Source organism: Mangifera indica, unplaced genomic scaffold (assembly GCF_011075055.1).
Source record: "Mangifera indica cultivar Alphonso unplaced genomic scaffold, CATAS_Mindica_2.1 Un_0001, whole genome shotgun sequence".
Taxonomy (NCBI): domain Eukaryota; kingdom Viridiplantae; phylum Streptophyta; class Magnoliopsida; order Sapindales; family Anacardiaceae; genus Mangifera; species Mangifera indica.
In genome coordinates, this window is record NW_025401093.1 from 37,763 (window position 1) to 109,851 (window position 72,089).

Sequence of the window (72,089 nt, forward strand, 5' to 3'; positions counted from 1 at the left end):
AACCGATTATCCATATCAGTGTCGATGTGTGTAACTGTGCCAAGGTTTTTCTGTTCCAAATTATAACAATATATAGGTAATTGTCTAAACAACTCTTTGGGAGAACCTCTAATCTCATTCAATACCCAATTCTTAGCACGCCAAGCTTGAGTATAGGAGATATCTATTTTGTACCTATCTGCAATGTCTGTTATGATATCTTTCGACCTGTAGATTTGGTTAGAAGTGGTAAACATAGATTGCAATATTTTTCCAAGTGTCCATTTACCTGTTTGTTTATGGTGAGGCATTATGACATCCAGAGGGCAAGTATGAGTTTCTAACTTTCGTAATACAAAAATGTCTATGTTTTGTAATTTAACTCCTCTTGCCTTTCATTTATATTGAGCGTGTACACATTTGATATCTCATCTTTTTTTGTTTGAACTAGCCACCTTGATCTGATAGCCTTTTTCCAAAGTATCCCTATACATCGTATCTATCAACACCTGTTTACATGTAAATTGGTCATTCACTTTGATTCTCCCATCTCGTGGTAGAACTGAATGTAATGCAATACCCTCATTTTCTATATCCTTGTAAGGATCTAGACCACCAAAAAAAGGATTTGTAACTTGTACGTTAATAAGAATGGGTTGGCCATGCATTGTTGGAGTGTTATGAAATAAACTTCCCTTAGTTAATCCACTTGGACCAACTCCTGCTTCATGACCACCCCCGTTATCACCACTGTTTTCATCATCATCATCACCAACATCATCACATTCCTCATCACCACCATTATCACTACACTTTTGTCATCACCAATATCATCACCCTCATCATCTCAATCATTATAACCACCATATTCTTTCTCGTTCAGTTGAAAATTTGTTGTCAGAATAGTATCCATCTCATCACATCTATCTGGTATACCCCGCAAAAGGTATTGTTATCTTCTTATTTCATCATGTATCCTAACCTCAACCCCATCACCTTCAGACATACTTTCTGGTTGTGTCTCACAATATATATTATCCAAGGAGTTAATTGCATCATCCATAGGTTCAAGTGATTGAACTCCTGGCTGTGGTTTAGTATGCTATTGTTGCATATTGGGTATGACTGTTGTAGGCCTTGTAAACACTATAAGAAATAACGGATCCCTTTTATGTGTCTTTAATAACCTCATCATAATCCATATATCAAAATCATCCTTCAACAAATATGGTAAATCACTATAGGTGGTTGGATTTTGCATGTAAATTTTTATAATATTGCAACTTTGATTAATGCCCAAACGAGAACACACTGCTTTTACAAATCCATCAAAATTTATTTTTTTACTAATTGATACAAATGTTTGAACTCCACCAACGTATTTCAAACTATTATCACTTCCGTTAACCTAATGTCCACCATATCCAAGCAAATATATTAGCTTACCCATATTTCATGCACAAAAGAAATGTAAAAGTGATAAGTAACCATGCAAACGCAAACACGCAAATACGCAAACGCAAACCACGCAAATGTAAACATGTAATTTACCAGAAATTTACTACAATTTTTGTTTTTACTTAGATCTGGGAAACAAAACTATTGAATGCACAAATGTAAATATTTATAAAAAGATTCAAATACTTAGAGGTGTTGATTACAGTTTTTAACTTTTTATCTCTAAAAAAGTTATTAGCTTTACAATTTTCTGAATACAGATTGCTATTTATATAAAAGAAACACAAAAGAAACTTACTTGATATATGATGATGATGAATGATAGAGAGAGCATAGATAAAATGTGTTGTTGTTGGAGTGTTGATAGAAGAAAAGCGTTGAGAAAGGAGATGATGGTGAAATAAGATGAAAACTATGTAAGTAGATTAGTTATGTGAAATGAGAAGGGAGTATTATTGGAATAAAAATATTGGTTTGCTTATAAAAGTAAACAGTACTATAGTTGGCCTAAAAACGTATAAACGGATAGATTTTTGCTTATTTTAATTAATTTCTGAAAATTCTGTATTGGTTTATAAATTTTGCTTATTTTGTGTCAAAATTTTATCTCATTTTCGCCCTTGAAAGTTTAAAAACTAACTTTTCTTCTCTAAACCAAGTTAAAAAAAAAATCACATTTTCCCTCAAGGGTTTAGTTTCAAATTTTGATCACTTTCTCTAGATCCATCATTGACTTCTCTCCCTTCTAACGACTCCCCATCCTCTGACGTATTGCCTCACCTGTACCCTAACCCCTCTAATATCCAAAAAAGTCATCTGGGAAGATGATCATTTTCTCGAACAAAGACAAGATGTCTTCCTAGAGGAAGACGAGTCATTTTGTCTTCCTAGATGACGAAGATGAGATTGATCGATCTCATCTTCGTCATTTGGGAAAACTGTTCCTCTTCTTAGATGACGTTTTTGGATGTTGAAGGGGTTAGGGTAAAGGGGAGGCAGCACGTTAGAGGATGTGGAGCCGTCAGAAGGGAGAGACGACTGACGATGGCACCGAAAAAGGCGATCAAATTTTGAAATAAACCCTAGGGGGGAAATACGATTTTTTCAAACTTAGTTTAGGGAAAAAAGTTAGTTTTTAAAATTTTAGGGGGAAAAATGAAGTCATATTTAAATTTATTTTTAATATTAAATATAAAATAACGATTTTGTCTTTAAAATTAACAGATTTAAATGACCATAGGTGGGTAAATGGTATTTTCAAACTTAACGAGGGGAACTTTGGGAAATCAACATATCTTGGATGGGAAATAGTCCTTTAGCCCTTTTATATTTATGTTGTAGTTATATATTACATCCATATTAACTACATACATATGACATGTGAGAGTCCCGATGAGTTTTAATAAATGTCATCAAATTGTTCCCTATATAGGCAATTTGTTTGTGTAATAGTATTACATAGTGGGCATGTGCTATATCACCTTAGAATATCAATGGATGATATTAGGCATGGTGGATGTACACATGGGTAAACAATAGAATCGTTTGATGGTTAGAGAACTGATCAAAGGTTATTATATTATATTATTTATCGAACGTGACCGTTAAATGATGATCATATAGGTATTGATATGTAGTCAATGATATATCATAAATCATACTAGTTTATAGATCCTTAGACTTGAGATATCACGGTTGTACTTCATTTTGGGACATATGGTTCAAATGGTGTATACCACAAGGCTAATCATGTCTCATTAAAAAGTCAAGTTGATCATATGTTGCTTGAGTGAGAAGACAAGTGATAATCATATAGGGATCTGTTAGCTCAACTGCTCTCGAGTTCCTGTGCGAATATTGAAAAACATAAAAATCTGAGACACTAGCCAGTACAGATAAAAGACCATATAAAAGGAGTTTCAATATGGCACGTTTGATGTATTACTTAATATTCGAAAAGATTAAATATTGGATTTTGATATTCCATGAATCCAAGTTTAATCGGGATGTAACGACGGAGGGATTAGACTACATGGTAAGTATGAGTAAGAAAGGTTCATTTACATTATGTGAAACTTGTACTTCATTGTGATATAGGGGTCATGGGACATTGCTAGATGACACCACATGATCAATGGGAGCTCCATTTTGTAGCGGAAAACAAAATATATCGATTAACAATAGTTGTAGGTTATATAGTGATATAACGAAACGAATCATCCGATATAGGGCCCATGACTATATCATTATGAACCTTGAAGGTCACACCTATATTTCAAGGAAGAAAATGAAGTTGTAAAGATAAAAATATTTATCCACGGTTGGCTAGCACTTTCCAAGGATAAAAATAACATTTTTCAAATAAAATTCAGAAAAGAGGTAAAATTATCATTTTACACATTGGAAATTGTTTAGAAAGTTGAACACATAATTTTGGGCATAAATTAATCAACATGTGTCAAAATATTAGTTATTCTTAATTATAAGCCAATAGAAATTGGACACATGATTAACTTGATAAATATCAAGTTTAAGCTTAATAAATGGGAGAGAAGAATAGAAAAAATATAGAATTTTCCTCTTCTTCTTTAGCTGTGAAAAGCCTCCATTGTTCTTCCTTGAAGGGTGCAAGTCAAGAGATCACTTATTTTAGTGAATCAAGTTTCCTAACTTCAAATTAAATTATAAGGTACAAGGTAGTTTACATATTTCTATGTTTTATTTCTTAAAACAATATGTAAATTTCATACTACCATTGTTGCATATGATGTGAACATGATCTACATGATTTAATTTTGTTACCAAAATCTTACAAATTAATACACGTCGGCACAAATCCAACCAGAATCAAGCGAGATCTCTTGCTCAATTTCAACTAGATTTTGTACCAAACTTGATAGAAATAGGAAGAAGATGAAAGGGATATCATGATGGCTTGATCTTAAATGTCAGAGAAGGAGTGAGAAAGACACTAGCGATGATCTAGAAGTTGAAATGAATAGGGGGTGAAACTAAACTTTTTCAAAAGGTTGGGGGTGATTGTAAATGGGAAAAATATGAGAGGTTGAAACCCTAGACTTGAGGGGAAAAGTTAGTTTTTAAACCTAAAAAATAAAAATTTAGAGGAAAATTGTTAGTTTTCAAAACTAAAATAGGAAATGGGGATAAATTATTCTTTCTTTAAATAAAATTTCAAAATGATGCTTGTTGTATCTTGATGTTTTGATAATGATAAAAACTTAAGTTAAATATGTTAACATGTTCAAAGAATGCATTATGAAATGGACAAAATGTGAAATTTGCAGATAAATCTAAAGCAAGAAAATTTTGGTCATTCCTCTCCCGTGACCAAGCCATGCATTAATCATTCAATGTTTTGGAAATAAAAATAGCAAAGATCCAGTTGTGATGTTTTAACAACGTTCCAATCATGACATCAAAGGGGTTTCATGCCCCGTGTAAATTACCCAGCCTTGCCGCGTGTAAAGTTATCTAGCTATGTAATTTCTCATGCCACATGTCTAAGTGACAACCCTTAAATGTCCCAGCCGTGACACTTTCTCTTCTTGCATCACTGCCACATGTCCAAGCCTTTAAATGTCCTAGCCATGACACTTAAAAAATGGCCCAATTGTGACATTTTCCTTTCCAGCCATGCCACGCCATGTGTCCAAGTCATATGCTTTGCTGCCACTCTCCCAGCTTGCCATGTGTCCAGTTATGGTTGCTTACTACTCAAGAACTTGTCCCAATCACGGCAAATGTGTTCAAACTATGACTCTTAGAAATTGTCTTAGCTATGACACAAAATACCAGTCCAGGTTTGACATGTGTAAATTCGTCCTTGTCATGCAGTTTTTAAAAAACCTTTTAGCCATGACATATAATTCAATTAAATTGTGACACGTGTAAAATTCTCTCAATTGTGTAGTTTTTCAAAACCTTCCAACCATGTTATGCTCTAATCTAGTTGTGGACCTCTTTATCTTGTGAAAAATCAAATTGTGACATGTGTAAAATTCTCCCAGTCATGCAATTTTTCAAAATCTTTTAGTCATGCCGCACTTTAGTCTAGTCGTGCACCTCTTTATCTTGTGAAAAATAAAACTCGTATTTTAACTATGCATAAGCTGGCATGTACCCATTCAAGTTTTTGGACTTTTTTTTACTAAACATAGAAATGAAACAAGCCTTCCATGAAATAGATCTATCACCTATGCTAATTACATTTAAAGCTAGACTTTGATCGAGGCCTTTGTTGAATTTTTCAGTTGGTTTTTGACAGCAACTTAATCCCAACAAAATGCAATCTAGCTCTATAAATTGAGCTTGGATTAAAGAGCAAAGGGTTAGACATTTGATACATGAAAAGGAAAAACCTAAAAGACCTTGTTTCTCTGTAACTCTCGCCAAGCTTTCTTTTTATTCATTGAGAGACCAAGTGCACTCAACTTGTATTTATAGCCTTATAAAGTCATTCAATACCTTTATCTCTTTGTAATCAAACATCTTGGGCGCAATCCCATATCAACTAATGTAGTGGGTTCAATCCCATATATACTACGTGTAAAAAGTTTTTAAGAGATAGTGAAACTCCAATGCGGTTTGCTTAAAAAAGTGGATGTATGAAGTTTGTAAGAGAAAACTCCAAACCACTCTAAAAATGAGTTTTACTAAATCTCAACTCCTTAATTCTTGTTGATTGTTTACTGATCTGCTTAAGCTGTATGCATTGATTACTCTATTATTATTATTTATTGTTGTAGTGTTTTGTATATTTTTACTCTGATATTTATTATTACTGTGCTATTTATTGTTGCCCTACATAATTTTAATTGCTGAGAAAAAAAAATTTTGGAACTATTCACCCCCCTTTAAGTTCATACTAGCTATTACAAAAGTGTTTAACAATGATTTTACTTCTAACAATAATAGCAAAATTAACAAATGAATAAATGTTTAAATTTTTTAAAGTTATTATATGAAAACTTAAGAAAATAGTTGGGTGGAAAAAAGTGTTTTGGCCAGTAGAAAAAGGTGTTCTAGTTGGTAGAGATTAGTTGTAGTTTCCAACACAAATACTGCTCCGATTATTAATTTTTTTAATCCCAAAATGACATATTCTCATTCTTTAAATTTAAAAAAAAACCAAATTTTCACTCATTATTCACTTTCATTAATAAATTTTGTTTGGTTTTCTTAAAATTGTATATTTTACCATTTTATTAAAATTATGAAACTACGAATAACATTTAAATATAAATATCAAATTAATAGTAAAGTCTTACTGCTTATAATTTATTACTTAGATCCCTAAAAAAAAATTAAAATTCTTATTACTTTTTTAAATTTAAAAATTTATTACTTAGTGTCAAACACGTCATCTTCGTCTCTCAAACGAAAACAATTTTATCTTCATCTCGATCAAAAACAACCGAAGAGGAAAGAGAGATGATCGTAGGGAGAGATAAGACATGAGGGAGGACTGCCAGAGATGACAAATTGAAACTGGAGAGAAGAGAAACAAACCTTGGGTAGGATTGTCAATTTTCAAATTTTGGGTTGGGGAAATTGTAAGTTTTTTAAACCTGGAGAGGAAAATGTGATAAAACTTTAAATTTTTTAGTAAATTATGGTTTTAGCCCTAACCCTAATTGAGATTTTTAACAAAAAATTAGTTATAAATAGGTGGATGTTTAGGTTTTTGAAAATTAAATAGTCAGAGTTTGAGATTTCACTATACCTGGGCTGGAAATTAATCTTTGGGCCTTCAATAAATAATCCCTTCTCTACCTTGAACTTCATTTCACACTAATCGTTCTCTTTTTTCTGCTTCAATTTTATTTTTATTAAATTTATGCAACGTCCACTCATGATTATTCTTCCAACACTGTTTGAGTAATGGATGCTTCCGGCCACCTCGGCTCCTCCCTCGTCCATGCTGCCGTCCACACGCATGGTCAGCTCCCTTGTCGTTTCTTCTTGTTTTATTTATCCTCCCTGCCATTTTATATACCTTTCTTTTGGGACTTATATGAGGTTTTCATACGTCCATTGTAGCATTTTTTTTTTTTTTCATCTTTCATCAAGCTTAACGTTCCAGCTTTAGCAAATATACTATGATTTTTTTCTTTTTGTTAAGATTGAAATTTAGGTAGTTTTATATAATTAATTAAATTGCATTTACCTTAATCCTTGTACATATTTCACAAACAATAGAAGTAAATGCTCTATCTATAGAAGTTTTAAAGAATTTATCATTTATTTAAATTAAACATTTTTGAATTTTTTTTTTAAAGAGATTCAAAATGTTTATTGAATTGTGGGTGGTGTTTAACAGGGAGTTTGAAAAGTTACGAAGAATTAAGCTCCAACAACGATAAATAGAAAGTATTTAAAGCAGACCCCTTTGATTATCAGAGCATAATGGATTCTTTGAGGGGATGTTCAGGCTTGCTCTACTCCTTTGAGCCCCCTCCTGATTGCTCCACCTATGATGTACTTAATTATCCTTTTCTTCCTTTCCTTTATTTAATTCTCTTTCAGAATTAAAAAGGAAAAAAAATCATGCCAATAGATTGGAGTCTGATTAAGTTTAGTTTTTTATCTACTTGGTCAGGAATTAATAGCAGAAGTAGAGGTGAGAGCAGCTCACAATGTGTTGGAAGCATATGCACAAACTGATTCCATCGACAAAGTGGTTTTCACTTCATCTCTCACAGCTGTTATATGGAATGACCACCCTAATACGCTGTCGTCTGATCTTGATGAAAGGAATTGGAGTGACATTAATTTTTGCAAGAAATACAAGGCAGTATTATTTTCTTGCTTTTATTTTAATTATTATAAACTTATTTGATAAATTTTAATTGCTTTTAATCACAAAATTGTTTTTTTAAATATTATATAAATATATTTGCATGTATTTAAAATCCTAAGGTACAATGAAGGCATTTATGCAGTTATGACATGCGTTATCAAAGACAGTGGCTGAGATGTACGAAGATAGGCTTATAGTTACAAAGGATCTTAGGTTCAGTGTTGACGCTTACATCTGCATATTTGAAGATGTATTCATACGGTCGCTATGTTTACTTCAACCACGTAATCAATTGTAACATTGAGGCCCTAAAGCTCACCCACATTCTATTCCCGCCCTCCAATAATACTCCTCTAAGTCTAAGGTAAATAATAAAAATTTAAATGTTGATATTTAAGTATTATTATTATTTAAAAAATGATTTATTTACTTGAATTTGGGTGCAGTTTGGAGGATACAAGAGTTCTGCAACAGAGAATAAGCAACAAGAAATTAAACAAATTAATGGTAAATTATGAGGGAGGGATTCAAGTTGATTGTTCATAAGCATACCAGATAGAGTAATTAGGCTTCTCAATCCAATTAAAGTTGTTGAAATTTACTTTAAGTGGATTCAATTATATGCTTGTGTGAATTCCATCAAACATGTTCAATGAAATGGCTTTCAACAAACCCGCAAAGTCAAAACACAAATGCTACACCTCGATGTCTTAATAATAGAAAATTATCTCTATTTGTTTATGATAAAACTATGGATATTTATTTTAAACATATAAATAAATATATATTTATGTGTATTATCAAGCAATTAAGTAATCAGTTACTCATATAATGACGCACATAAAATGTATACTTATTTATATATTTGAAGTAAATATATACATAATTTTATTGAGTTGTTTATTAGATCAAATAAATACAAGCACAGATGCATTCAGTTGTTACAAAGTTGCAAATACTCAACTCAAGGATTGATTGTTGACTTGATGTAAGCATTGCTCTTCCACCCAGAAAATTTATTTAAAATAAATAAATAAGACACTAATTCTAACGAAATTAAGAGACAGCAACTCCCCTAGCAATCATGGCTGTGACCAGTTGTATTTTCTTGTTCACTTGCCCAGAGGAAGAATCTTCTATGTAGTTACCTCCATGATTGTGCAAAATAACCACAAATAGTTTTCTTTTTAGATAATTTCTTCTCCCACCCAAGGTTTGGTCTTAAACACTTTTTCACCCCAAGTTTGCATAATTCAACTTTCCCACCCAAAATCAAGCATATTGACCATCTCCCACCCAAAATTAAACTATGTTAATGAAACAATAATATTAGAAAATAAAATTACTATTTTATCCCTATTATCTCATTTTTCAAAATTATCATCTAACCCTAAATAAACAAAAATTAAAAATAACTTTCAAATATTCCAGTTATATAACAAGCCTCTTATTTCTATTTTTTTTCACTCTCACTCTATCTTCCTCTCTTCCTATAAATATAAGTATCTTTGTCATGAAACTGTATATCATAGGGATAACATGTAATTTTTTTAAATGTTGGGGTCTTTTTGAAAATTTTTCCGGGTTATTAGTATCTCAAAAACGTTTAAGGTCTTTTTGAAAAATTTTAGGGGGTTATTAGTAACTCAAAAAAGTTTGGGATCTTTTAGAAAATTTTAAAATACTGCCCACTCCCAATAGTTTAAAAAAGGACATTTACATTACACTCCCCCAAAGTTGAACACAATATAACAAATTATAGATATAAGTGTCATATTAAAACTATTAAAGTCATATAGCAATTTTAAAATATATAAGAGTTTGAAAATTTTCAGAAATTAATTTGTGAGTTTTTAAGGGTTAAATTAATTTTGATAAAAAATTGTTATTTTTTTAAATTAATTAATGATAAAATTAATATTTTACGCTTATACTATTATTTATTTTAACAATAAAATTATGTGTACATATATTTGGTATACAATTTAAATATACAGATAATGTATTATTATATAATTAAATAATTTTAAATCAAAGATAAAGTAATACTCAATCACATAATAATTGACACATCATTTATGTATCAAAATTATATATAAAAAATATATATACATATCATTACTCTTTTTTAAACAGAGATTTTAGGTTAAACTTTGGGTGGGAAATGCCATTTTATTGAGACATGGTAATTGACAGGTCCTTGCCTAATCTAACTTAAAAAGACCATAACATCAGGGATGTTTGGTCCATCGGTATAATAAATTATTTCAGTAATATAAATTTTATTATTAATATTATTTTATTTAATTTATCAAGCAATAAAAATTTTCAATAATGTTATATTACCAATAATTATATGTCAAATAATACAAAAAGAAATTGTATTACTATCCTCACCTTATGTGCTAAAAGATAATCTTCATTTTATTACAATTCTATCTTATCAATTTTTTAGAACAAAAATATTATTATTTTTTATTAAGATAACACATAACATAAATAATATTTCAAAACAATTATACCTAAAACCATTTAAGTAACATAACAACTTAATACTCTTTTATTTTTTCCAATCAAACACAATAATTATTTATAACTATCAACGTTATTATACATAAATAATGATTTATACTTACTAATTTTTTAGGTAATCTATCTTTGTAATCATCTTTCATTTTCCAAATAAAAAAATAATCTAAACCAAACTCACCCCAGGTATTACTAGCACCGCATACTCAGTAATCAATCATCAAGCAAGACCGGTAGAATTTGAATAAGAAATTGGATTAAAACATATTTTCACACCAATAAGTATAAATAAATCAACACTTTTAGATAAATATATTTAACAAATTCTTTATAATCATAAGCCAAACTTCTTGCAAATCTCACTAAAATTTCCAAAAGCCCTGGCTTCTTAAAGTTTTCTATTTTTATGATAAGAGACATTGACAAGCAATGCATCCTTGAAATCAAAGGATCAGATTTATGTTAACTTCTCTTCAATTGATGTTATATAAATTTTCTTTCTACCTCCAAGATATATATTTACTATATATTTCCTCTGCTCTTACATGTCAAGGAAAAAAACAATAATTTGGCTTCAATCCATTTATACTTGATTGGTATTCAAAATGTTAATCATATTAGGCTTTTGTTTGCAGCAACAGTATGACTTGCAATTTGCATTCAAAGATCATGTGACTTACCTAATTTTGTCCCTAGACACTGAACAAATTTTGATCTTATCGACAAATAGAAAATTTATTTTAGTTAGCATAAAAGAATTGGATTAAATTACATGGAAAAGCATTAATAGAAGTAATAATCCTATACCAAGTCAAAGGACTAGTGGTTGATGGATGAAACATAAGGTTTAAGGTACCCAACTCTCTCCAGTCTAAAATATGGTGCATAAGTTCACATTTTTTATACAAAAAGTACCAAAAAAGAGAAAAAAATCATAAATGCTTGAGAGAATACCTAATTCAAACATACTCATCTTTTGGATGACTAGACAACTCACTTTATATCTTCTGATTGATCTAAAAGCTTGTGTATCTTCTTGCTTCCTTTTAAATTAGATAAATTCCCCTAGGACATATTTATTACCTTTAACTTCCAACTTGCCAATAAATAGAGAGGTTTTTATCTTTTTCCCTCAAGTGGCTACAAATTACAAAACATATCAAATTTATGATGGAAAAAAATTCAATCAAAGAATAACCAAACATATGAGAACATTATACTATCTATTCCACAAACTTGGTGGGATGCAACATGTCTCACTCAAGTCAAACCTAATTCTAAGGCTATTCAAACCAACAAATATATAGTTAAATTAGAGTCAATGAACAAAATTAATTAAAGGTGAAGGGCACCCTCAATGTTCTCGATTCTGATGTTGCTCATGGTATCAATGCCAAACAGGATCTTGCCTAAGACAAGTAAGAGTGAGAGACTCTAAGATATATTTTTAGAGAACAACACAATTAATTTCATCCATTGAATTTGAATCCTAATATAAATTGAATTATAAACAAGTTATGCATTTTAAAAACCTAAAATCAGCTGGTAGCAGCCTGCCATGTGAAAGCTATGTGCTAGCATGCAATTTCAGTACAAACATGGATTTTTCAAATTCTTTGGAAAAAAAAAATGGACCACAGATCTTCACCCAAAAAACTTAGACTAAAACATCGTAGTCTGGATATCTATGGGATAATATCTAGCCCAACATTTTATACAATAAACTGTGGCCATTTTTCCACGGTGAGAACAGAAGCAAGAATGATAGGTCTATGTAAAATAGTTCATTAAAGCTAGTTTTGTTTTATTTTCACAGCAATCAGAAAATTCAGGGAGTTGGACCAGAAATCCTTGGAAAAAGAATTAAACATCATAACTTTAACAAGTAATCACAACAAGCTTGTCTTCATCACTCTTTTGTAAGTGCTTTAGTCTCTACTATTCAGGGTCATCTTTACATACAAGAGTAACATACATATGTTACTCATACATGTAAACTTGTTTTTTTAAGTGCTTTAGTCTCTACTATTCAGGATCATCTTTATGTACAAGAGAAACATACATATGATCCAGACGACTGGATTGCAGGTTTTACTATCTATGAACTAGGATTTTCTTTACTGGTATCTATATTATCCACCAAACAGTTGATTGACATAAATTCAATACAACAATATGCAATAAATAAATAAATAAACACAGAATATTAAGGTACAGAAAAATCAAAAGAAAAAAATAAATAAAACCTGTCCCCGATTGGAGCTGTGCTGAGAATGAAATTGAGTTGCTGATTAATTGATTCCTGCATCTCTTTTTTTCCACCACTAAAAGCACCCTTAAGCCAGCCAGACAGCATATTTTTTTGTTGTGGTTTCAATAGTGTCCACTGCTCAAAGGTAATAACCTCAGGTGGAAAATTGCTTGAATAAATGGAGCTAGAAAAATAAAACCAAATTTCATAAGTTAGTCACTGATAATCCTAAAATATTTTAACAACCAGGTGCAATACAATCAGTACTTCACACTCAGAATACAAACAAAGTTAAGGGCATAAATGTCAAAATGGAATCCAAATCATGCAACTTCCTTTTCTGAAATATTTTCAATGTCATAATCAAAATCATTCATCTTTCTCTCAGTGCAACTACTATTTATAAGCAATTAAAAGCTGTGGCTCAAAATATTTATGTTGAGTTTCAGCACTATAATCAACTAGGTCAAGTTCATAACTAAGAAATTTTTCCACTCAAAATATAGTCTGTCTTCGGCTGCTTCAAACATACAGATGACACATTACATTTATCACCAATAGCACAGACATAAATTTATTGTTTAAGAAATTTCATCAAAATTACAGTAATAGATACAGGACAATACAAAATCAGTAATTCTGTCATAATGTTATATGCATTCATCAGTTAAAGCAACTAAAAAGTACATCAAAGCTCCCCGCTTACGGCAGAATATACTACACTGCAATCCTGGGCACACCATTATGGAGATTTAAACACATACTAAAATTTTGGATTAGGAAGTATCACTTTGTATGAGAAATATCCTTCTGGCAGGGCAACTCCCCTTTGTTCAAGAAATGAAGCTTGTTTTTTAACTTCCTCCACCTGAGACATAGAAATTACAAAAGAAAAAATAAATTATTAATAAAAATATCTTTGTAGTGTATTTTCCTCTGTGAAGCTATAGATATCAGAGACTTAAGGACTGGTGAAGAAAACCAAATGAAAAGAAATATTTCAAAATCTAATCAAAACATCTTCTAAAATAATGGAGAACAAGTGTTCCATAAAGGAGCTGTACACAATGAAATTCTACTAAGCTCACAACATATGGCAACAAGTTTTAAATAATGAAAACACCATCGTAATACTTTAGATCATTCACATAATTACAATGTCGTTCCAAATTAGATTTCCCACAAAATATGAAGTTCATAATGAATAAGATATAGAATGCTATGCAGTTAATACAGACACAGCAACTGCAACAAGAAAGGATCAAAAGAATTTATAGTCTTAAATTCATCATAGATAACAGTGATTGATTTTTAAGAATAGCCATGTTGCACTATCAATACAAGAAGCATGCCTAATTAAGTCACCATAGAAGAGACATATATAACTATGACTTACAGGGTCAGGATAATGCTGTGATCTGTACCCATGCTGGCCTTCACAAACCCAGCTGCCATCTCCATTGATTGATACAAATCCTGAAAAATTCTTCACAGAAACCACCACGGCCTCCCTCTAAGAAAGCATTAATTATATTGCCATGAATGTTGAGAAAAGAAATAAAGAATAAATAAATAGAGAATAAAACTATGATTATGCTACCATAATAGGGGTAACATATACGTGCAATTTCATTACTTGAAATGTCAAACTAGACATTTACAAGTCTATTTTGCTAAACACTCAATTCCTGTTGACATCTGCTTTTTTATTTTCCAAATCAACTAATATAAGGACATAAGTTTAAAAAAGTGGCATGGAATTATGGAGTTCATGAAATTTTTTCTTATAGAAAATTCAGTTGACAGTAAATTCTGTGCCCTTCGTTAACTTATGACACCAAATTAATTCATGCATTAATGTGCCAAAGGAATGGATTTTAAAGTGCAAGATTTTAGGTCCCCACCTGAGACTTTCTATCTCACTATAAGTTTTTGCACTACAAATTGAGTAATACTACATATAAAAATGAATTATACAAAACTATTCCCTACAAACTGATGCAAGAACCCTGCATGATTGATATATCATTAATCTAATTTGTCTAAATTACCTCTAATTTAAAATCATCCAATCACATTAAAACACCTCAATTTATATTGGTTGAGTTTGTATAAGGCGTTTCTATATGCAGTATTATTCTTACAAATTTGGCTCTGTAGCATAACCCATCAGTATTTGAGCGAGACCACAGAACTTAAAACACAACTAGTAAATTTAAGCTCATTTTACCAGAATCTAAAGTAGGAAACAAAATTCTTCTATTTATCTGCCAAACAAATAAAAAAATTTGAACAACAATATAAATGATAAAAATGATAACTTTATCGTTCAGTAACAAGAACAATATCTACATTTTGTCACGCACCGTATCCGGATCCGGAATTCGGGGACCCACGTGTGCCTTACCTCCATAAAGCTTTTCTAATCTACAAATTTAGTAAAATTAATAAATAAAAATTAGCTTTCTAATCAGATACCACAGAAGCCAAAATATTAATATAATTAAGTTTAAATAAGTAGAATTTTTAAGAGAATACTAAAAAAAGAAGTAAAAAATTTAACCTATATGCAACTGAGAAAATGGCATTAGAATCGGAGGTTTCGATGTCCAAAACGTCGTCGCCGTAGAAGATTCTTTTGAACAGTTTGTAAATTACGAGACCGCAAAGAATCTGCATCCACGCGGTGGCCGGAATCGGCTATGTTTAGTTTCCCGAAAATGAAATGTAGTGAATTTTCCTGGAAATTACGACCTGTTGGTAAGGACTAACGACCATCATAATATTACTTCAATAAAAAGGCTGAAGACATTTTTCCACCCAAAACTTTGATCCAAGGACATATTTCACTCTTCAAGTTTGCAATTTTTATTTTTCAGCCCGTCATCTACTCCTATTAATGAAAATCATTTAGTATTACATTAAATTACTCATTTGTCCTTTTATTAGTTTAATTATGAAACTATTTTGAACATTTAATGCAGTTGTGTTATTATTTTTATTTAAATTATATAAATAACCTATCCTTATTTTCTCTCCTTTTCTTCTATCCTCTTTTTCTTGTCTCTCTTCTTTCCACTTCTCCAGTGATGTCTTATTATTTTTAAATCCTCCTCACCTGCATCAAATTGTATTCGATTATAATATTGTTGGTGCAAATTCTTGTATTAGCACATGTGCTCAAATCAAAGCCTTACTCAATTTAGGTTATAGTAATAGTGATAATTATCTAGTTAGACTCTTATTAATACAATTTTTTTTCACCAACTGACATACTTAGTTTAGACTTTTGTATAAGATCAACTAAAGTAACAATTGTTAGAGTTTGAATAGACTTTTACTTAAACAAAAGGGTAGAAATTCAATTTACTAGCAAAAGATATAGAATGTTCAATAAGAAACTCTATAGTTATTGTCAACGTAATAAAGATAAAGATGTAAATAAGTTAAATATTTTTATATATTAACTATTTTTTGTTAATGTATATGATCTTCTTATTTTTTTATATATTGATTTTTATTAATGAAAGTGAGTGATAGGTGAACAAATAAATTTTTTAAATTTAAAAAAAGACAAATCTTAGTTTATCAAAGCTTGGGTTAAAAATAACCATTTAGACTTTGAGCTAAAATATAATACATTTCCTAAAGATATAATGATTCCTAGAAATTGAAATTTTTGCAACCATTCAACACAACAAACAAAACCCAAATTGCAAATCAATCACTATTATCTATGATGAATTTACAACTGTAAATTTCCCACCTAAGGTTTGTTGAAATGACAAATTCTCACTCGCTAAGTTTGGAAAATCCAAACACTCATCTATCATCCATGTTTGTTACTGTCTACTGTTAACTTTTAAAAGAAATGACTCATTTACCCTTTTATAAGCTTAAACTCTCAACTTTTCCACTGCATCACTACTCTTCTTTGGAACCATTTTCTCCAAAAATCTCATGTCTCACTTTCTCAAGAAAGAACATTTTTGTTGAAATTCTATTATAGTTTAGTCTTTAAACCCTTTTCTTTTCTCCTTTAAAAATGAAGATGAGGTACCATCATTTTTTTAGTTAATGGCGATTATAGTTATTTCACTTCCACCTGTTCCAAATTCAGCTCATTTTTTGCCCAACATATCATCAATCCTTTCATGGTTACTCCCGAACTCCACAAAAAAAGGGAAAAGTTTGTGGGATGTGTTCTAGAACTTCACGAGTTATCATCCAAGCGACAAGATAACAACCTAAACAAGATCAAGTAGTACTATCATTACTTTTGTTACATTTCAGAGTTACCCTCAAACATCATTGACGACTTTGATGATTCACTGGAATCGGCCACTAAGACCTACAAGAGAAACTTCAATCTTCAACCCACTGGTTAACTCGATAGTCAAACCATTCAATAAATTTTACAGCCTAGTTGTGGTAATCCCAACATGGCAACAACTTAACAATTATGAACTTAGTCAAAACGCTCATCTCCCCACAATTGGCAATTATAGTTACTTTCTTGGCACTTCATTGGCCGTTAAACAGGCGAGATCTGACATATAGATTTCCACTACAAAACCAATTGGCTGATGATGTGAAGCAAGTTTTGGTGAAAACCTTTGAGAAGTGGTTACAAGTGATCTCAATGGCTTTCACTCAAAGTGATTATTATACAAGCGACGATATCAGGATCGGGTTCTTCTTTGGAGGCCACGACAATTGAGAGCATTTGATGGAGTTCTAGTAACGTTAGCACACGCCTTCTTATTGCCTAGAGGACGATTTCATTTGAACAGTGACGAGAACTGGGTGATCTCAAGTGATATAACAAAATTCATAGTGAGTTCAATTGTGACCTTGAATCAATTGTCGTACATGGAATCGAGAACTTGTTAGGATTGAGGCATTTGTCGGTTGAAAATGCAGTAATTTATCCTACGATATCTTCACGAACCAGAAAGGTTGATTTGACATCGTTTATAATAGAAAGGGCTAATGGAGGTGGACCTAAAGAGTGCAAATGATGAAAGAGAATTAGATGTTGTTAGGACACCAACTATATGTTGTTAACACCCAATCGCAGAGTAAGTGATAAGAAAGGATAAGATGTCGTCAAACTGCTCTATTGCTAGTGTAGAGGGGTGGAAATCAGGGTCAAATATTTCAACGAAGCATTAATGGCCAGAGTGATGCAATGAAAAAAGCCCGAGTTTAAGTTTATAAAAGAGTAAATAAATCATTTATTTAAAAGTTAACAATAGAGACAAACTAGGCGGGTGTTTGAATTTTTTAAATTTAATGGATGAGAATTGTCACTTCAACAAACTTTGGTGGGACATAGTATTTTGGCCTTCTTAATATTATAATCTTTTGAAACACTTTTTTAAAATTTTACATATTCCTTAAGCAAAATTTCCTAATTTAAAACTTATTAATCAATTCATTAATCCAATCTTATTTTTTCTTTACTGTTAATTTTTTCCTCTTTGTCATTTGATCTTTCCTTTTACTTTTCTTTTATTCTCTTTGTTGCACTCATCTCTTGGGACAATGTCTGATTGTTGTGGATTTTTCACTCTTATTGTCTTTGCAATTTTCATTTAGGGATAAACTTGCAAATTTAATTTTATACATATTGTCTAAGAAACTTTTGGATGGTGAGTTATAAAATTGAATTAATTTTTGAATGTTTGTGTAAGAAATTGTGCATATTATGGGACAATATTTTGCACGCTAGGGGGTAAAAATTGTGAATGATGATTGAATATATGTGCATTCAATGTTTTGGATGTTTGGGCGTTCACCAATATTAAATATCTCCAACAATAAAAATAAATTATTCATTATTTTTATTAAATTAATAGTTATATGTGTTTATTGAATATTTTGAATTAGTTTATAAAATCTTATATATTATTTTAATAAATTATTCCATGCTAACAATATATATATATATATATATATATATATATATATATATATATAATTATTAATAAAAAGATTAAGAAAACAATATCTTTTAATGATAAAATAAGAAAGAATTAAAAAAAAAAAGACTTTATCCATTGGATAAAATAATATGAGGGGAGCATCCAAATCCTTAAGTTTAATGTAAATTGAAATAAGCTGAGTTGACAAGTTATTTTTAGTTAATTACCAATTAAATGTTAGAATAGTGCACTTACTCTTCTCTCTAGAATATTAATTATTTTAACTAATTTTTTTTATGCGATATATACATAATCATTTTTTTTTTTACTATACATATTTAACCACATATACAAAAACTCTAAAATACCCTTGAAAACTTGGCCAAACATTCCAAGACTCTTGGTCAAGCTTTCAAAAAACAAGTCAAGCCAAACTCATATCCAACAAGTCAAGCCATTGACCATTCATGGACAGAATAACCCAACCAACCCATTGTTGACACATCTTCGTTGATAGCCGATGCCAGTGGTTCACCGACAAGACCAAAATGACGGGTGGTTTGAACAATGTTATAGATATCAAAGGAATGATGGCTTTTAGGCTCTCAATACGAATATATATGTTTCATCCAAAAACTATAGCATATCAACTTTATAAACTTATAAAGATTGCGTAATCTATATTTGCTGGTGATTAATTTCAACGACAATATTGATTGGAAGCGAAAGAAAAAGATAAATCAGAGATACTAATTAACTTGAAAAATATTAAATATATCATGTTGCCTTGGTCGACCAACCAACCAACCCGGTCATGGCTAGCCTAAACCACAGTAACACTACCTAGAACACATCAATTACAGTTTCTCTCACATTGTACATGCTTTATGGACCATTTCTCTTTCCTATACTTCCTATTCAATTTCACATGGGTGTGCTTTAACCAAGGTACACTCGTACCTTTAAATTTCTAAGCATAGAAACAAGACTAGCATGGTAGCCTAGACGTATATGTAACTTCAACCAACCATGAGCATACTCACCATTGAGCAGGTGTACTCATAGTGATCACTTGCGTGTACTCAATAATCATAGGTATACTCAAAGTTGTGTGAGCATTTGTCTCACAATGTACACCCGTAAATCTGCATCTAGAAACAGAAAAATCCTTTTGGTCTTCTACCCAAACACCTTACTCTCTAATCAAAATAATATGCATTTTTGATTATCACAAAACATCTATCTCATACAAAATTCTTAGTCATATCAAAACAACAAATTATAGATCATTTTGCAGCATCTTATACCTATTTCAGACATAATCACAAAGCCAAACACTTGTAGTAATAGTTTCCAACCATAACTTAGATCTATTACACATGCTTTTCATATCAGATTCCAATGTACACTAAATGTTCACATGGCTATGGTGGTAATTCTAGTGTTATCAACAGCTTTTTCTAGTGACCCTACTGCTAGTCAAACTTGCAATTCTTCCTTTCCATGTGATGTTCTCTCTATAATTGAAATATGTAATAATCAACCAAACACCCTACGCAAGCCTTTTTATTTTGCGTGAAACTTAACACGTACAACTGTGTATATGCAACACACAGGCATACTAGTAGTCATAGAAAGAACCACAATCCAAAATTTTTTTAAACTACTCTTATCCATAACTTAACACATTATACGAGTGTCAACTGGTGGTCCGTTAAGTGCCTAATATAGCATGACCTTCTAAAACGTAGGTTATGTCATGGGTTTTACTACTACTATGGGCCAGCACGACCCGTTAGCATGGTGGGCTGCCCGAAGCTGGCCTAGCTTGACCCTATACGGTCTACTGTCACCTTTAATTAAATTTTAAATTAAAAGAAAATCAAAATCCAAAAATAAAAATTCAAAATTTAAACTACAAGCATGTTTTTTCCTTTGTTTTATCAAAAAAAAAAAAAGATTGAACTATTGGGCTATTAAGGGAGGAGACTCGTATTTGGACATGTGGAGGAAGGCAAGAATTAATCAGAGGAAAGACATCTAATTTCAAAAACTAAAACTACTAAATCAATTGAAAATGTATATAATTGAAAATATAAAATTGAATTGTGCTTTTATAATTGATCATCTTAAAAATAAGATACAAAGTGTGTTTCTAACTCTTCAATATGTGGTCAAATAACAATACATTTGTTATTTTTTACACTCCATACTCATACCATCCGAATTTCTCACACCAACACAACCAAATTACACACCTAATTGAAATCAGTTAGGACCAACTGAGCTGTTTTGTGACTATCTGCTTGTTAAATATTCATATCTTTTACACTTCTATATCTGTTGTTTGAAAAATTTTGTGTGGTGCTAGAGATAAACTTAGGGAGATCTGATCATAGGAAGTTGTTCATAGGCTTTTTGATCAGTTTTTTTTTAGGCTTGTATGGACAAATTTCCTATTCCTCTTCTTAATACAAGTTCCCATCAAGCACCTAAACAGGTTAAATAGAAGAAAAAGGTGGATACTGTTCAATTCCCTCCCTTTTGAGCTGAAATTATTAAAATCTTAGAGCAGAAGATTATATCACTTACCAAGGAATAGAGATGCTTTTGATGCAAAACAGTTCAATGAGTCTTTCCCGGGTCCAGTGTCTTCTTTATCTTTTAGCTAGTAAGATAATCTTGGTTCTAGATATTTTAATAAAGAGTAAAGATTCATGGAAAGAGTTTTGGGGACGGACTTCAAAAGATGAGTTTGCAGTTGAGGAATGTTGCCCCACCTTTAAGCTTATACTTATAGACATATTGGGCACTGAAAGAGGGATGTGGGTTGAAAGGATATACGGGGATATTCAAAAGCGCATAGATAGTGGGGTATCCATGTTGATTTTCAGCTAAGTAAGATGTCACTTCTGATTTCAAGAGAAATTGTACTCATGGGTATTATGACAGAAAGGCAAACAGAGGAGCTAGAGAAAGGTGATATTCTAACTATTCAATATGTCTAAAATGTTGTTATGCATGATGTCTTTCATTTCGATATAGAAGAAAACTATGACTAATGGGATGTATCAATAAAAGCATGATCAGATGATCCAGTATTTTCAAAGTTGCATTGGCCCAAAGACATTGAGCTAAAGGAAATAGTCAAAAGAATGTACTCGTTGTAACTTATAAAATAAATTCCGCTTCAAATATACGAAAAAAGTCTTAAAGCCAGGCATAGGCTGGAGTTCACAGATTCTCTTTTGATGGAGATGCAGACAATGAAGCTTGTCTATGAGTTGTTGTCCCTCTGTGCGTTCACCCCATATTATTTTGAAATCATACTTTATAGTAAAGCTGAATTTTTGAACAAAAATGAGGATGAAAAATCAATTTTGTTTTACCTCCAGAAATATATCAACATGAGTGGAAAACTTTCGTGCTCAACTTAGTAGTGATGAGAATTCTATAGACACTAAACATTTTGATAGTCCCAATGGAAGAGATATGGAAGTTGCAGTTTCTAGTTGGGCTGCAAGTAATACTCAAGGGGTTAAATTATCTTTTGAAACATATGTCATTATGTATCAAATTTATGGAAAGCAGAAAGGGGAAGGGAAGTCTTAGGCTATTAACAGAAGTCTCGGTGCAAATAGTCTAAATCCGCTTTGTTCATGATACAAATTACTCTCGGTGTCGTGGTGTTTTTGCAGTTGCTGACCTACATGTTTTATGAGAGAGTATTGATCAATTTAGTTGAAGTGTAGCAACAACTTTCGACCTGTAACCTTGAGGATAAGGTGGGACTAATTGAGGGGGTAGTGTTAGAGCCCTGATTATTGAAGTTATATTCATGCAGGTACAAAGGGGAAAATTTCAATGGATGTTCAGATCCAGCATTGGAGAAAAGAAGTCCTGGGAGATCCATGTTAGCAGCTCCAAATGTTGACACCTGGCTGCTCAAGAATGGAGATGGTGGTTGGAAATAATTTCCACAACCCACTTTCCAACTGCTACGTATAAGATGATTTTTCACCAAATAGGAAAGCAATAAATATAAGGATGGATAATTGAATGTGAACACATTTAAACAAGGTGGGCTGAGAATCTTAGACGAATGACTTTGGAGGAAACATTCATTGTCTTGCAGGAAAATTTGACTATTATTTGTAACCAAAAGTACAAAATTATGAATATGAATTTGAAATGGTAAATATCATTAAAAATTTATTTATATTATAACAATAGTATTTGATTTTTAACCTAAATTTTATAAAATTATGAGAATATATATAGGTTCGAAGTCTCAAATTTTATCAAAATATTTATTTTTTTATTAACTATATTACATTTGTAACTTGAAGTTTACATAAATTGTAAAAAATATAAACTCGAAGTTAGAAATACAATCATAATTAAAGTTTTACATACTATAATATTTTGCATACTAATTACAAAATCATAAGTTTGGTAAATATGAAATAATATCTTAACCTAAAGTTTCAAAATTTAATCCCAATATATCTTCTACAAAACTAGTTGTTTTATAAATATGAGATGAGATTTGAACCCAATTTTTTAAAGATTAATTCTAATATATTTTCTACAAAATCAGAAGTTTTGTGAATATGACAATATTTGAACTTGAAGTTTCTAAAATTGAATGGATAATATTAAATGAGTTTTTACATTATTCTCTGTCTAGAATTTATGAGTCTTGAGAAAGTGATTAAATAAAATACCCAATAAAGATAAATCCAAGACTACTATTTTTCTGGCATCACATCCCCAAAGTCGAATATTTGGATATAATAATAGATCTATTAAATTCGTGAAGAAATTTGAAAGATAAAATTTGAATAGCAAATTCAATAATACTCGCAGTGGCTTTTTAATTTAGTACAATTATGCAATTTTCAGAAATTTTCCTTGATTGAGATAATGTGGAAAGGAAAATATTTTCCACCCTTCATTTTTTTAATATGCTCTAGTACTACCAATTTTGGGAAAAAATTCTAAATTAATATTTTCGTGTTAATGAAAAACTATCAAACTAGCCCCACAAACATTACATCGTTCCCTGAAATGAACGCAACTACTAGTAGTAGTTATCATGGGTATGAGTAAGGTCATTGATGAAATAATTTTTGATCTGAAGATAGTTATAATAGAAAATCTCAATCATACTACTATAAGTGAACTAAAATTTGACAAATAAAAAATAATGCAAAGTAAACCACAAAACAATAGATGTGATTATAAATGTCATTAGTTGTATACTCGTAGACTATATATCAGGTGAATTTATATTAAACATCCATAAAAATTAAATTTATTAATGATTTAGATCTTGTTAATATAATGAATCTTGATGTTTTAAGACTTATTTCAAGAATAAAATATGAGTCACTTGATTAGTAATGTGAATGCTCAAGATTTTTGTAATTAGAATTCATCATATATAATTATTTTGGAGTCACAAATGTTATTTTGTGTTTTATCATATTTTCCCTCATTTCACTATTTTGTGTTTGTTATGAGTAATGTAAGTTTTAAATGAAAGGACATGGAGTTACAAATTGAAGCCTTGACTTCAAAGACTGATGATGAAAACATGTATTTAGTGGATAGTACAACAATGCATACAATTTTCAAGAAAAACGAAAATTTTCTTAACTTTAGTACCAATTGAAATGAAAATAAATACTATATCAAGATCAATAAATCTGATTAAAGGCTTCGAACGAGTCACAATTTTGTTAAAAAATAGGATCAAATTAAATATCAATGATGTATTATATTCAAATAGATCTATAAGAAATCTACTTTATTTTAAAGATATAAAAAATAATGATTATTACATTGAAACCATGAGTGAAAATGATGCAGAATTTATCTGTATAATTGGTAATACCTTTGAAACAAAGTTTATACTAAAAAAATCATCCACTTTATCATTTAAATTGTATTATATAATTATAAACGCAATTGAATCCTATGTAGTATTGAACTAGAAATTCTCTTATCCAAAAGTTTTTATGTTTTGGCATAATCGTTTAGGTCACTCAAGATCTACAATGATGCGTAGAATTGTTAAAATTCATATGGACATGCATTAAATCACAAGATTATATTGTGCAGTGAAAAATTTTGCACCGCCTGTTTTTAAAGAAAATTAGTAATAAGACCATCTCCTTCCAAAATTGGAGGTAAATCTCATTATTCCTACAAAAGATTTAAAGGGACATATATGGACCATTCATCTATCAAGTAGGTCATTTCATTATTTTATGGTCTTAATTGATGCATTTACACGATGGTCTCATATTTTTTTATTGTCAACTCGAAATATTACATTACTAAATTGTTAACACAATTTATTAAATTAAAGATATATTTCACAGATTATTCAATCAAGTCAATACGACTAGATAACACTGGTAAATTTGCATCCAAGACATTTGATGATTATTGCATGTCTATGGGGATTGATGTTAAACGTCCAGTCTTGTGTATCCATACTTAGAATAGATTAGCTGAGTCTCTTATTAAACGACTCTAGGTAATTGCACGTATTTTATTACTAAGAACTTAATTACTAACTTTTATGTGGGAATATGCTATATTAAATGTTGCAATGTTAATTCACTTGTGACGTTTTTCTTATCATCATTATCTTCCCTTACAATTAGTTCTTGGTCACCAACATAATATATCTCATTTGAGAATATTTAATTATGTTGTATAAATCTCTATTGCGTCTCTTCAACGTACAAAAATAGGACCCCAACATCATTTGAGAATTTATATTAGATATAATTCACTATCCATTATCAGGTATCTAAAACTATTAACAATTGATCATTTCATTACATAATTTACAGATTATCATTTTGATGAGACAACATTTCCACTTTTAAAGGAAAAGAAAATGCCTCTAAAAGTTAAACATAAGCGTAATTGGTACATACCTACCATATCTCATCTAGATTTTCGCACATCCTAAAGTGAAACTGAAGTACAAAGGATAATGTATTTACAAATTATTGTCAACCAAATACCTGATGCATTTGTAGATATGACAAAAGTGATAAGTTCACCTGTACCAGTTGTTATTGCATCAATAAGAATTAATGTGATTGTTGAATAATCTATTTGGACCATGATTGATCAATCTACTACATGCTAAAAGGGTGGTAGACTTATTGGATCAATGGATATTGTTCCTCAAAAAAGAAAGACAAATAATTAAATAGATATCAATCATGATAATCCTAAAATGAATTAAAAATTCACACTCTTTAATATTCCTCCTGAAGAGGTTATAGTTCTTAAAGAAACTTAAGCCTTTGAAGTGGCACAAATCCCTAAAATGATACAAATTCGCAAAAAAAGAAAAATGAAAATAGTGAAATATTTTTAAATTATACTTATACACGAGAAATGTGGAATTATGAAATGGTTAACATTAATGATGTATTCTCATTTGTAGTAGTTATTGAAATTATGAATGATGATGATGATTTTGAGCCATATATTATGAATGAGTGTAGCCAAAGACATTATTAGCGTAAATGAGAAAAAAACAATTCAAGTAGAATTAGCTTCTCTAGCAAAACGTTAAGTGTTTGGGTCTGTAGTTCCAACCCCTAAGGATATACAATCTGTTAGACATAAATGAGTATTTGTGAGAAAAAGAAATGAGAAAAATGAGATTGCTAGATATAAAGTCAGACTTGTAGCCCAAAGTTTTTCCCAAAAGCCAAGTATAGACTTTGATGAAACATATGCACATGTGATGAATATAATCACATTCAAATATTTAATCAATTTAACAGTTTCTGAATAATTGGATATTTGTCCAATAGACATAATTACTACTTATTTATATGGAAACTTGGACACTAAAATTTATGTGAAACTCCATGAAAGATTTAAATAACCTGAAGCAAAAATGATTAATTCAAGAGACATATATTCAATTAAATTATAAAGACATTGTACAAGTTAAAATAATATGGAAGAATGTGGTATAATCACCGCAGTGAATATTTGAAAAAAGAAAGTCATGTGAATGACCCTATATGCCCATGTGTCTTTATCAAAAGGTCAGAATTGAGATTTGACATTATAATACTTTATGTTGATGACATAAATTTAATTGAGACTCTTGAAAAGCTCTAAAAAACTGTTGAATATCTAAAAAAAAAATTTGAGATGAAAGATTTGGGAAAAACAAAATATTGTCTTGGCCTATAGATCCAGCATAATACAAAGAATACTTATATATTAATCAACATATATTGAAAAATAATTAAAACACTTTACTATGGATAAAGCTTATCCTTTGAGTGCTCAAAAGGTTGTTCGGTTTCTTGATCCAAAAAGAGACTTATTTCTTCCTAAAGAAGAAGATGAAAAGATACTTAGTCTTGAGGTACCGTGTTTTAATGTCATTTGAGACTTATTATATTTGGTCCAATATACTAGAGTAGATATATCCTCTGTAGTCAATTTATTTGTCTGATTTAGCTCTGCACCAACTCGTTATCACTGGAATAGAATCAAATATATACTTTGTTATCTATGTGAGACTAGAAATTTAAGATTATTTTATTTGTCAGATCTTTTAAAAATCTTAATTTTGTTGAATATACAAACATTAGTTATCTTTCTGACTCCTATAAGACTCGTTCACAAACGAGATATGTTTTCACTTTTACTGACACAACAATATCATGATGTTCCACTAAACAGACTTTGGTTACAAAATCTTCAAATCATTCAAAAATTCTAGCTTTCATAAAGCTTGTTGAGGATGCATATGATTACGATTTGTTATCCATTAAATCCAGAATACATATAGTCTTTCTCCTATAATAGACACTCATTCCATATTATATAAAAACAATGTAATATGTATTGCCTAAATTAGAGGTGAATACATCAAATGAGACAAGACTAATCATATCTTACCAAAGTTTTTTTACACTTATAAGCTTCAACAAAGCCAAAAGATTAATGTCAAACAAATATGATTCATGAGAATCTTATAAACTTGTTCACCAAAACATTATTGACATCAATATTTGAAAAATTAGTGTATAACATCAATATACGACAGCTCAACAAATAGCCAAATTAATCTTACTATAATCAGAGGGAGCATTCATCAGAAAGAGCATTTATTAAAGGAGCAAAATTTTTTAAGTTTATCACATATTGGACTCACTGTACTATTTTTCCTTTCACTAGGTTTTCCTAGTAAGGTTTTGAATGAAACAGTTTAAGCACATCTAATCCCACTTTATAGAACATTAAATAATTACATTTTGCTTTGATTTTTATCTCACTAAGTTTTTCTTTAACAAAGTTAATATAATTATCCGTAAATGATAAAAATCTAAGGAAAAGTGTTACGTATAAGATGACTTTCCACCAAATGGGAAAACAATAAATATAAGGATGGATAATAGAATGCGAACACATTTAAATAAGGTGGGCTAAGAATCTTAGGCAATCGACTTTGAAGAAAACATTCATTGTCTTGCAGGAAAATTGTCAATATAAAAGAAGCAACCCCCCCGGCCCCTTCCCCATGCTGCAAAATACATTTTCTCTATCTTTCAAAGAACTTGTATACATATCTTTATTTGCTTTGTATTCTGTCTGGAAGAGCATCATCTTTCTTTCATTTCTCCTTTCCAATTATTAAAATTTACAACACTACCTAATATATAGAAGTCTCTAAAATTTATTATAACAGAGAGTGGAACTAAAGAAACTGTATACAAAAAAGAATTAAGGCAAAAATTCTAAACACAAAGCTTTTTGAATTTATGATTGACTATATCTAACATGCTTGAAATAAGCTTAGGAGTGAAAAATACTATAGATCAAATGTTCAATATTGAATTGTGTTTTTGCTTCATTTTTTCTTTTTCAAAAGAAAGATATCAAAAGTTTAATCCACTTAGCTAAAAGACAAACATTGAGGGGATGTTCACCCAAAGAGTAATAAAGAGTACCCTGATAATTTATATTTTATTATTTATATTATTTTATTTAATTTATAAATAATAAAATATTTTATTAATTTTCTATCATAGATGATGATGTGATAGATAATATAAAAGAGAATCTGATTGCTACCTCTTCTTTATGTATTAAAACATTATCAAGGTAATTATATTCTTAATTTTATAATAATTATATTCTTATTTATTAATTTTTTAAGGTACAAATAATCTTATTTTCAATTAATATAATAAATAATATAAAAATATTTTAAAGTAATTTTATCTAAGAGTATTTAAGTAAAATAATATACTAGTATTATTTTATTACCTTTAATCAAACACAATAATTATTTATACTTACTCATTTTTATCTAATTTTATCAAATATAGTAACAATTTATACCAAATAATTTTTAATATAATATATTTTTAAAACATTACCTAAATCAAATACTCCTTAAAAGCACCAAGCTATTATCATGAACATTATGTCAAAAAAGAGAAAAAGTTAATTCAACAATCAAAAAGAAAAAATGGATTTGTCCAAATATTTTAATAATTCATTAAAGAGTAACTCCTTTCTTACATGATCAATAATTGTTGAGAGCAAACTTTTTAAGATGCTCTCTTTATTTATATACACAAAAACAAGTATAACTATATGTATAAATAATAAGTATTAATTTATATATTAAAAACATTATATTATTATCTAATTAGATATTACTTTTATCTTTTATTTAAAAATTATTTAATCACATAATGATATATTACATTAATTCTCAAACTTGCTCCTTCGTAATCCCAACTTGTTCTTGTACCCTTTTTATAACAGTGGGAACAACATTCAACACCATCTTTCCTTTATTTTTTAAGGCTATGAAAAGCAATTATGAAAGAACATTAAATAAGTAAAAATATCATGTTGACCCTTATTATTATCATGGAAGCTCATATATTCTGAAGTAAATATTTTAATTTTGTCACAATTATACACCTCCAACTCTTTTAATATCGACCATTCAAAAGTATGTATTCCAAGATAAAAGGTTGCAAGTTTTGGTAAATTCTTTAGTTTTTGGAAGGTCACTCATGGGAAGACAAATGTCTTGAGGCTTCTGCTCCTCCTGCAATAATCTCCTTCAAAACACCACAATTACATATCTTAATGTGTTTAAGTCACTCAAAGCTTTTCACCATGAATGATGGAAATACATATTCTAGTTTTTCACAACCATCCACAATCAAGTATGTTACGTTTTGATAGTAAGAAGTTACCCACATTGATGGAACACAGTTTTAAGACCTCCAAATCAGGGGCACTTAGTTTTTTTTGTTGCAAAACATTGTTCAATCTTAGAAATACCAAGTTTTTGATTTTATTCTTTATTCACTTTCAAAAAGAAATTCAAAATAATTTATCTAATAGATTTTAATTTTCTTGGACTATGCATTATATACCTCAATTAAATTTACCCACTTTTGCATTCATTTTCTCTCTTTCCCTATAACATTGGTTCACCGCTCAGATGCTCATCAGTATAAAATAATGAAAAACAGAATTATAATTTTGTAAATAATGTGATGCTGTGAAATCATAATTAAAACTATTTTTTGTAGATGGATGGAAAATAAGTAAATAAATAATGTAGAATTGGTCTCAACAGGACAAAATGCAAATCAGATTGATCAACAAATTCTAACTAAAATGTTAACAAGGCAAGTAATTGTGTTCACCATAACTTCTTTATTTTTGATAAATAACAAAGAAAAAAAAAAGACTCGTACATTATATTATGAAGGAAAAATGTCTAATCAGCCACAATTATACACTTTCAACTTCTTTAACATGGGCCAATTTGTATTATGTTTACAATGGTAGAAAACTGTAAGCTCGACAATTTTTCCAATTTCAAAAAGGCTATCCTTGAAAAGATAAACGTAGTACCCTCTGTTTCTTTCTTTGACTATACCCTAGGGTATTAATTAAAATAGGCGAAATTTTATCTGTTTAAACTTTTTTAAGTAAATCTACAGTCATTTTATTTTTATAAGCAAATTTATTTGTAATTTCAAAAATACCCTCTCAACCCTGTAGATGTCATACAGGGTGCGTAGGTGCGGGAATGAATGTTTGAGTGCGTGCGAAGTGCGTGGGTGCATGCAGAGTGCGCGGGATACGTGCGGAGTGAGCGATGTGTAGGAGTGCATGTAGAGTGCGCGATGCGTAGGAGTACGTGTAGAGTGCGCGATGCGTAGGAGTACATGTAGAGTGCGCACACCCTTATATATATATATAAACAGAGTGCGAAGGTGCGCACACTCTTTCTTATATATATATTAAATAATATAATATAATATTTAAAAAATATAATAAATATATATATTAAATATTATCATATTTAATAAAATATATATAAATAATAATAATAATTTTTAAATATATATTATATTATAATATTTAATATATATATATATGAGGGTGCGCGCACTCTGCATGTACTCGTACGCACCACGCACTCTGCATGCATTCCATGTACTCCGCTCGCACCCACACATTCAAGCATTTTTTTCTGCGCCTATCCTATATGACACCTACAGGATTGGGAGGGTATTTTTAGAATTATAAATAAATTTGCTTATAAAAATAAAATAATTATAAATTTATCTAAAAATATTTAAACGGATAAAATTTTACCTATTTCAATTAATATTTCTTATAATCTCTTTTAATTCTTTACAATAGCTTATTTGAAGGTGTCAAAGTTACTTAAAGTTTTTTATTATAGATAAGGAAAATACAAATTGTAGTTTTTGACAATTATACACAATCATTTTTTTCAAATTCTGATAATAACAAGGGGCTGGTGAAAGTTAATGTTATACAACTGTCTCCTGTCACCGGCCTTAAAGGTATATTCTAAAGTATCTTTCTCCTTATTAACATGTGCAAAATTTATTGTACTTGGCCATGTATTGAAACTCTAATTTAAAATATAATAAATTTTTATTTTTTAAATATTTTTATTCTCTATTTTAATAATAAATTTTAATAAATAGATAAATATTTAAATTTTTTAAAATTAATGAAATGAGAATTTAAAATTTCATTTTGGCTTTTTCAAAAAGGATGAAAGACTTGATAAATTCACAATTGAAAAGGAAAAATTGGATTTGCCCAAAATTTTTTTAAAATTCATCGAAATGCTAATGCTTTTTTCTTTTAAGTAAATAATGTTTTTAAAGTTTTATAAATATAAAAGAAATTAAAATTTAAAACTTTTATTTAAAAATTTTAATATTTTATTGAATTTATCAATCTTTGATTTTTTTTAAAGTAGTAATCATATCTCTCACTGTGAGCAAATTTTTTAAGATGTTCTCTCTCTTTCAATAAAATAATTAGTAAAAAAAATAGTATTGATTTATATGTTAATAATAATATATTATTATATAAATAAATATTATTTTATTATTTATTTAAAATTATTTAATTATATAATATATAATTATTAATAAATAAATTATTAAAAATTATTTAATTATATAATACAGAAATTTTATTATAAAATTATATATAAACTTACTGCATTTTTGCAATGATATGGTAAAGCACAGTTAGATTCTAAAAGAGACGCTGAGAAAAAGCAACATGTTTACTAATTCCCAGCTTGTTCCTTCAAAATTCCAACAGGTTTTTGTATCATTCTACCCAGGGTAAAGTCCTTCCAGTTAAGGGACAATTCAGTTCCGATAAAATTCCCCGTAAAAAGAAAAAAAAAAGAAAGCCCATACAGCTTTTGCAGCAATGTCAATGACATTCATGACCAATTTTTTTAATAATTCATTTAATTTTAAAGTCTTAATCTTGCCTTACATGATCTATAATTGGTAAGAGTAAACTGTTTAAAATGACTAAAAAAATAGTTTCATGTTTACAGCTAGATTCTGAAAGAGATGCAGTTTGCAGGACAATAGTTTAGAATGAGAAATAGCTCTCTAGGTCCACCAATTCACATTCAAGGTTGAGTAAGACGACAATGAACAAAACAAAATTAAAGTAACTTAAAAAATAATTTCACGATTACAGCTGGATTCTGAAAGAGATGCAGCCTGTCGGACAATAATTTACAGTGAGAAAAACCTATCTAGGTCCACCAATTCTAACATCTTTTCATTCACGGATACTCAACTTGTTCCTTCAAATTCCCAACTTGCTATTGTATCATTCTACAGGAGGTAAAGTCCTTACAGCTTTTACAACAATGGAAACAACATTCAACACCGTCTTCCCTTATGTATTTTAGGTAGTGAAAAGTAAATCTGAAAGAGTATTAACTAAGTGAAAAATGGATAAATTTGCCTGCAGCCTCGAACTTGATCAAATGGAGGCATTTTAGAAACAAATTCGTGAGAATTGAAAACGAAAGAAACGTCTTTTTGTTTTTCGAAATGTCCTGTGAATTTTTTTTAACGTATATGGATGATTTTTCTAAGACACGTTAACATGAACCCTACCGTTCAATTTAGGAGACATTATAATATCCCTAAATTTGTAATCATAACAGTAATGCAAAGAAATTTATCAAAAAGTATTTCAACAGTCCAATTTAGGAATGAGGATTTTTTTTAAACTATAGTGCTAGTTGGTTCGAGCTTAAAGCTGACTTGACTTGATTCAGTTTGATTAAAATTTATTTAGCTTGAATTTAAACTAAGTTTGAGTTAAGAGGTTAAACTCATTTTGAAATCAAACCAAATTTAAGATAGAGAGAGTTCGGTTTGGTTTGACTAGCAAACTAGTTAGTGACTCGATTCGGTTTGAATTTAGCTTATGACTTGATTTGAATTATATTAAGTAATTGTTAAATGTCATCATTTCATCAATGAGTCACAGATTTAAACTATGAATATAAGTCACATATACATATTCGAGTTATGAATTTAAATTATAAATTTGAGTCAAAGTTGAACCGAACTCAAACCATCTTTAATGTTGGTCAATAAACTCAATTCGAATTATTTTTTATTCAAGTCAAACTTGAGCAAAAGGATATTCATACTCGATTTGGTTCATATCCACCCTTATTCATGATAGCAAGAAATAATTTCCACAACTCATTTTCTGGCTAATATATCCAAGTCTTTTAAATTCATTATAATAGAGAGTGAAACTAAAGAAGCTGCATATTTTAGCAACCTCAAGTATGTTTAGGGGTAAATTGGTTTTATGGCACAATCTAAGTTTTTCAAGAGCTTTTGAACTTGTTGAATCTTTAAAGTCAACATAAAAGTCAAACCTATAGGATGCCCTTCCTTATAAACTGGCAATTTCAAATCATGTTTACGCAATTTTCGCAATGCACATCTTTGGGGAAGTTCATCTCATTTGAGGGGACAACCATCCTAGGTGTGTGTTCCAGTGGTTATAAAACCCCTTCATGTGTTTTGTTTAGGGTTATGTGTTATTAACCCTATCTTCTTGTATCAGAGAGGAAGAGAGGATTTGAGATTCTTGGAAAGTTGTCGGAGCAATAGATTATCGTCAAATTCTTGCCACTTGAAGACTAAGCACCGTCAGAGGAAAGGTAGGTGAACTTTTTTCCTTCTTTTTAATGTCATACTCTATCAATATTGAATATATAATTTGTTGTAGAATAGCTAAATTTGAAGTGATTGTAAGATGTATATGTATACAAATGCAATTAATCAGTATGAGTATGATTATGATGATGGTAGAATGCTAAAATTATGCATGAATTGAATCTTGTTCGTTTTGAGTTGTGTTGATTGTTAGGTTTATGGGTGTTGTGGGAAGGTTTTGGTGAATGAAATAGGTAGAGGGAGTCCTTGTTTAATTCTGGATCATTAGATTGCCAAACCATCACCAGAACAGTGAGTTATTGAAATTTTCAGAGGTAAGGGACCTCTATCCCTTTATGAGAGAAACGATTGTCCCATCATGAGATAGGAGACGATGATAGTGGTCATGCATAAGGGTTAATTGGTAATTCCATCATCAACAATATTTGGTAGGTGGGAACGAGGTTAGAAAGGGAACGACCATCCTTACCTATTCTAGGATAGTCATCCGTCATAAAGGAAGGGATGACCGTCCTCTAAAGAGGAATGGTCATCCCTAAAGATAATAGAAAAGAGATATGTCGTACTGAGGGTTAGATAAAGGATGTTTTGCTCTTCGTACAATGCTTAAAGTATGTAAAAGACATCTAGGACATCCATGTCGAGCAAGATAGCTCTAGTTTTGACTCTACCTAGTAATGGCAAAAAGTATGATTTGTATGCATTGCATTAAAAACTTAAGACTGTTTTGATGTAGAGAGATAGAGTAATTGCATATGCCTCCTATTAGTTAAAGGATTACAAGATCAGGTCTCTGACCCATGATTTGGAATTGGCTACAGTGGTTTTTGCTCTTAAAATCTGGTGTCATTACTTATATGGAGTGAAGATTAATGTGTATACTGACCACAAGAGTTTAAAATATTTCTTTATTCAGTGAGAACTAAATATAAGACATCGTCAGTGGCTAGAGTTGGTTAAAGATTATGATATGACATCAGGTATCATCCATGTAAAGCTAATGTTGTGGTTGATGCGTTGAGTCGAAAAACAATGTTGTCAAAGGTGATTACATTCCTTGAGTTATAACATAACATCTTGCATAAGCAGATTAAGGTAGTTTTTGGATTGTTGGTTAGGTTAGACATCAGGTTAACCTTTTTAGATGAGATTTAAGCGAGACAAACCACATATGAGTGGTGTACTTAGATGATCCAATGAGTTAGAGATGGAGTAGAGCTAGATTTTAAGGTATTGGAGGGGGTTTTGACATTTAAAGGCAGAGTCTATGTTCCACAAGATAGTGAGTTAAGGACTCAAATTTTGGTTGGGCCACACAGTGCATTTTACACTGCCCACTTTGAAAGTGTAAAAAAGTATCAGAATTAGAGAAAATCCTTTTGGTAGTCTAGTATGAAAAAAGGTAGTAGTAGACTGTGTATCAAAATGCATGGTCTGTCAACAGGTTAAGACATAGCATTAGTGATCATCATGATTATTGCAACCTTTGACTATTTCCAAGTGGAAATAGGAAGAAGTCTCAATGGATTTTGTAGTAGGATTGTCGAGAATTAGAGAGGGGTATAATGCGTTATGGGTCAGAGTTGATCGGTTAACCAAGTCAGTACACTTTGTTTCAATGAGAGATAATATGGATATAGATCAGTTGGGACAAATTTACGTTAGAGAGGTGGTGAGACTTTATGGGGTGCCAAGGAAAATTGTAGTTAGATAAAGATACTCAATTGGTTTTAACTTTCTCGCAAGGCCTACAGAAGGCTTTGGGTACTCGTTTTTCCTTCACTATTACTTATCACTCCTAGATAGATGATCAAATATAAAGAGTTAACAATATAACTGAGGACATGTTAAGGGCATGTTACCTAAACCATACAGTAAATTGAATAAATATTTTACCTTCGATGGAGTTCACGTACAACAATAACTATCAAATGACTATTCAGATGGCTTTATATAAAACACTTTATGGGAAGAGATATTGACTCTACTACATTGGGATGACACAAGAGAGAGAGATAAGTTAACAAGGGCCTTGGGACTCAGGATAACCTAACAAATGATTGATTAGGTCAAATTGATTTGAGAAAGGATGAGATAAACCCAAGATCGACAAAAGAGTTATGCTGATAAAAAGATACGCGATTTGGAGTTTGAGGTAAGTGACCATGTCTTTTTAAAGATTTCCTTATATTGTCATGTGATAAGATTCGATCAAAAAGGAAAGTTAACACCTCATTACATTGGCCTATACAGAATACTGGATAGGATTGACAAAGTAACTTATAGACTTACGTTACTAGCGAGCATGAGGAGGATTCCTAATGGGTTCCATGTGTTGTTACTATGTAAGTGCTTGGGTGACCCATCCAGGTTATTTGCTTCAAGGATGTGGAATTGGAGGATAGTTTGGTTTATGGGGAGCACTTGATACGAATAGTGGACAAACAAATTAAAACATTCAAGCATTGATAGATTCTCTTAGTAAAGGTGCAATGGTAAAACCATTAGATCAAAGAGGCTACTAGGAGATTGAGAAAGATATGAGACAAAAATACCTTTAACTATTTGAGTGAATTTTGGGGACAAAAATCTTTTAAAGGGGGAGGAAATGTAGCAACCTTAGATATGTTCAGGGGTAAATTGGTCTTATAGCACAATCTTGGTTTTTCAGGAGGTTTTGACCACATTGAATTTTCAAAGTCAATGCAAAATTAAACTTGTGGGATGCACGTCCCTATAAGTTAGTACTTTTAAGTTGTGCTTGTGTAATTTTCATGATACACATCTTTAGGGATACCCTTCCCATTTGAGAGGATGATCGCCTTAGGCATGTTGTCCCTAGTTATAAAGCTCCTTCATGCGTTTTGTTTAGAGTTATGCATTATTAACCCTACCTTTTTGTATTAGAGACAAAAAGGATTTGAGAGTCTTCGAGAGCTACCAGAACAGTAGATTATCATTAGATTCTTGCCACTCGAAGACTAAGCACCATAAGAAGAGAGGTAGGGGAATTCTTTCTTTTCTTTTTAACACCATGCTCTATCAATATTGTATGTATTATTTGTTGTGTAATAGTTAGATTTGTATTGATTACAAGATATATGTGTAGATGAATGTGATTGATCTATATGAGTATGATTATGATGATTGTAGAATGCTAAGATTATGCATGAATTGAATCATGTTCACTTTGAGTTGCGTTGATCATTAGGTTTATGGGTGTTGTGGGAAGGTTTTGGTGAATAGAGTAGGTAGAGAGGAGTCCTAGTTTAATTATGGATTGTTGGATTGCCAAACTGTCACCAGAATGGTGAGTTACTAAAAAATGCAAAGGCAAGTGATGCTCGTTGATGTGTGTATGAAATACACACAAATAAGGTTATAATAGTATAGTTTTAAAGTGAGTTTTGGTCCATTTTGTCAAATTCTTTAAGTTTTATTTAATTTTGATGGCTTGATCTTATTTTGTTCTTTGAATTATATTTTTAGATGATATGGAGTCATTCAAGCCCATTTTAGAGTGAAAGTGGAAGCTTAAAGAAACAAATGAAAAAGGTTTAAATTAGGAGGCAGAGAGTAATTATGGACAGTTTTATGGTCATAATTGGTGCCTATAATTACTGGGCGTAAATTAAAAAAAACAGAAAATAAGGTTAAGTGACAAGTATAAAAAAAAAATTACATCTTCTCCATGGGGGAACCAAAAAATACAGCAGCTCAAAGGTTTTTAGAGAGAAAAAACTCCAAGAAACAAGTAGAAGAGGGAATATCCAAAATTAAAGATAGAAGACTCAAGAGAATCAAGATTTGAAGACCTTAGAGTTTTTCTTATCTCTCTTATTATCTTCTTTTATTGATTCAAAATGTCTCTCTCTCCAACTTTATTTTGTAGTTTGAACTTTATAGCCATGAATAGCTAATTTCCTTTGCTAAGGTTTATGATGAATCTATAAATTCTCAAGGATTATGTAATGGGTTTTGATTTTTAAATTAATGATGATAAATGTTTGATTTAGTAATTGTGATTTTAACTTCTTGTTTGGTGTTAGGGCCCAATATCATGCTTGTTTGTAGATTGGAGTGTGATATTGAGAAATACATACCTAATTAGTTCATGCCTTTGCTAAACCTAGGGTTTTATTTAGAGATAAATATAAATCTTTTGTGGGCAAATTGATTGTCATAGAAATTAATAAGTTTTGATTAACAACATACCACAAAAGTAGGTAAGCTTTTAATCTTAACACACCTAATTAACCTTGAGAGAGGAATTGGGTAAAATAGGATAATCAACTATCAACAATTCATCTTATCATTGATTTTAATTGGATTCGTTACTGATTTTTGAGTAATTGATAGTGAAATCATAAACCCTAGGCTTATCTATAATTGGTATTTCATGTTTAATTTGTTAGGTGATCATTTTCCTTTGTTAATTTCGATTTAGTTAGTTGTTTTATTTTATTATCTTTAATTTAATCCCAATCCATAAAATTTTCATTTCTCTAGCTAATTTAAACTACAAAACAAGCTAGTATTCGACAACTAATCTCTGTGGGACCGATATCTTTCTATATTACTTGATTGACTCGTATACTTGCGAGACGTTGGCAACACTTGTCCCCTTATGAGAGGAATGACGATCCCATCGCGAGATAAAGATGATGATAGTGGTCATGTATAAGGGTGGATTGGTAATTCCATGTAAACAATATTTGACACATAGGAATGAGGTTAGAAAGGGAATGACGATCCCTACCAATTCTTGGATGGTCGTCCCTCATAAAAGAGGAGATGACCATCCTCTAAGGAGGAATACTTATCCCACAAGATAATAGAAAAAGAGGTATGTCGTACCGAGAGTTAGGAAAAAGATGTTTCACCTTTTGTACGGTGTTTAAGAGATATAAGAGACGTTTAAAATGTCCATTGTAGGTAGGTTCAAATAAGAGGTGTCTGAAACGTCTATTGTGATAGTACATGAGTTTTAAAAGACATTCGGGACATCCATCTCATGGGTATATGAGTTGTAAGAGGCATCTAGGATATCTGTCTCATTGATACACAGGTTATAAAAGGCGTCAGAGACATTTACCTCGATTCTTAGTAAGATATAAAAGGCGTTTGGGACATCAACCCCAATTTTTAGTAAGGTATAAGAGGCTTTTGGAACGTCTACATGATATCTGTCTGGGACGTTGGATAGTATGAGAAAAAAGACAATCGGGTTATTCAGAGATATTCCAAAAACACTTAGTGATTGTGTATGCCTATTAGGTGAACTATCACTCATATGTTTTGCTGTGTTTTGTAGGTAGACGTGAGAGTAGGGCAGACAGGGAGGCTAGCAGATCAACATAGTGGCAACATGACCACCACAAGAGCCTTTTCTTTATTTTAATATTTTATATTAAATTGTTTTGGGACCATAATTTATTATTACATTTTCTGTAAACTATGAATTTCCCATTTTATTTAATAAAGTTATCAAAGTATTCCATAAAATTAATTTGTTATGTATGAATGTGAGAATAATTTTTGTATATGTAACACGTCATCTTAAAAAATTACTTGTAAGGGTATGACTTGGAGAAGAGGTGTTACACATACAAAAAAGAATTAAGGCAAAAATGTTACCTAACATGCTTAAAAAATACTTAGTAGTGAAAAATACATTAGATTAGAGGTTTAATATTGAACTGTGTTTTTGCTTCATTTTTTCTTTTTCAAAAAGAAAGTCGAAACTTGCATAACAAAAGTTTAATTTCTTAACAATATTATGTATATCTATTTTTTTTCAATAATTCATCAATAAAAAAAAATGGATTTGCTCAAATATTTTAATAATTCATTAAAAAATAAATCTTTTCTTACATATATGATCAATAATGGTTGAAAGCAAATTTTTTAAGGTGCTCTCTTTATATATTTACAAATACAAATACAATTATATGTATGAATAATTAGTATTAATTTATTTATTAAAAATGATATATAATTATATAATTAAATATTATTTTTATCATTTATTTAAAAATCACTCAATCATATATTAATATTTTATTAATACATAAATTAATATTAATAAGAGAACAATCAACACCATCTTTCCCTTAGTTTTTTATGCTATGAAAAGTATGAGAGAACGTAAACTAAGTGAAAATAAAAATAAGATAACAATGAGACAACAGAAAGTAAATTTAGAATTACTTAACAGATAAAAAAAATACTATAAAGGGAAGCATGACAATAATTTAAAGTGAGAAAATGCTACCTATGTCCAAGCAAACTTAATTTTTTTTCTTTGCTAATTCCTTCAAAACTTCAACATGTTCTTGTATCATTCTACCTAAGGTAAACTCCTTAAATAATTAATAATTTTAAATTAAAAATTAACATTCATGACCACTTTTTTAAATAATGTATTTATATATATATAATTATAAGTATATAAATAAATAAATATTTGATATATATTATTAAATAATTAAAAATTTTAAATTAAAAATAAAATAATATTTAATCACATATTAATAAATATTAAATATATATAATTTATTTATTCAAATATATAAATATAACATAACATTCTTGGATTATATACATATTTTTCGCTTCAATTTTACATTCAAAATTGAGTAAGACAACAATGAACAAATCAAAATTAAAGTACCTTTGAAAAATAATTTTATGATTACAACTAGATTCTGAAGAGATAGAGTCTCCAGGAAAATAATTTAGAATGAGAAATAGCTGTCCATGTCCACCGATTTACATTTAAAGTTGAGTACAAAGACAACGAGCAAAATATATGATTACAGCTGGATTCTGAAGAGATACAGCCTGTGTCAGGACAATAATTTAAAGGCCGGAAGACATACCGATGCAAACCTTATCTTTCATGAATAACGATTAAAAATCTAAATTCTTATTAATAAATTATTAAAAATAATAACTCTAAAAATAAAATTATTATTTAATTAATATTATATTAAAAATAATATAATATTATTTATTTTATTATAAATTTAAAAAATTAATTTTTTTATAATTAAACTTTCAAATTTAAATTAGACCTATATATCAATTTCTCATTCTAAATTATTGCTCTGAATTGGTGGACTTATAGATAACTATTTCTCAGTCTAAATTATTGTTCTAAATTGGTGGACCCATAGATAACTATTTCTCATTCAAAATTATTGTCCTGCTGACAGCATGTCTTATCACTTTTAACTCAGAGTCGTTGGCTCCACGCTTCTTTATCTGGCGTGACATTCACGCCTCTCTTCACTCACTCACAAAAACCTTGCTAACTGGCACCCACTCCCTGTTAAAATACGCCGCATCACGTCTATTTCACCACAACATTAATTGGCTCTACTCCACGCCGTCGTTAGACAACCGAGTTCCAAAACACCGACAGCACCGCTAATTCGGTAAAAATAAAATAAAATAATAAATAAATAAAATTACCAAAAAAATGGATGAATTTGTCCGCAGCCTCAAGCAAACTTGATCAAATGGAGGCAATTTACAAACGAATTCATGAGAATTGACAACAAAAGAAACGTCTTTTTGTTTCTTGAAACGTTTTGTGAATTTTTTTTTAATGTATATGGATGAGTTAAAATTCAATCGAACTCGAATTATCTTTAATATTGATTTAATAAATTTAAATTAAATTATTTTTTTTTAAACTCAATTTAATTTATAATCACCCCTATTCATGATGCTAGTAAATAATTTTCACAATCTACTTTCTAATTGTTCCGTATAAGATGGCTTTCCTCCAAATGGGAAAGCAATAAATGTAAGGATGAATAATTGAATGTGAGCACATTTAAATAAAGTGGGCTAAGAATCCTAGACAATTGACTTTGGAGGAAGCGTTCATTGCCTTACAAGAAAATTTGTCTGTAAACGACATCGTTTTGTTAATGAATTATGAATTTAAATTATGAATAAATATCACATATATATTTAAGTGATGAATTTAAATTATAAATTTGAGTCAAAGTCAAACTTAACTTATGCTATCTTTAATGCTGACTCAATAAATTCAAATAGAATTATTTTTTATTCAAATTAAGTTTAAACTAGAGAATATTTAAATTCGATTCGATTTATATTTACCCCTAATCATGATGGTAGCAAATGATTTCCATAACCCACTTTCTAATTGTTACATATAAGATGACTTTCAACCAAATGGGAAAGTAATAAATATAAGGGTGGACAATTGAATGTGAACACATTTAAGCAAGGTGGGCTAAGAATCCTTGCCGGAAAATTTGTTTATATAAAGAAGCTTGCCGCACCAACCCCGTGCCCCCCCTCCTCCCCAAGCAAAATCGTAAATATGGACTTAAAGTCTTAAATATCATTGAAAATTTATTTGTATTATAAATTATACCTAATTTATAATCTAAAGTTTATAAAATCATAAGAATATATATGGGCAGGAAGTCCCAAATTTCATCCAAATATATATTTGTTTTATATTAATTATGTTACATTTGTAACTTGAAGTAAATTATGAAAAATATGGATGTGAAGTCCAAAATATAATCATAATTAAAGTTTTATATATTATAATATTTTGAATATTAATTACAAAATCAAAAGTTTTGTAAATATGAGATAATATCTAAATTTGAAGTTTCAAAAATTGATCTCATTTCCTTTACAAAACTAGTTGTTTTGTAAATAGGAGATAATATATGAACTCGAATTTTCAAAATTAATTCTAATATATTCTTTACAAAACCAGAAATTTTGTGAACATGATAATATTTAAACATGAAGTTCCTAAAATTGAATAGATAATATTAAATGAGCTTTTACACGATTCTCCACCTAAAATTTATAACCTTTGAGAAAGTGATTAAATAAAATGTCTTAGAAGGATAAATCCAAGATCACTATTTTATGGCCCCACATCCTTACAGGATTGTAAGCTTAATATTTGGATATAATAATAGATCCATTAAATTTGTGGAGAAATACAAAAAATAAAATTTAAACATCAGATTCAATAATACTTTCAACGGCTCTGTAATTTAGTACAACTATGTGATTTTTAGAATTTTTCCTTGATTGAGAAAATGTTGAAGAGAAAATATTCTCTACCTTTTATTTTTTTTAATATTCTCTAGTAGTAGCAATTTTGGGAAAAAAAAATTTTGATTTAATATTTTCTTGTTAATGAAAAACCATCAAACTCGCTCTACAAGTATTACATCATTCTTTAAAGTAAACGCAACTACCAATAGTACTCATCATGGGTATGAGTAAGGTCATAGATAAAATAATTTTCGATCCAAATATAGTTATAGTAGAAAATTTTAGTCATACTATCGAAAGTGAACTAAGACTGTAGCCAAAAAGAGTAATGTAGAGTAAACCACAAAACAATAGGTGTGGTTGTAAATGTCATTGGTTGTGTAACTATAGGCTATAGTATACATAAATATTGGGTAAATCTATATTAAACATTCATAAAAATTAAATTTATTAATTATTTAAATCATATCGATCTAATGAATCTTGATATTTCACGACTTCTTTCAAGAATAAAATCTAGGTCACTTGACTAGTGAAGTGAATGCTCAAGATTTTTGTAATTAGAATCTTTCATATATAATTATTTTGGAGTCACAAATATTATTTGGTGTTTTATTATCATGTTCCCCTTCTTTTCACTATTTTATATACATTATGACTAACGTAATATTTAAATGAAAAGATATAGACTCCAAAATTGAAGTCTTGACTTTAAAAGCTGATGATGAAAATATGTGTTTGGTGTATAGTGCAACAATGTACATAATTTTTAAGGAAATTTTTTTTCTTAACTTTAGCATCGATTGAAGCTAAAATAAATATTATATCAGGCATAATAAATCTGATTGAAAGTTCTAGAAGAGTCATAATTTTGTTAAAAAATAAGACTAAATAAAGCATCAATGATGCATTATATTTAAGTAGATTCAGAAGAAATCTACTTAGTTTTAAAGATATAAGAAATAATGGTTATCACATTGAAACTATGAGTAAAAATGGTATAAAATTTATTTGTATAACTGATAATGCCTCCAAAAGAAGGCTTATACTAAAAAAATTATCCACTTTATTATCTGGATTGTATTATACAATCATAAAGACAATTGAAACCTACATAGTATCGAACTAGAAGTTTTCTAATCCAAAAGTCTTTATGCTTTGACATGATCGTTTAGGTCACATAAGATTTATAACGATGCGTCAAATTGTTGATAATTTATATGGATATGCACTAAAGAATCACAAGATTTTATTGTGCAGTAAAAAATTTTGTACCGCCCGTTTTTAAGGCAGATTAGTAATAAGACCATTTTCCTTCAAAATTAGAGCTGAATTTTCATTATTCCTACAAAGAATTCAATAGGACAAATATGGAGCATTCATCCACCAAGTGGTCTAATTCGTTATTTTATGCTCTTAACTGATGTATCTACACGATGGTCTCATATTTATTTATTGTTAACTCGAAATATTGCATTTGCTAAACTTTTAACACAAATGATCAAATTAAAGACACATTTCATTGATTATTTGATCAAATCAATACAGTCAGATAATGCTAGTCAATTTACATTCAAGACATTTGATGATTATTGCATGTCTATGAGGATTGAGATTAAACATCAAGTCCTACATGTTCACACTCAGAATGGATTAGTTAAGTCTTCTATCAAATGACTTTAGGTAATTGCACATACTTTATTACTAAAAACTCAATTACTAATTTTCATGTAGGGTTATGCTATATTACATACTGCATCGTTAATTCGCTTGCGACCTTTTTCTTATCATCAATCTTCGCCCTTATAATTAGTTCTTGGTCACCAACCTGATATATCTTATTTGAAGATATTTGGTTGTATTGTATATGTTTCTATTGTGTTTCTTTAACGCACAAAATGGGATCGCAACGTCATTTGGAAATTTATATTGGACATAATTCACTATCTATTATTAGGTATCTAAAAGCATTAACAAGTAATTTTTTCACTGCACGATTTGTAAATTGTCACTTTGATAAGATAACATTCACCTTTAGGGGAAAATAAAATGCCTCTTGAAGTTAGACATAAGTTTAATTTGTATATACCTATCATGTCTCATCTAAATCCTCACATATCCTAAAGTGAAACTAAAGTGCAGAAGATACTGTGTTTATAAATGATTGCAAATCAAATGTCTAAAATATTTGTAGATACGATAAAAGTGACAAGATCATATGTACCAGTTGCTAACACACTAACAAAAATTAATGTGACTATTGAACGGTTTATTTGAGCTATGATTGATCAATCTATTGCACACCAAAAACATTGTAGACCTGTTAGATCAAAAGACATCATTTCTAAAAAAAGAAAGATAAATAATCAAATAGATATCAATCGTGATGATTATAAAATGAATGAAAAATCCACACTCTTTAATATTCCTCCTGAAGAGGTTATGGTTTATGAAGAAACTTAGACCCTTGAAGTGGTACAAACCCCTAAAGTGGTACAAATTCCTAAAAAAAGGAAAAATGAGAATATTAAAATATCTTTAAATTATGCTTATACACAAGAAATATGAAACCGTGAAACTGTTAACATTAATGATGTATTCTCGTTTGTAGTAACGACTGAACTTATGAATGATAATGATTTTGAACCATATAATATGAACAAGTGTAGACAAAAACCTGATTTGCTTAAATGGGAAGAAGTAATTCAAATAGAATTAGCTTCTCTAGCAAAATGTTAAGTGTTTAAGTCTGTAGTTCAAACCACTAAGCATACACAACCTATTGGATATAAATGGATATTTATGAGAAAAAAAATAAGAAATATGAGATTGTTAGATATGAAGTCAGACTTGTAGCCCAAGGTGTTTCCTAAAGGCTAGAAATAGACTTTGATGAAACATAGACACCTATGATAGATATAATCACATTTAGATATTTAATCAGTTTAACAGTCTCTAAACGACTATATATGCGTCTAATGGACATAGTTACTACTTATTTGTATAGAAATATGGATACTAAAATTTATATGAAACTCTAAATTACCTAAAGCAAAAATAGTCAATTCAAGAGACATGTACTCAATTAAATTATAGAGATCATTGTACAAATTAAAATAATTTAGAAGAATGTGGTATAATTACCTCAGTGAATATTTGAAAAAAGAAAGTTATATGATAACCTTATATGTCCATGTGTCTTTATCAAAAGGTCAGAATTGATATTATAACAGTTTATATTGATTACATGAATTTAATTGGGACTCTTAAAGAGTTGTAACCTCTCCTAACCAATAGGTGTGTTGCAAAAAAAGGGGCAAAAGTTTCCCTATTTTATAGGGCTTGGAGAATTTTTATTATGCCCTATAACATTCTCAATTAACAATTCACACAAACCAATCTTACCAATCGATTGGATTTTCATCAACTTAATCATAATTAATGGAATAGATAAATAATAATCACCATAAAAAAAATTACCACCCACAGGAACCTTATAACTAATTCCAACAATTAACAATACACACACACACACACATACACTCAAATATATCCAATAATCAAATATATATATATATATATATATATATATATATATATATACACACATATAGAAACCAAAATACGTATACATATTTATCAATATCTATATTAAGTGTATATACATACATATATTTACATATACATCCAAAACATATAAATGGACAAAAATATAATGCCTTCCTCCCTCAGCCTCATGTCTCGCTAGTGCTTTTCGAGAATCTCTGCTGTAACTCTGTACCTGTAAAATATTAAATTATATAGAGTGAGTGACCACGGTTCAGTAAGAAAATCATGCTAAATATTCAACGCATTTTATACCAGTATCAATCTCTTCTATACTCAGCGTGTTAAGACTAGTCATATGCAAGATAATTTACACGAAACACGTATTAACCATATATTATAATTCTCTTCATTCATTTCTTTACTATGCAAGTATGATTCGTAAGTTATGATTTACGCATGTATGAGTGCTATGACTTTTCTATTTTTTTATCATACATCTTTTCCAACTATTTATTAACCACATAGACCTGCATGCATGATTCTAATGCAAATGACTTTCATAAAACATTTGTTAATTTTTTTTTTATTTACCAAATATTTTCATTAATTAGTTTAGACTACATATGATAGTATTCGCAGTCACTATACTTGGTATAGTCCTCTATATATACTATTAAATATTTTGCGTAAGGATTGAAGATTTCATTCATTATTTTTTGAAATTTTGATGGGACATTTTTTAACCCAAATGGCATTATGTTTTATTCATATTGTCCAAATGGTACAGTGAATGCAATTTTGTATCTGTTTTTTTGGTCAATATGTATTTGCCAGAATCTAGATTTCATGTCAAATTTTGAGAATATTTTAGAATTGCACAATTTTTGTAATAAGTATTTTTTATTTGGGATTGGGTATCTTATCCATTTTAAAGCTTTATTTAAAGGTTTGTAATTTATGACAAATCTTAGAACTCCTATTTCTAATTTAATATATATATTTTTTCACACAAGGATTTGCTTAGCCTTATTAGTTTCTTTTGTAATAAACCATTAATTCCTTTTTTAACAGTATTCTTCTAAGTCAACAGTCATTTGAATTGGCCTAGCTTTGTGGGAATATCTTTTCCATCAAAAGAATTTTCATAGGGTAATCCTATGATATGTCTCTTTTTTTTTACCCAAAAAGCATTTGGGACATTTGAACATACTTGGCTTTCTATTTCATTTTTCAAATTTGAAATTTTTGTTTGGACTTTTTTTTGTTGAAGTTAATTTTCAATTCTTTGTTGTTTTAATTCATCTTTGAGATACTATATATGTTTTTCTTTTTTTTTTGAATAATATTATTTACTTCCTTTTGGATGGACATTTCTTGTAATATGCTAAGGTTCCGTTTTATTGGTTTATGAATAAATTTAAAAATGATTTCTTCTCCCATTATAATTGTTTTTATTTTAGTTTCATCAATTGTAAATGGTTGTATTAATCCTATAAAGGGTATTACTAGGATTATTATTCTTGATAAATCTTTTACAAGAGCAAAAGCTGTTTTGAGGCAAATGCTTTTGTTGCAGACTTTTACATCCGTTAATTTATATTTGATAAGAAGTTTTGAACCATTGGCTGATCTTACGATTTAAGAGCTTTCTCAAAATATTTTGTGGGAATTAATCATTCTTGAATATAATTTCAATATGCTCCAGTATCAAACAGAACAATTGTGTCTAAAACAAATAATCATTTATTACAATTTTTACTCTTACATGCCATTTTTGATATGATGTTAATGTCAACATGTTTAAAAATTTTTCTTGGGTTTCTTCGTCTTCGTATTTAGTTTTTTCTTTTCTTAATGAGTTAATTATTTGTGAGTTAATTTTTTGTTGCTCTTTTAGTTCTTTAATTTCAGATTTAATTTGTTGGATTTCTCTTGCCATGTCTTCTAATATTGGTTTCTTTTTATCATATTTTTTAAATTTGTCTAATATATCTTTAAAATTGTAAGTTTTATGAATTTCTATTTTCTTTTCGGGTTTGTTAATTGTTGATTTTAATTTTTCAAAATATTTTTTTCAAAGATTTAGGTGTTCAATTTTGTTTACAACTTTTAATAAAAATTCCTGGTATTTTGTTAAAACATTTATTTCATTGTTACTTGATTATTCTATTTCATCTATTTAGACACTTGAATTTCATGTTTCTTTCTTAGAGGATTTATTGTCAAGGGATTCCATCATTAGCATTTCTATCTTTGTTAAAATTTCTTCCTCTAATTCTAATTATTTAATCTTTTTGTTTAATCAACAATATTTAGAAGTATGACCTTGTTTTCCACATCTCCAACATTTGTGTTGTTTATAAGATTTTGGAGCTGGTTTTTGTTTCTTTTTTATTTTTTTTTATGAGTGAATTTCTTTTTATTTTTCGTAAATTTTCTTTTAGGGTATGATTTTGTTATACTAAATTGGCCATTACAATCTTTCAATTTTTTTTAATTTCTTTTGTGTTTTTTAAGATATGGGTTTTTATGTTGAGAATCAAATTGTTTACAAAATGTTCCTAATTATTTTTCTAATTGTTTTCTCTCCTTTTGTCTTTGATAGGCTAATTTTTCATCTTTGTATAATTTCATTCTAACCTTTTGCACAAAACCGTGTAATTATCCATAAGTTAAATCATCATAAGGTATAACTCTATTGTATTATTTCCTAATTTTTTTCTCTAACCTTTTCTTCTAAGATGTTTGGTAATCCTGTTAAAAATTTGACTTTCCAATAACTTTTGTCACTATCTGACATTTGCATTACTCTAGTAAAGAAAGTTTTTTTATACCATCTATAATCATGGAGAGTTTTACATTTTAAGTTCATTAATGTTGCTTGACTTTTATCTTTAATATTTGCAGGGTCTCTTACAAAATGATAGATGATTGCAAATATCAAAGTATTTACTGTGTCTTGGATAGTTTTCCCTTCATCATCTAAAATCGGGGTTCTATTGTCATCAACTTTTACAACATTTAATATCAAATTTTTTTGTTTTTTTTTTAGATGACTATCCCACCAAGCTTTTAAGGAGCTAGTGAAGCTAGCAATTAACAAAAGGGCTATTGCTTTGTCTGCTAAATTGAGTTTTGTTCTACAAGCATTGCTTACCATTGTCATTTGTTGTAATATTGTAATAATATTGTAATTAAAAATTCCATCTATATTTCACTCATAAATTGAATTAGTATTGTATTTTTTCCGTTGAATTAATGGTGATTCTTCTAATACAAGGTCTAGGGCCGAAGCTCTTAGATGATACACTTTTTGAGGTTTTGTCTAATTCATCTTATTTATTTGTAATGAATTATCTCCTAATGAAGTTGATTGATTATCTAAAATTTCTTCTAACAAATCTATTTGCTCTATAAAGCCAACTATTTTGGATATAACAGATTAAGGTATATTAGAAGCAATTAAATTTGAGCTTGAAATTCCTAATCCTATTTGGTTAAGTTTTTTGTTTATTCCTTGGTCAAATTCATCTTTGTTTGAAATTTTTTTGGAATCTCATGTGGGTTAAACAAAGGTTTATGGATTTTAATTTTTAAATGTTTTGATTTTTTATCTATGACTCTAGTAACTAGCTGACTAACTATATCCTTTATTTTATTTAATATATGTCCCATCATTTCTAAATATTGGTTTGTATAACTATTTTGTTGTATAATATTTTTTTATGTCATTTCCAGTAATTTTGTCTAAGTCATCTTCTATTTTGAATGGGATTGTAGTTAAAGTTACTCGTTTACAAGGTATTGATTCTAAATTTTTTATTTCTTTTCCTTTTAACGTTTTTCACGTTTTTATTTTTTCGTGTACATTAATTGTTTTATTTTTACAAGCCATTGAAAAAAAGGTATATTTTTATAATTTTCTTCTAATTTTATATATATATATATATATATATATATATATATATGTATATATATATATATATATATATATATATATATATATATATATATATATATATATATATATATATATATATATATATATGTATGTATGTATGTATGTATGTATGTATGTATGTATGTATGTATGTATAATACTAAATAACTATGTAACTAGCAAATATCTCTCATTCATAAGCATTACAACAAACTCAACATCTCAATCAATCATCAAATAACACGGATTCTTATGATAATCAATCAAAAAGCCACCTACTTACTTGACTTTCGGCGTTCAAGCTATCTTCACATGGCTACAGGAAATCCAACGATTGGTAGCTTCCTCTAGTGACTTCTCTTCTCTCTCATTTTTTTTCTGTTTGTGCAGCTAGAGTGTGAAAAGTACAATGAAAAAAATTAGGTTTCGTTTATTTTTATTTTGCCTCCTAGATGCAATAGATAGATGTGTATCATGTTCGTACAACTATGAAATTCATCCAATTTTAACGTGATCATGATTTTATCTAAAATTCAAATCCTGCCAATAATGCACACCATGTGTGCCGCTACACATGTGCATGCATTTCTTTGGAAATTCAATATTTACTTAATTTAAAACAAGAAAAAAAGACTAAAATACCCTTGGATTTAATATGGGTGTCACACTTTCATACTGATCTCGATATAATCAATTACCACCTTTCTAACAATCATTTAATAGAATTATGTTGGGCTAATGTCAAACCATATTGATTCTTGTACAAGATGGTCTAATGACCTCAAGTCTAAGGATCACATGTACCATTGTTCACTAAGAGGATATTTTCCATAGACACTGGAATAACCATCTATATAGAATTCTCTTGGCGGATCTATACAATGGACACTTCTACAATATCCACCTATCTATTGCATCAGGTTGCCAATAAATAACTTTGACACTTGAGAACTATCATCATTTTTTGATGAGATCATTTAATACTAACTCTATCATTATTATTCATGTCTTTGGTCATGGTAATATCAAAGTTACAAATATTTTAAAACCAACCACCTAATCTTCACATAGGGTTCTCACGATCAAGTGTCATACACTGATCCTCCTATCACCATTCAATTATTCTTAGGACATTTGTCTAAACATATATTAATATATTATATGGACAAAGAAATGTCACAAGAAATTACAAATATGACCTTTATTAATGAACTTGTATTATCGTAAGGATTGACTCTAAGACACCAATCCCAATAATCTCTTACTTGCACTATAGCTACTTATCTTATGTAAACAAAATCGAATGACCGTAAGCACCCATCACTGCTTCTACTACAACAGAGCATTCGTTGACACAATTTGTTTGTTGAGTTTTTCAAAGGTTAACTAACTTTTCTTCTTGTAAATCATTATTGATAAAGTGAAATCGCCAGAGTATGCAATTAGACCGTTTGGTGAGACCATGACTTTATGAAGAATTTTTTTGATACTAATAGTATCGAATGAATGATACAAAAAAGTCAAAGTTTATAATCCAATATATAATTTAAGGTCATGCATTTTAAATACCTCATAGTCAACTGTCAACGTAGGATTTATTCAACATATATACGACTTGTCCTATGAATTGATACTCATTGTTTTTAACCTATTTGTCTTATGTTAATGTTCCTCAATCAGTGACTTCATCTTTCAAGATCTTAAGAGTTACCCATATTCTTTTTTAGTAATTCAAGGATGTTTCCTAATATGCTATCCAAAAACACTAATTCGAACACAATTGATATTTTTAAAAGATTGAAATATCAACATTGAGTGTATATCATGATACTTATGATCATTCTAATAGCTAACATTAATAGAAATCTAACTATCTTTGTCTCTCAATTTATGTGTTTAATGACACAAAATCCTAAAGAGACATGTATCACCATGACAAAAGAGAATCCTTTTGGATTCTCATTAGCTTACTCCCTTTAGCTTTCGTCTATTATAAACACTCCAACTTAAATTTGTTAATCTATGCATTCTATAACAATAGATCAAATGAGGATGTGGACTACTTAGTTTAAGTTATTTTATGAAGGATCACTAGGTTATCTAATTTTTATGTCAACTGCAATTATGACATTCATATATCATCTTATAGATATATAATGTCAAAATTGTTATTGTACTCTCACTTGCTTTTGTATACAAATATCATATTCATCGAAGTAAAACTAGAAGATTTTAAGGTTTTATTTGTATGAATATTTTTAGATTTCAATGTTCACACGAGTTTTTAAATAAAACTCATTAACTTGCATACCCAACCAACTCATATTCGAAGTTGATACCATTGGTTATGACATGGTCACAACTATTCTAGGTTTTATCCTTGGAGTTGCTTTTGAAAATTAATTGTCAAATTTTTTGATGGTATGCAACAACTATAAGCACATCTTGAATTTAGCGTCAATTATAAGTTTTAGATTTTAATGTCATAAATGATTAGTGCATTTATTATGAATTATGAGAATTTTAATTTTTATAAACTCATGACGCACCTTATCATTCCTGCATTATTATGTATACATAGGTTGATTACCCGTTTTCTTTTAGGAATGAGTAATTTCTATTGTGATATTCAATGATCTTTCGATGGTATATCTTTTATTTTATATATATCCTTCTTGTAAGTTAGAACTCAATTGAATTATGTTATCCTCCCATTGAATCTTTTAGAGAATGACATCTAAAATAATTTTTAAAACTTGTTTTGTACTAGGGGGTACAATATTCTTAAGTTTCTTTTAAAATATAACACAAAAAAATTTATTTAACATATGATTCAACTTATGCAAATTAATTGTTTAACATCAATGTCATTTCCATTGTTATATAAATCACTGGACTTCAATCCAGTGTATGAAGCACATATAAAATGTGTTATACACAAACATAAATGTGTGTTATAATTTCTAAGGTATTACCTTAGAACATTTAGTAGGTATTGAAACTCCTACTACTCCTCAAGTGGTAAATTGGACCATATGTTTTATGTATTCACATTTTTGGTTTAACCTAAGTGATTGAATTCATGCATTAACAAATTCTTTATTTTATACTTAAATTCCCTGAATTTCTTCAAGGTACTCAAATTTGTATTTTTGAAGATCAACAAATCATATTTATTGGAATTTCTAATAAATCAGATGAAATTTAAAATTTGTTGTATTCGACATTAATCATTAATTCTTGTTGTTTAGAAAAAATTTAATAGTTAAATAATACTCCAATAGAAAGCAGTGAGAAGTTGACATAGTTACATCTGTCTAAAAGACATAACTAGTATCCATCATTCGACAAAAATCAAATGAATCAAATTCTAGCCATGAGTTAGTCTTTCATGCCATTTGACACAACATTTTTTAATTATTATCATTAAGACAATGTTCAACAGTTGAGTAATACTCTTACCAAAGTTGGTAAGAGGTTGACATAGTCATCCTTGTTTTGATAGATATAACTAGTATTCATTATTTAACAATAATCAAACAACTTAAAATACTAATGATGATTAAGTCCTTCATGTCACCCAACGTATCATTGTTTAATGATCGTCATTTAGATGATGTTCAACAGTTAAGTAATACTCCTACTAAGGTTAGTAAAAGGTAGATATAATCATCTTTGTCTTGAAAGACATAACTAGTATTCATTATTTGTAAAAAATCAAACAACTCAAAATACTAGTCATGACTAAGTCTTTTATACATCAAATTAACGGTCCCATTTATTTATACAATTCAGTATTGTTGAAATAATCATAGTTATAACTCTTGTAGAAGTGTTATTTCTAAAAAATATTACAACTAGTTTCATTTCCTTGTTCATTTTACTGTAATACCCTCAGGTATGTTCTAGGGGTATTTATGTCTTTTCACCCTGTTTTGAGATATTTTCAATTTTAAATATATATATATATATAAAGAAATACAAAAAAAGAAAAAGAAAAAGAGAAAGAGATAAAGATCATATAAAGAGAGAAAAGTAAAAATAAAAGGCAATTCTACCTTTTTCCATCATCTTCTCTACCTCTTCCAGAAAAGTAGCCTTCTTCATGCTTGTTTTCTTTATTTTTAGAAGGAAAGTGGATGATTTGAAGAGTTTGAAAGAAAAGAAGAGGAAGCACTTTTGGAGCTTTGGTAACCAAAAGATCTCGTTCTTTTTCCCTTTTCCTATGTTTATATATATTGGATGCATGTTATATAAAGATATTAATGTGTTTTGGTGTTGATTTAAGGTGGTTTTGGTGATAAAGGAAGCAAAACAAAGAGGACAAAGCCAACTTGTAAAGATTTGGCTTGAAACAAGGTAAGGGGTTTTATCCTTGATATGTTTCATGTTTTATGTTTTTGGTTCCTTGGATCTATGTTATAAATGATGATTTTGAAGGTGAGAAATATTGTTTTGCCATTTGGGGTATCTATATGTGTGATTTTGTTCATGACAGAGAGTTGGATAATATTTACAGTTTTATCACTGATTTTGTCCCATGTTTTGGCTGCCTTATCTGATGAATTATGAGTGTTATTATATCTTTTTAGAAAGCTCTTTGAATCCTTTTTTCAATGATATATAGCTTGTATGAATTGGAAAGCTCTTTGAATCCTCTTTTCAATGATATATAACTTGTATGAATTAGAGACCGTTTGGGCTGTTAAATTGCATGAACAAAAAAACTTTCTTACTAAATAAACAGTGAAGACAGTTTTTTACCATTGACTTCATCCCATGTTTTGGCTGTCTAATCTGATGAATCATAAGTGCTATTATAGCTTGTTGGAAAGCTCTTTGAATCATCTTTCCAATGATATATAGCTTGTATGAATTAGAAATCGTTTAGACTATTAAATATTGTATGAACCAAAAGGACTACTTTACCAAATAAATAGTGAAGACAATTTTTTTTTTGCCATTGATTTCATCTCACGTTTTGACTACCTTATCTAATGAATTATTAGTGCTATTATAGGTTATTAGAAAACTCTTTGAATCCTCTTTTCAACAATGTATAATTTGTATGAATTAGAGACTGTTGGGATTGTTAAATTGTATGAAAAAAAGGCTGCCCTACCATATCAATATTTCACAGTTTCTGGAAAGAAAGAAAATGAGGATAAAAAGGAAAGGAAAAAAGAAAGGAAAGGAAAGAAATGAGAGAAAAAGAAAAGAAGAAGAAAAGAAGGAAAAATAAGAAAAGGAATTTGGGGCTCAACATTCAGGGGTCGTCCCAAGAGTATGGTCTGGTGAGTTATGAATAGTTTTAAATGGAAGCAAGATTAGTAAGATATAATACACGCATGCATGCTATGAATTTTGAGAGGGCACTTTACACTATACCACCCATATTAGGGCACGTCTGTAGTAGGATACGTCTATAATAGGACATAAACTCATAGTAGAGTCTTCTCGCAGTAGAGCATACTCATAGTAGAACATAATTCAGATCCAAAAATGGTACAGTGAGAGAAAGGAAGAGAGCTCGAGCTTAGAAAAGTTTCAAATCCCTATAGTCAACTTCCAAAAAGTATTAAATAGACACTAGATGAGACAAAGTATGACCCAAATAGTAAAGAATAAACTAAATTATCCTTTCGATTTCTTATAAAGTTTATGATGTGGGGTTGAATCTCAAGAATGAGTTAGAACAAGAAATGAGATAGTTTACTTAATTATTTCCCCTTACTGAGTGTTCTTATCTCTCACTTCTTTTTCTTTCATGATTACAGGTATGGGTGATCGAGGTAGCTACGAGGCAGGGTCAACTTAGTGAAGATAGACCCAAGCTAGGGCTGGTTACCTATTCCAAAATGGAAATAAGAGCATATCTCTATGAATTTCATTAGTGGACTCCCTAGAGTTCAAAATAGATGTAATGTTATCTAGGTGATTATGGATAAATTGACCAAGTCAGTTCATTTCTTGCCCATCAAAGATATTACTACCACAGATCAGCTGGGGAGACTATATGTGAGGGAGATTATTAGATTACATGAGGTACCTAGGACTATAATATCTTATCATGATACGAGATTTGTATCAGCTTTTTGAAAGAGTCTCCAAATATCCTTGGGTACTAATTTGGCATTTAGTACAACTTATCATCCTTAAATAGATGGGTAGATGGGGTTAATTAGATTTTAGAGGACATGTTGAGAGCTTATTACTTGGATTATAAAGCTACGTGGGTAGAAATATTGCCCTTGGTGGAGTTTGCTTACAATAATAACTACCAGACAACTATCCAGATGACACCTTATGAGGCATTATATGGTAGGAGGTGTCGTTCTCCTCTTCACTAGGATGAGATAGGGAAGAGAGATATATTATCTCGATCCCTTGGGCCCGAGTTGACCCAGAAAGTGATTGATGATGTCTAGCTGATCAAGCAGAATAAAACAGGCCTAGGATCGACAGAAAAACTATACAGATCATCGACGCCGAGACTTGGAATTCAATATAGGTGAATTTGTATTTGTAAAGGTTACTCCATTCAAGCATTTGATAAGATTCGGAAAGAAAGGAAAACTAGTCCCCAGATTTATTAGTCCATATGAGATAATTGAGAGAGTTGGTAAAGTGGCTTATAGATTGGCTTCACCAGCGAGTATTGATCGAATTCATGATGTATTTCATGTCTCATCTTTGAGGAAATGCCTTAGTGATCATTCCCAGGTCATTAATACAGATGATATTCAGTTATCAGAAGACCTTGGTTATGAAGAAAGACCGATTTAGATACTTGACAGGAGAATTAAATAATTAAGGAACTAACAGATTCCTTTAGTAAAGGTCCTATGGATAAACCAGAAGGTAGAGGAGGCCACCTGGGAAATAGAGCAAACCATGAAAGAGAAGTATCCAGAGTTGTTTTTGTGAATTCTAAGGACAGAATTCTTGTGAGAAGGGAAGAGTTGTAATATCTTCAGGTATGTTGCAAAGACATTGATGTCTTTTGACCCTGTTTTGATATATTATATATATATATATATATATATATATATATATATATATATATATATAAAGAAATACAAAAAAAAAAAAGAGATAAAGATCATATAAAAGGAGAAAAGTAAAAAAAAAAAAGACAATTCTACCTTTTTCTATCATCTTCTCTGCCTCTTCCAGAAAAGTAGCCTCCTTCATGCTTGTTTTCTTTATTTTTAGAGGGAAAGTGGATGATTTGAAGAGTTTGAAAGAAAAGTAAGGAAAGAAAAGAGGAGGAAACACGATTGGAGCTTTGGTAAACAAAAGATCTATTTATTTTTCCCTTTTCCTATGTTTATATATATTGGATGCATGTTATATAAAAATGTTAGTGTGTTTTGGTGTTGATTTAAGGTGGTTTTGGTGATAAGGAAAGGAAAACAAAGAGGAGGGAGCTAACTTGTAAAGATTTAGCTTAAAACAAGGTAATAGGTATTATTCTTAATATGTTTCATATTTTATGCTTTTGGTTCCTTGTATCTATGTTATGAATGATGATTTTGAAGGTGAGAAATGTTGTTTTACCATTTGGAGTATCTATGTGTGTGATTTTGTTCATGGTAGAGAGTCGGATAATATTTATAGTTTTGTGATTGACTTTGTCCCACATTTTGGCTACCTTATTTAATGAATCATGAGTGTAATTATAGCTTTTTGGAAAGCTCTTTGAATCCTCTTTTAAATGATATATAACTTGTATGAATTAGAGACTATTTGGGCTATTAAATTGCATGAACAAAAAAACTGTCTTACCGAATAAACAGTGAAGATAGTTTTTTGCCACTAAATTCATCCCACATTTTGGTTGCCTTATCTGATGAATCATGAGTGCTATTATAGCTTATTAGAAAGCTCTTTGAATCCTCTTCCAATGATATATAGCTTGTATGAATTAGAAATCGTTTGGACTATTAAATATTGTATGAACCAAAAGGACTGTTTTACCAAATAAATAGTGAAGAGTTTTTTTTTGCCTCTAATTTCATCTCACATTTTGACTACCTTATCTAATGAATTATGAGTGTTGTTATAGTTTACTGGAAAGCTCTTTGAATCCTCTTTTCAACAATATATAGCTTGTATGAATTAGAGGTCGTTGGGACTATCAAATTATATTGAAAAAAAAGGTTATCCTACTATATAAATAGTATTTCACAGTTTCTAGAAAGAAAGAAATGGAGGAGAAAAAGGAAAGAAATGAGAGAAAAAGAAAAGAAAAAAAAAAAGAAAGAAAAGCAAGAAAAGGAATTTGGGACTTAATATTCAGGGGTTATCCCAAGAGTATGGTCTGATGAGTTATGAATAGTTTTAAATGGAAGCAAGATTAGTAAGATATAATGCATGCATGCATGCTATGAACTATGAGGGGGCACTTTACACTACACCGCTCGTAGTAAGACATGTCCATAGTAGGATATAGACCCATAGTAGGGTCCACTCGTAGTAGAGCATATTTATAGTAAAACATAATTCAAATTCAAAAATGGTGTAATGAGAGAAAGGAAGAGAGCTTAAGCTTAGAAAAATGTCGAATCCCTATAGTCAGCTTCTAGAAAGTATCAAATAGATACCAAATAGGACAAAGAATGACCCAAATAGTAAAGAATGAACTAGATTATCCCCTCGATTTCTTATAGAGGTTATGATATGAGGTTGAGTCCCGAGAGTGAGTTAGAACAAGAAATGAGATAGTTTACTTAATGTTTTCCCCTTATTGAGTGTTCTTATCTCTCACTTCCTTTTCTTTCATGATTGCAGGTACGGGTGATCAAGGTAGCTGCGAGGCAGGGTCAAGTCAACGAAAATAGACCCAAGCTGGCACTGGTTACCTATGGTTTTTGTTACATACATATGATATTGTTGATTTTTGGCCTTGTTCAGATAGTTGTATAGTTGTATCTAAGGGCATGTATATGATTACTCCATGAATTTACATGTTTTAGATGAGTTTTCATATGAGATATATACATCTTTTGTTCGCTTTCAGATTTTCAGTTTTCTTAGAATAATTTCTAAACACTTTTAGTGATGTGTTTATTTTAACGTATTTTAAAAGAAAAAAATAGACGCTTCGGATATTAATTCGTAACATTTTTCCTTCAGTGGGTAGTACTTTTGGGAAAAGATGTTACACTTACCTGTAGACAAAAGTGAATACATAGATCCTACAACTACAGCTTACATGGCATACATATGCCACATTTCTAACTCGTAAGTTCACATTTTCTCTTGGCAAACATTCAATATGCCTTGGTTCCTACACATCAATCAAATGTGAGAATTTTAAATCTCATATTAGATAACATGAGATTTCAAGAAAAAGTTCTATTCTTAATCATATATGAAGTTGAAAACTCAATCTTCTTTCTTTTGTTAGCCGATAAGGTTTTACAATGTTTGCTCCAGTAGCTAGGCTTACTACATCAAAAGTAAATTACCTTACATCTTACCAATTGCACCACTAGGAGAGTTTAGTGTGCCCTGAGGTACTAGCTGAGATTCATAATTCAACTTGGCCTTAACCTTACTTTTTTATTTCTTTTTTTCCAAATTGGCTTCAACTTGTTTGGCCATTCTTATGTGTGCTTCAACATACATTGTCATCCTTAATAGTCCTTCTGTGGATTCTTCTATATGGTCCTTCATAAAGTCTATAACAAACTTAATGTAAAGTTCAGGTAGAGATAAGATAACAAGGTTGAAGGCCATGTTATTCATCATACATGAGCTTACAATTTTGGCTCTCTTAATCAATTCAATTATATTAAACATGTGAGTTTCATTCTCTGCTTTATCATCCATTTTTTGATTAAAGATTTGCTTTATTATCAAATTCTACTCTAAACAAACACGACCTTGAAAGATCTTACGTAAATGGTCGATTACATTTTTATCAGATAAACTATTAGGTTACATATTAGGGATTAACAAAGATAACCCCTAATGATGTTTAATGCAAGTCTTGCATCATTTTTGTGTTTTTCGAAAACATCAAGTTCCTTCATTTCATGTGCCATGTTCAGGCACAATAGGTAAGTCTTAAACTACAACATACAAGATTTTCTTTTCTTCTAGTACCATCTATAGACGTTGACGCCGATCAAGATATCCAACTTTTAACCCAAACTCGTTTTTGAATATCTTTTAAAGGTTGGGTTAGTTGTTAAGTCCATTTTACAAAAACAAAAATAAAGTCAAAATTTGATTTTATATTTATTTAATGTGGTTTTTCATCTGATGAATGCTCCCATTACTTTATTTAAGTCAACAACCCTTTTTGATGAACTCGGAAATTCCTAGTGGACTTCTTAGTAAGCTGAGATCTTATAACATTAACTCTCTCCTTCGCTTTAGAGAACAAGTTTGAATTAATCAACAGGTAAGTCAATCAAACTAATAAAAAAAATCCACAATCTCTAATTTAACATTTAGTGTGAATCAATCATCTGATATTAATTGTGACTCGGTTTACCATAGGGTTGATACTACATATCATCTATGCAATGGTAATTGCATGTCCCTAACTTTACCTCTAATACACTTTCACCTTTGTTTTGACAAACAAAATAAGTGTACTAGTTCAGTAGGACCCAATACGAACAATCACTAGGTCTCCCACTTGATAGAAATATACCTTTTGCTTTAGGGAATAAGGTTTTGATGAACAAGGGCTTGTCCCAAGGTATTGCATTGGAAGACATTGGTTATTTTCGATTTAATATATTTAAGGGATTTATTACGGTCTCACTAATTTAATTCTTTAGAATATGAGGTAATTATTTGGAAAAATAAAACTAACATGCATACTACAACGTAAATTAAATATGTTGGTATAAGTTTTAACTAATGTCAATTCCTCGAGCCATGAGGAATTGACTAGTCAACTTAGGTCTTACTCTTCGGGTCTTCAAAATTCCTTCTTCTTCGAATTTCACAAGTACACGACTTCATTTCCTAGTTACATTTTTCTAATTTGAGAAAAATAAATTTTATTCTAATTTTTCATTTGTAAAATAGAAACTTTAAGTTACATTCGGTGGGAGTTAGGAGATGAAAGAAGTACATTAGAAATTAGAGAGAAGGCTAGATAAATAAGTCCTATTTTATTAAAAATTACAAACCCAAACATATAGCATTCAATATAGGAAGTCCAACTGTATACCAGACATATTACATATCAACCAAACATGCAAATATCATAATCAAAATTAAAAACAATTATTTTTTATTATTTTTACCTAACTATTAATTTGCTTAGTCCCTCAAGTTTTACAAAATTATAATTCAACCCGAAAAGCTAGGAAAATTGTAATTTAATCCTAGTTCATCGAAATGGGACTAGATTGAATTTTTTCCACCTTATCCAACCATACAAATAAGTGTGCATGACTTGCAAAATAGCTTAGTGTCACTTATGTCATCCATGTATGACCACATCGTCTATGACACAACTTATGGAATTGCCACGCCATCCCTAGCACAACCTGTGGAATGACCATGCCATCCAAGCATAACTTGCGGAATGGCCATGCCATTCATGACACAACTTGTAATTTTGCATAGGGCACGACTTGTGTACAAAAGTGTCCAACTGTGCCTTCTATGGAAACTTATCGGGGAAAGATGTCATCTATTCTAACAAGCATCCATGCCAGATACTGCCTATGCACAATCATATATAGGCTTTCTAGGCATATTTTTCAGTGACTTGCTGTGAGGTAGTTCACCAAAAAATCCTCACATTCTAGCAAACCTTAATAACAAGGTGTGGTAAAATGGCACATAAATCATCCTCACACCAGCATACACTTTTAACAACACAATTTGAAAGTGATTTCGTGCAACTACACGAAATCAATGACCAATCAATTGGTTGAATTAACTTATAAATTCAATTCAACAATATCCAACAAAAATTCAGAGACTAAAAATCAATAAAATTAACACAAATTTATGTTCTTTTATCACATCAATTATAAAATTACTTCAACAATTTCATAATAGTAATCATATATTACATAACATTTGATATCAACAAAATTCATGCAATTGAAGAAAAAGGAAATTACAAGTATAAAGTTTTGTGAATTAATTCCTCGAAGGTGTCTTTGATATCGTTATACATATTTTGTGATCTTCAGTAGGGAATAACAAAATAAAATTTTTAATTTAACAACAAACAATCTACAAAATCCCCTTCTAGATCATTCTCATAGTATGATTAATTTACAAACATGAAAAATACCTACATTGACAGCTTCTTTGTCTTTTTCTAATGGTGAGATGTTGAGAAGTTGTATTTTTAGAACCAAATGTAGGCTTATTCCTTGGTATCCACACGGAACAACAACTTGAAAGGAGGCTTGAATGTACTTAAAACTTGCTAGAGCTTGAGAATAGTCTTGTGGTGAAAGAGAGAGAAATTTCTAACTTGGCGGCTAAGGTTGTGTGTAAAATGAACACTACATATTGTTTTAAGGCAAGAGGGCACTCATATATATACACAAATACATGTGTCGCTCAAGACTTGAGCATGTCTTTGATGATTCTTCTATACATACCTGAGACCAATGAATGTCCTTGGTGTGCATAGCTTGGATGGGAATTATCCTACCATGTGTAGAACATACAACTGACAAAAGTTGTATCTTCAGTTAGCACCTTTTAATGAGAAAATATATATTTATTTAATTCTTCCATTATTTTTGGCAAATCATGAGATTACTATCTTTAGTAATAATAGGATAAAATCTCATATCATCTTAATTTACATTTCAAATTAGATGATGTGGATTTGAGTCAATCCAACTCAATCCTACCCATCTCGCATACACCTCAACAACTCAAGATTATTACACTAAGGTTCCAAATTTTAATAAAATACACTTTAAGTCTATAGGTCTTTCCAAAGCTTTAGATTCTCTATTAGAAATCTGGACCAAATTTAACTTGGACTATCCTCATACCTCTTGAGTTCATCAACTTTTTTTATGTGTGACCTATAGACTCTTCATTCAGTCGGTAGTGATTTAATTAGTGTTAGGCTCTCGATCTGACATCCATTTAGACACAAATAAAGATTGACTTCTAGTAAGACATTGTGACTACTTGACTAGTAAAAGTCAGCATGTGACTTCTTTTAACCCATTATTGATATGGTTACTTTTACAATTTAATCCTTTCATCATATAATATCTCTTCAAGACTTAGGTATAAATTAAGTGTCTCTCTTAAGGCTCCCTAAATTACATAGATTGGTTTTTGTCAATGATTGAATAATGTTGAATTAAGCATTGACTCAATTCCATTATAGCCATAATTTGGTCATTGACATTCATTAAAAGGCCTTAACTAAGATATCAGCTCTCGTGCTCGAGAGTGAAGAATCTTTTATTGATCCACTATAGCTTTTGTATAGATTTTAATATAGCCAAGTATAACATTTCTAGCAATCCTTTAATCGGACTATCTTGGGTTAGTGTTAAACCATATCAATCATTGTATAAAAGGATTTGGTGACCTCAAGTCTAAAGATCACATGTACCTCCTTCATTAAGAAGATATTTTTCATAGTTATTAGAACAACTATCTATATAAAATCCTCTTAGTGGGTCAATCTAGTGGACACGTCTACAATGTGAATCATATGTTGGACCAAGTTGTCAATGCACAACTTTGATATATGAGAATTTTCATTATTTTTCGATGGGGTCGTTCAACATTATGACAACTCCATTACTATTACCTATGCCCTTGCTCATGGTAATATCAAAGTTATAGAAATTTTAAGAACAACCATCTCTTGTGCACATAGGGTTCTCACTATCAGGTGTCATGCATTGATCCCCTCGTCATGGTTAAATTATTCTTAGAACATTTGTTAGAACATATATTAATACGCTATATGGACAAAGAAATGTCATATGAAATTATAGATATGACCTTTATTAATGACCTTGTATCATCATATATAATAATGCTAGGATAGCAACCCTAACATTGTTGATACCATAAGAGGTTGTGCAAGGCACTAACACACTGATGGAGCAATGTCGAAAGGGTAGTGGTGGTGATTGTGTTAGGTGGCATTGATGATTGGGAACAGTGGTGATGGTAAAGTTGTGTGATGATAATAACAATTATTGTGACAAACAGAGCAACCAAAGCTTGGAAAATGCAAACAAATCATTCTGAAAAGTAAGCAAAGGAGAAAAGTTGTCATAGATTGTGCGACCGTTCATTCTTCTTTTAATATTATTATGACGAACATAACAACTAAGCTTAGTTGCTTTTTTTGTCACAATAATATTAAAAGAAGAAATAATATTAAAGAATACCATGCAATCCTACATATATACAAAAACGTTGATTCATCTTCTCATCATACGTCTATCTTTGAATTCAATTAAATTGTATACAATTCAAAAGGGAAGAGCATCGACAAAGAGAAAGACAGTGCTGTAAAAAAAGATGCTCTGTCAATCGAATTCTAGTCCTTGAAGAAAAAAGGAAAATATTAAAGCCCTTCACAGAAAATATAACTTTTCAAAACTTAGTTTGGAGAGACTATGAGCTTTTAAATTTAAGGTGGGAAAATGAGATGAAATTTTATTTTATTTTTAATATTATTAGTTAAATGACAATTATTTGATAATTATGCCCTTATATTTAATTGATTTTGTTAACTTTAATAGCTAATGAGTAGATATTTGGATTTTTAAAACTTAATAAGTAAGAGTTTGACAATGGAATAAACCTTGGGTTGGGATAAGTCTTTTTGCCTTTTATTTAAACACAGGCCAAAAGACTTATTCCCACCCAAGGTTTGGTGAAATTGCAAACTTCCACCTATTAACTTAAAAAAACTCAAATACTCACCATTATGTTAAAATTCACTTTTAGGGTTAATGGTAACAATATCATTTAGCTAAAAATATTTTTAAAAATTAAAAATTTATCACATTTCTCTCTTAGTTTAAAAATCTAATAATTTCTCCTCACTAAAAGTTTGAAAAGTGACTATTTCCTCCCTAGGGTTTTTTTTGTCACCATTTCTAGTGAACTTCACCATCGCTAGCGAGTTCTCTCTCCCTCTCGGCTTCTTTTTCCCTTTTAATCTCTCTCCCTCCTTCTTGGCTATCTTTGTTGAATGGTTTCCAAACCAAACCAAATCAAACCATAAACCACACTTTTTAAAATTATAGACAAGCCAAATGACTATTTCCCACCCAATGTTTGATGAAATTACATATTCTCACCCTTTAAGTTTGAAAAAAGTTATTTTCTCACCCATATTAATTTTTTTATAAAATTATTAAAAAGACAAAAAAACCCTCAAGCTAAAAAGCACTTTGGCCCAAAAAATTTATTAAATTTTTTTATATCCCTAATTTATAGTAATTTCAATTAAAAATAGAAACAAAATTTATAAGAACAAAATATACATAGAGGCTTCGATGAAGTAAAATCATATGTTTTAGGGTGCTTTGTAATTTTTAAAAATTGCAGTGGTTAATGATTTTTTCAAGGAGTTTTTAGAAATTATAAAAACTTTGAAGGTATTTTTAAAATTTTTAAAATTTTAATATGTCTTTCCATATAGTTTCAAAAGTGACACTTGCACTTTTAAATAATTGAACAAAATACAATAAATTAGGAGTTTACATCAATTGTTTTTTATATTTATTTATTTTTTTTAAATGTTTATTGTACATGTATTTTATATTCATTTTAAATGTTATTTCATGTACTAGATAATTATAGTTTAATATTATTTATTAAATAAAAAATATTTAAAATAAATGATTTTTAATGGGTTTAAACCATAATCTAAATCGCTTACAAAAAAGAAACCGTAATCTAAACAATAAATCAAAGAATTCAAGCATAATTTAGTGATTTGGTTTAGTTTGAAATTTTTTAAACTTTTTTTTAAGTTTGGTTTGATAAAATTTTTAAGTCGTATTAAATCAGACCATATATACCCCTAAATTTAATAAAACAAGAGTATAATAAACAATAAATCAAAGAATTCAAGCATAACTTAGTGAAAGTTTGAACAAAGTATCGAACTTACATATCAGCACAATTCCAAGTATAGCTAAAATCTTGCCTTGTATCGTCTCCAAATCAGTCCTGCTAGCGTTTTGCAGTTCAATAGAATCAACAGAACAAATGTACATGCAATAAAATGAAGTGAATTTAAACTTTGCTTTGGGAAGAGGCAACATCGTGTAAAATAGATGTTAATGGAGTAGAAGTTTAACCTGGTTTTACTGTCGGGAGCCCTGATGTCAAACATACTATGTTTAGAAAACTAGCTTGCTCTAACTTATTTTACTGCAACGGCAGACCTTGACATTAAAGAAACAGAATCTTGTGAATGGTTTCTGGATCAGGAAAAAATGTTGAAATGTGAAGTAGCATTAAATATAAGGCATCTATGAAGCACATCAATAGATTATAACTACATTGTTAATCCTGAAACATTTGTGGAACCTTGTGCAACCCAGGAGTGACTCTTTTTGGGTTAATTGGATAAGGAAAAATAAGCTTAAATGGAAACTACGTGGGAAAACAAATCTTCAGGGGAGTGCCCTTGGTTCTGGAAGGAGCTTATGAAAATCAAAGATGAATTGAGGGGAAAAGTCAAAATTGTCATAGGTAATGGTTGGAGCACTTCTCTGTGGGATGATAATTGGCACCCCGTAGGCCTTTGATAGAGAAATATGGAAACCACATTCTCTTCAATTTGGGCCTTGGTGCTAATGCAAAAGTCTGTGATATAATCGAAGATGGCCATTGGAAGTGGCCTTTTACAAACTCTACAGATTTGTTAGAAGTCAAGGAGAATTTGACCATGTACCCCTCGAATGATGATGACGAAATTACGTGGACTCCTAAACCAAATGGGCATTTCTCTATAAACTCGGCTTGGGAAGAAACTAGAACAAAAAAAACCTATAGTTAGATGATATGAGTTGGTGTGGCACAAAAAGATCATTCCTAAACACTACAATCCTTTGGTTGGCAATGAGAGGTAGACTCAACACGAGACAAACTAGCCAAATTTGGGATCACTAGTGACACCTCGTGTTCTTTGCAATAATTGTGATGAAGATATTGACCACCTCTTCTTTCATTGTGAATTTAGCAAATTTATTTAGGGGAAGATTCTTAAGCTAACGAATAGGGTGTATAGAACCCAAAGTTGGGAAAGATATGTTGAAAACATTGCCAATGGGTGGAAAGGAGAAGACCTTAGGCAGTTGCTTTCTAAAATAAGTCATGGGGATGGTGTCTATGCTATTTGGAGAGAGAGGATTAATAGATGCTTTGCCTCTAGCTTTCAAACGAAAGAGAGAATCTTTGACAACATAAGGAGAATGATCAGAGACAAAGAGGTAGAACTTACTAATATCAAGCTCAACCACAACAGTGCCTATTTTGCCAAGAAATGGGGCCTTCTGCCAGGAAAGAATATGGGTATTGGATAATATGGGCTGAAAGGAGAAAGCTGAGAAGGGGGTGGCTAGGAAAGGCGAAAGTTTATGCTAACATGTTTGCTATTTGTGCAGGTTTATTTAGGATAACCATCTTACTGACCTATGCAGGTTCTTGTCACTGCAGTTTTGTGGTTATTTTGCCAATATTTTTTAGAGATGTTGGGATTTTGAAGACTGGGTGCACCAGACTTTGTCTACTGCTCTAGGTTGGCTGACCATCCGTGTTGTGGACTGCAGCTCGGCACTCTCCAGAGTTGCCCCTCTCTTTACTTCATTCTTCTTGTCTACAGAATGTTGTCCTGAATCTCCAGCCACTGTCTTTCTTTCTGTCTATCCTGCCCAGATGTGCTCCCAGTCTCTGCTGCCCAGTATTTTTGTCTGCAGGTGTCTGCCAGTGGACTCTTCCTCATCCCCTGCTGATCAGTTGCTGCACTATTTGGTCTTCTACTGTTGTCCTCTCCGTCAATACTCTGTCCAGAATCTCTCCAGTAACTCAGAATAAAATCTTTTTGCTGCCCAGAATTTTCTCCTGCAGGTTGGAATCTGTCTCTGGAAGAATTATGCAAATGTCCAACTGCGGTCTGCTCCTTTGTTACCTGTGACTCTATTTGCTTCAATCCTGTCTGATGGTGTTCTGCCTTTTGGTGCCTCTGCCTTCTCTGCTGGTTTTGCTGGTAGCTATTGTGTTTTCTGGCGTCATTGTTACTCTCTACAGGATAGCTTCAAGACTCATTCTCCGCTGCCCAGTATTTGTTCCAAAAATCCTTACTATTTTGACTGCTATGGTTGGGACTCTTATCATCAAGTTGCTTCAAGTATTTTGCTGCAGTTTCTCTTCAGTTTATTTACAGCTGCCAACCAAGTCTGTGCTGTTTTTTTATTCTGCTATTTGCTGTGCTATCCAAGTCTGCACTGCTTCAAGTTTCTACATGCAGTCTGCTGGCTTCTTTGGGTCCAGTAAAAGACACAAAGGCCCTTTTGACTTCCTGGAAGACATTTCTAAATGCATTCATTCAGCCCTAGGAACGCTAGCCAAAGCAACCACTTTTCGCTTGATTGTAAGAATTTTTATGGCTCACATGACATTAAGATTTTATTTTATCGAGTATAATAGTATTTATTTGATAAAATAAATTAATATAAGATTTTCAATACCGAAATTCTATCGACTAATATAAAGATGTGACTTTTATGATAAAAAAATATGATTCTTTCTAATAAAAAGAGGTGATTCTTTATGATGAAAAAAAACAAGTTTTTGCTAATGAAAATATGTGACTTTTGATGGAAAGTCACCATTAATTCTATAAATAGGAGTTGGTCCTCTCTCTACCCTAACACACACATAGTTTTCACAACACTTACATTACAACACACTAATAGTAACAACTTATATATAGAAAAACATTAAGTTGTTTTTATCCATCATTAAGTCAAAGAGTCAAGTGAGAGAAATCAACATCCTCTATATTTCTTCATGAATTCTCTTTATGATTGACACGTTTTAAAATATGTGAAATCAAGGTATGTTTTTCTGTCTTCATTTAATGTGAAAAACATGAAGTTTAAGATTTATGGGTATGATAATTGTTTCTTTATAAATATAAGAATAGCTTACATTATGGGCATAACTAATTGTTTTTTCTTTATGCAAATAATAATGACTTACATTATGAGTATAATAGTTTAATATTTAATTGTTTCTTCTTAATGTAATTATGATTTACATTACTGATAATTCAATGTTATGTATATAATTATGATTTATATGAATTATACTTTGATGTTTAATTGTTTCCGCTTTAAGATAATTAAAGAATTATTAATAACTTACATGTGGTATCAGAGCATGATTTATAAACTCATGTTTTTCCATTAAGAATTATTGATTTAATGTATAGTTTAAATTTAATTTGTTTGATTGAATTAAAAGTAAAGATATTGATTTGTGTATAAATACAATGAATGAGTCTTGGTATTGCATTGATAAATGTGACATATTCTACATCTTTTCTTTTCTTAAGAATATATAACGTATGTCACATTTCACAAATACTTGAGTTTGAATTTTTTTTTTTGTGAAAATTATGCATTAATGTATATATTTGTGAAACATGATAAGAAAAATGAATACAATTAGATTTAAAGGTAGATGTAAACAACATATGCATGACAAAGACAATTTTTGAGTCATGTCCACAAAGGCCATAAAATTATTTTCTCATTCATATGCACAATACTAAGGGAATATTTACATAAATTATTGTATTAAAGAAAATGGATGAAAAATGTTGCATGTTGTTTAATTTTCCAATGGTTATTGTTATTGGTGCTTAAAGTTAATTTCATTATGAATTTTATATGTATAAATATACTTTTTTAAATCTAACGGTGACATATAAAATATTAACGGTGGGAAATATATAAAAAAAAAAAAACTTATTGGAAATTTAATTATAATTTGAAATTTATATTTTGGATGATTTGTTAATCACCAAAGTGACTAAATCTTAATGTAAATAAATTTCAATAAAATTTATTATAATTTGAAATTTATATAATGGATGATTTGTTAGCCACCAAAGTGGTCAAATCTTAATATAAATAAATTTCAAAAAAAAAATTATGAACAATTCTAATAATTTTATTTTTGTTTGAAATTTATATTATGTATGATTTATTAGTCACCAAAGTGACAAAATCGTAATGTAAATAAATTTTAAATTATAAATATTTGTAATGATTTGAAAGTTATTATAATTTGAATTTTATATTATAGATAATTTGTTAGCCACCAAAGTGACCAAATTTTAATGAAAATAAATTTCAAATTGTAAATATTTCTAGTGAGTTGTAATTTATTATAGTTTAAAATTTTTATTATGAATGATTTATTAGTAACCAAAGTGGCCAAATCTTAATGTAAATAAATTTTAAATTATAATTTATTGTCATTATTTTAATTTCCCACCAACTTTTGTATATAAAGATGACATTAGAATTGTGCAATAATGTTTGTTGAAGGGTAAATTGAAGTTTGCATTATGAGACATTTTAGAATTAACCCAAAAATTAATTATTTGTTCTCATAATTAACAAACATGATTGTGGTAATTAGTATGTTCTATTAGATTTATTTTGTATATCCAAAGATAGCAAATTGATTTAATTAGTGCATATGTAGTTACCAATTATTGTTTTTATTTGTATATCTTGGTATCACCCAAAGGTGAACTTTGATGTATTTTATGTTATATTTGAATCCGAATTTATGTGATAAATTAATGTATGAGTATTTATTTCTAGTATCTATATCATGTCACTTTATTTGCAAGCTTCATTTGTTCATTTATTTAATTGATTGAATTTATCTTATTAGAGTGAACAAATCTAGATTCACTTAGGTATTCTGAATTTTTGAT

At 29.9% G+C, this 72,089-nt stretch overlaps 2 protein-coding genes and 1 pseudogene across 4 annotated transcripts; 2 read left to right on the top strand and 1 right to left on the bottom strand.

The window, feature by feature from the left end:
• The first annotated feature begins 7,338 nt into the window (after positions 1 to 7,338).
• Positions 7,339 to 8,823, top strand: LOC123205082 (annotated as a pseudogene).
• A 2,694-nt stretch (positions 8,824 to 11,517) lies between these two features.
• On the bottom strand, positions 11,518 to 21,727 carry LOC123205025. Of its 3 annotated transcripts, XM_044621815.1 has the most exons (7): positions 21,557 to 21,727; positions 15,601 to 15,777; positions 15,404 to 15,464; positions 14,434 to 14,550; positions 13,802 to 13,905; positions 13,033 to 13,221; positions 11,924 to 12,195 (listed from the first exon to the last, which is right to left on the bottom strand). In XM_044621815.1, exons 2-7 carry the CDS (start codon positions 15,714 to 15,716, stop codon positions 12,174 to 12,176), a joined length of 609 nt encoding a protein of 202 aa, XP_044477750.1. In that variant the 5' UTR covers positions 15,717 to 15,777; positions 21,557 to 21,727; the 3' UTR covers positions 11,924 to 12,173. The 3 variants fall into 3 exon arrangements, with proteins under 3 accessions (XP_044477752.1, XP_044477751.1, XP_044477750.1); XM_044621817.1 differs by lacking the exons at positions 11,924 to 12,195; positions 21,557 to 21,727 and adding an exon at positions 11,518 to 11,882 and having other exon boundaries at positions 13,032 to 13,221; positions 14,434 to 14,548; positions 15,601 to 15,759; XM_044621816.1 differs by lacking the exons at positions 11,924 to 12,195; positions 21,557 to 21,727 and adding an exon at positions 11,518 to 11,882 and having other exon boundaries at positions 13,032 to 13,221; positions 15,404 to 15,459; positions 15,601 to 15,756.
• Positions 17,115 to 22,938, top strand: LOC123205083 (metalloendoproteinase 3-MMP-like). The gene is given in 7 exon segments (XM_044621900.1): positions 17,115 to 17,226; positions 17,331 to 17,468; positions 17,546 to 17,670; positions 17,724 to 17,843; positions 21,671 to 21,838; positions 21,888 to 21,943; positions 22,809 to 22,938. Coding segments are annotated over 7 exon segments (849 nt in total).
• Positions 22,939 to 72,089: the final 49,151 nt, after the last annotated feature.

Excerpts from the sequence above, each read along its gene's own strand:
- LOC123205025 (XM_044621815.1), bottom strand. The coding sequence starts at position 15,716 with ATGCAGATTCTTTGCGGTCTCGTAATTTACAAACTGTTCAAAAGAATC. Across the intron at positions 15,465-15,600 it reads ATTTTCTCAGTTGCATATAG|ATTAGAAAAGCTTTATGGAG; the intron begins GTTAAATTTTTT and ends CTAAATTTGTAG. Across the intron at positions 13,222-13,801 it reads CTTCCTAATCCAAAATTTTA|CTCCATTTATTCAAGCAATT; the intron begins GTATGTGTTTAA and ends TTATTTTTCTAG.